At 49.7% G+C, this 71135-nt stretch overlaps 1 protein-coding gene across 3 annotated transcripts; it reads right to left on the bottom strand.

Annotated features, from left to right (window-relative positions):
* Nucleotides 1-17501: 17501 nt before the first annotated feature.
* Igsf9b (immunoglobulin superfamily member 9B) lies at nt 17502-63011 on the bottom strand. 3 transcript variants are annotated; one of them, XM_038323768.1, is made up of 20 exons: nt 62948-63011; nt 52835-53032; nt 50431-50577; nt 45314-45465; nt 44886-45003; nt 43677-43818; nt 43330-43475; nt 40918-41060; nt 40471-40611; nt 40269-40385; nt 39867-40017; nt 38927-39050; nt 36718-36893; nt 34693-34919; nt 33790-33874; nt 31558-31719; nt 30862-30907; nt 28695-30347; nt 20768-20889; nt 17502-17710 (listed from the first exon to the last, which is right to left on the bottom strand). In XM_038323768.1, the coding sequence occupies exons 1-20, from the start codon at nt 63009-63011 to the stop codon at nt 17502-17504; spliced, it is 4323 nt and encodes a 1440-aa protein (XP_038179696.1). The 3 variants fall into 3 exon arrangements, with proteins under 3 accessions (XP_038179696.1, XP_038179697.1, XP_038179698.1); XM_038323769.1 differs by having other exon boundaries at nt 38939-39050; XM_038323770.1 differs by lacking the exons at nt 17502-17710; nt 20768-20889; nt 28695-30347; ... (2 more) ...; nt 33790-33874; nt 36718-36893 and having other exon boundaries at nt 34793-34919; nt 38939-39050.
* Between the last annotated feature and the right edge of the window lie 8124 nt (nt 63012-71135).

The following is a 71135-nucleotide window of genomic DNA, read 5'->3' as shown; positions in this document are numbered from 1 at the left end:
CACAGCATAAATAAATATAACACATCTTAAAGTAACATTCCACAACAAGAAAGATCTTTGGTTTTGGCACCTAGAGAGAGGTGTTAAACAACTTGTACAAAGCAGACTGTTGATCCTGATAGACCCCTAATAGGATCACATCCTAAGAGAAGGGAGGAAGGGATGTTCAATTTGCTTAGCTTAGATCACATCTCCAAGGTATGTCTTTCCTTACATTTCTCCCTTAAACTCTACCATTTACCTATTTTTCAATGTTTGTTGTCTTCACTATTACAAACTTACCTCATTTGTGTGTGTGTGTGTGTGTGTGTGTGTGTGTGTGTGTGTGGTGTTGTTGCTGCTGCTGCTGCTTCTATTATTTTTGAGATAGCATCTTCCTCCTTAGCCCACTAGCCTGGAACAAATGATCATCTTCCTTAACCTCTGAAGTGATGGAATTAAATGCATGAACCACCATGCTCAGCTATATTTACCTTTTAAAATACCTATTTTTAAGCTGAATGTAGTGACATGTGCTTGTAATCCAATCAACGGGAAGGTAGGGTCAGGTTGATTCCTGGGGTTTGCTGGCAATCCAAGTTATTTTGAGAGTATCTGGCCAGTGAGAGACCTTGAGGATTGATACCAAGGTTGTCCTCTGACTTCAATATATTTACTCACACTCATACACCTATAGACACATGAGTACAAACATACATACATATATAGAAAAAATAAACAACCTGTCTGTTGCTAATATGAACACTACCTGTCTTGGGCTCAGCAAACTTTCTTTGGTCCCTTACTTGTTTAGATTCTGTCCTGATTAATGTTACCTGTCTATTTGACACAGCCTAGCATCATCTGAGAGCAGAACCTCAACTGAGGAATTGCTCAGATCAAATTGGCCAGTGGGTATGTCTTTGGGAGGTTATCTTGACTGCCAATTGATGTGGGAGAGCTCAGCCCACTGTGGGCAGCACCATTCCTGGTCAAGTGGTCCTGGGAAGTCCAAGAGAGTTAGCTAAGCATGAGCCTATGTGTGAGTCAGCAAGCGTTGTTCCTCCATGGTTCCTACTGGACTTCCTGGTTATAGAGTGAGTACCTTGGCCAGAGGATGCTGTGGTTTGAATGAAGAATGTCGTCCCCCACGCCATAGTCTTAGCCATTTAAACACGTGGTCCCCAATTGGTGACACTACTTGGGGAGGTTTAGGAAGTATGGCTTTGCCAGAGGATGTCCCTGAGGGTGGGCTTTGAGCGCAAAAGCCTCATGATATTCCAGTTCACTCTCTCCACTTCACACTTGTGGTTCAATGAATTCTCGGGCTCCTGTTCTAGGCATCTTTCTTCCCTGCTGTTTATTATATTGCCTCCCGACATAATGGACTCATAATATCCCTCTAGAACCATAAGTTCAAATAAACTCTCCCTTCTATAATTTGCATCAGATCATGGTGTTCTATTGCAGCAACAGAAAAGTAACTGATACAGAGGTAACTCTGTTTGGAATAGTAAGCCTGGCTGCCTTAAATTCCTATCTTGATGTACCTCAATGATGGGCTATGACCTAAAAGTGTAACACAAACAATCCTTCCCTTCCCTAAAGTGCTTCTGGTCATGGTGTTTCTCGCAGCAACAAAATGTTCATTAGAGAAGATCTTGGAGAATTTTTTATGCTGATATTCATGTTATTCAAAGATAATGAAAGTTTAACTTTTGGAAGTTCAAACCTTCCCTTTGCTGAATGTTAACTATGAACATTAACTATACCTGTTAGATTTTCAGTACAATATTTCATGATGGAGTTGACATCTTTTTTTCTTGCTTTGGACTTTAGAGGGCATGCTGCACATTTCACCATTGGCAATGATACCTTTTAAGGTTTAATACATGTCCAGATTTGAAATAGCCTGCTAATCTATCAGCCCCAATCTCTGGAACATAGCCACTGCTAAACTTCTCATTCAGGCTGGGGCCATCTTTCTAATTCATCCCTTTTTTGGTGAATGGATGATCCACGATCACAACTAGAAAACCTATTAAGCTGTTGAGTTTTCTGAATTGATTTTAGAACAGATCCATTTTATTGTGCCAACTCTCTATGCCTTTTGATACCCCTATTAACAGAATACAATGGAGTTCTAACGTCTGTTTTGTGGGGGCCATCACTCTCACCAAGCTTCCCAGAATCTTCTAGAAACTAATATAACTGCCTTCCAGAGCCAAGACAGATAAACCCTGGATAATGGGAAGATGCCCCCAAATGAACAAAATCTCCTGCTTGGAGCTTTGCAGTCCTGATCCTTAATCCAGCAGCCTCAGCACTTACCGGCTGCTGTCACAAATGGCCCACTCTTTTCTTCTCAGGAGTGCTCTTTCTCGGTATCTCTAAAGTATATACCTTCACCTGTACCCTGCTTCAGCTCCACAGAGGTGACAGTCGCAACAACTGCATTGTTAAGGCATGTCAGGAACCATAGCAACTATATGAAGCACTGTCACAGTATCCTCTTGACAGCCGGCTTCTGTGGAACCTGCCTTCAGAATTCCATCCTTAGGGTGCTCGCACCAGACTATCTTAGAATGTGTTCCTTATATACAAAGGCTGAGGCAGGCAGTTGTGGGTGTGCCACGTTGTGGGAACACTCTTTGGGGAAAAAAAAAAGCTTAAACAGATAAAGGAAAACTAGACAGGATATAGGATCATTTCAGGTAAATTTCAGTCTTGGCCTGCTCCGGAAGATCATGATAGAGGTGCCGTCCTCTAAGGCAGATTGTGGCCTTTATCTGTGAGCCACCCACTAACAGCAGGTCACAGTGGGGCAAGGTCTGTACCCACTTAAGCAAGAAAACTTGTGTCAATAAAGCACACGTCAGCAATGGAACTTGTGAGACGTTAGCCACCAGGATCTGAAGGAGTTGGAGACCTGGCACACCCACCTAAGAAAGTGAGTCTGGCAGGCTGCTGCCACACCTTCTGTGCCCCTAAACCCTAAAACAGTGTCCCAAGAAATGTCTACCCTGATCAACAAATTCTCTCATCTGTCGCCTGCCTAGCCCTGGACTAGTTCATAGCTATTGTCTCTCCTCAACCCACTCCAACTGGAATTGCTGTCCCCACCCGCTGAGACTGCCCTTGCCAATAGCAACAACCTCCTCTGTTCGCCCCACACCAGTGATCACTTTTCTGTCCTTCACTCGGGGCTTTAACACTCCCCTGCCTTTCTATATCCTGCCTCTCTACCTAGATTTTATATATATATAATTTTTAACTTTATTTTATGTGCATTGGTGTGAAGGTGTCAGATTCCAGGGAACTGGAGTAACAGGCAGTTGTAGGTTGCCATTTGGGTGCTGGGAACTAAACCTGGGTCCTCTGGAAGAGCAGCCAGTGTTCTCAACCACTGAGCCATTTTAATGCCACCTCCAGGTCCTCACTAGAATTCCAGGCTTATATCCAGCAGCCTCTCCCTTGAATGTCTAGCAATCGTTTTAGACTTCAGGACTTTATTTCCTTCCTCTTTCACCCTTCCTCTCATTCTAGACTGGCAGATAAATACCTGTTTGTTTGTTTGCTTGTTTGTTTGTACCTCTGATGGCAAGTCTCTCAACAAGTGTAGCAACCCTCCCTTGTCAGCATGTGTGCAGTAGTCTGGCCTCTCTATCTCCATTATAGCTTCCTCTTTTAAAAGCTACGTTCTTAACTTAGAATGGTGTTGCTGATCTTTTCGCTGGCCTCCCAAGCAAATGATCTACCCCAAGACAAAATGGTCTTGGTTTGTATAGCCCGTGAGTTTGCTGTCCCATGAGCTCCACTTAGCCCTATCTTTATCTCAGTGTATTAATCTGAATTTCCACGAATAGAAGTATCACATTGCTCAATACTTTTGGGTTCCTAGGAGCTTATGTGACCAAATTTGAGGGGGAGGGGCACAGGTGTCCTTGGACTGTGTCATGTCCTTAGAAGGAGGTCCAAGCAAAAAGAATGCTAGGACCTCATTTCTATTTTGTAAACATCAAAGCTGCTGTGATACAAGGAGGGGAGGAAGAGGTAAGGGATGGATGAGAGGAGCAAGGGAAAGGGGGAGAGGCCACTGAGTGGATCCGTCCCTGGCTGATAGGGATGATGAAGATATATTTTACTTTGCACATGAGGTTAGTGTGAACACAAAAATGAAATTAATCTGAAATATTTTGTAAAGTAGAAGTTAGGGGAACTTTAAACAAAAAGAATAGAGTAAGAATCAGGAGATGGTTCAGCCATTAAGAGCACTTGCTGCTCTTGCAGAAGACCCTAGTTTGGCCCCCAGCATCCACATGGAAGCTCACCACTGCCTGTAACTTCATTTCCAAGGTATCTGACACCCTCTTCTGACCTCCTCGGGCTCCTGCATATACATGATACACATAAAAACATGCAGGCAAACATTGATACACAAAGTTTTTAAGGCTTAAAAAAATTCAAAAACACTATTTGACCTAGAAAAGACCCTCTTGGCTATGTTCACTTATAAAAAAAGAGGCAGATTAACTGTGTATCTGCTTTTAAAAATTAAAACCAATCTACATAAGAATACCAAAACATTTTCCCCAAGCCCTACCAACAAAAAGGAGAGGACAGAAGACAAGGAAAGCAAGTAGAAATGAGAATTGCAGTAGTTGATGAGGCCAAGGACAGCTGTCTAGATGTTAGATCCTACTCACCCCTTACAAGTGAACTTCTTAAACTCTAGCAGAAGCTTTTCAGTTTGTAGATGAACCTATGTGTGGGCATTGGCTGGTTGGTGCTAAGGCTTAGAGCACGGCCCCTACATGCTAACAGTTTTGTCCCCAGCCTGCATATTATTGGGAGACAAGGGATTCTTTAGGTGCTAGGGCTTTAAGAGACTACTGGAACCTTTCCCCAGCCATGGACTGAAATAGCTGAACCCATGAGTTAAAGTGACCTTTCTCACATTAACTTGCCCCTCCTGGGTGTTTTGTCATAGTGTTGAAATGGTGACTGAGAGAGTTAGTTGGTTGATTTCTTCACCCAGAACAATACGCATAATTTTTTAAGCCCATGTTTGGTATTTGTCCTCTACCAAGTTCCAAAAAGAGTTTAGAAGGCAGAAGAATTGTGAGTTCAAGACCAAGCCAGGCTGTATACAGAACAAGTTTCTGTCTCAATATATGTGTGTGTGTGTGTGTGTGTGTGTGTGTGTGTGTGTAGAGTTGACAAGATAAGGAGGGGCATTGCCTAACAACAGAGAAGAAAGATGCCAAGGCCTGAGGTCAGGGAAGGAACCTGTGCCAGTGGTGGCAACCATACCCACCAAATCACCCTGGAGCTGAGTTTAAGACCCGAAAGCCTGCTGATCCCTTCATATGGAAGGGAAGTCGGTCCCCGAGCCCTTGACTCTTGTCAATGAGACTCCCATAATAAGCTAAGACCCAGCAGGTTATGGCTGTAGATGTGCAAAGGTGAAGTCAAACCAGACAGCGACCTTTGGCACACATGATTCCAGGCAGACATAAAAGATTGCGAACGGTCTTTTGGCGGAAACAAAACTCCCTTTTAGCTCTTGCTCAAACGTCATCTTCCTTGTGAGGCCCCTGAGCATCACTTTAGGCTGCCATGGACTCTTTCCTTCTACACTTTGAGTTGCACCTGTCCCCACTTTTCCTGCCTGTATTTACCCCATGTCTTCCGGTCACTAACTGCTTTATGACACACTATGCAGATCTTACCACGATCACTGCTGACTGTCTGTGCACCATGACGACATAAGTTTCCCAACCCAGAGGATGAGGAAGCTTATCAGTTTTTACCCCTGGTGAATCCCAGGTGCCAACTACAGGGATTCAAGCAGAATGACCCCTCAAAACACACCTAACCAGTAAATGAGGAACAACCAGTTTAGAATTGTGTTGAGTCGCAAGTTAAAATGAGCTGATGGGGGAGATCCGGGACCAGTATTAAAACTACATACCATGAGCAAATAGTCTAGATATTAAAAAAAATAGAAAACAAACTTTTTTAAGCAAATTTTTATTTATATCAAAATACAAAACATTTCTGAAGCAGAGTAATGTTACATGAGGAGCAATTAAATACTAAACGCTTTGTTAATCAGCTTAGCTTGCAACATCCCCAAGGGTGCCTTCGCTGGCTACGCATCTGGCTATTCGATATGCCTTCTTTCTCTCTCTTGTCCTGTGTTTGCTTACGTACTGTTGCTTGTTTGCAGAAATGAGCATGCAAGTGTTATCGGTGATGAGTTGGTTAGTTTCAGCAAGCCTGACAGAGCCAGCAGGTGAAGCCTGAAGAGCAGCCCAGGCCAAGGCAGACCACACAGCTCCCCCCAAATGAATCTGGAGGGGGCAGGTGCTCAGCTTTTACACTGACAAATCTGAGGCCCACGAGATCACTGTCCTCAGCAGCCAGGGCAGGCATTATCAATTGGGACCACGGAGCAGATACAGCTATGGGTCACCCACAGTGAGGCCTTCTCAATGGGCTAAAAAGCCCACCCAGGCCAAGGAACAGGAGATGCAGAGATCCCTAGAGGAACCTTTGTCCCCAAGAAACTAGGCAAGGGCTAGAGAGAAAAGATGTTCCTCCCAGCCTTAGGCGGTTAGGATTTGGTAGCTGAGGTGCCTGCCCCCTGGACAGGCCCTTCACAGATACTTAGTTTGGAGATTTTAAAGGGGAAAGCACCTGTTTGAGAGTGTAGCTGTTTTGGAAACACCTCCACTACTAACCTAGAAGAAAGGGGAAATGGGAAACAGGAAGGAGCTTGCCTGCCCCTCACTCCCATGGCCACCCCACACCCAGTCCTACCTGGGTCTCTCTTTCTATCCCCAGGTAGTGCGTTCACTTTGGCACTGTGCACTGGTGAGTTCATGCACACATGCATGCACGCACACACACATGCATGCACATGCATGCCACACACACCAACACCTGGCTTCCCTTCAGTATCTGCTCGGGCAGAAGATGGGACCCACCCCACCCCCACTTCCACCATCATTTTCTGCCTCCAAGAGTCCCCTTGGCCCACAGGTCTCCAGGACCCAGCTCCAGGCTTGATGACACACACCAGCACTCCCAGGCTTCCAAAGAGTGATAAAGCAGGGGGGCTCCCCAGAGACAGAATATACAGAGTATAGAATATGTCATAAGGCTTTGGTACAGCACCAATTCAATGTTCATATAGTTTGAATTTTAAGGTATCTTTTAGAAGAAAAAAAAAGCTTACTGAAAAAATAGTGTTTTTTATTTACTTTTCAGTTACATACCTGAAGTTCAAAAAGTATGCCTCTAGTTGCCATCCAAATTCACACTCAGAGGTGTTCTGTGCGCAGCTGCACAATGTGTGGGTTAACTGTAATTTGGAACCAAAGTCAGCTGCCTATGATAACTGACTTTAACCAATCCATACATACATACAGAAAGAGGAAGGAGCAAGAGGAGGAGGGAGGAAGAGAGAGGAAAAAGAGAGAGAGAAAGAAAGTGAGAGAACACAAAAGCTACCCCTAAACCTCCCACCCCAGTCCCCCTAGGAAAAAAACATCTAATAGAGACGATATACAGCAAGCTCTAAGGAACCAGTGGGACAAAGGTGACTGATTCCGTCCAGCTGGCCTCTTCAGGAGCAGCACCATGAAGCACCCTAGCGCAGTGATATAATACTCAACATTCAAGAAATGGAAATGAGGTCTGAATGGTCTCCATAAGAAGACCAGGCATGGATGGGGAGAGCCCCAAAGAAAGCCAAAGGAAGAATAAAGGTTTGAAATGAGAGCATGGGATCTCATGACAAAACTCATAGTCATGTCCAGGTATGCTAAAACTAACAGCCAAGAGGTTGCTAGGTGCAAGAGGTGCGCAGTCTGTGAGGGACCCTGGCAGGGAGCTCCAGGATCCCTTCCTTCCCCATTTCTGTGTCTACAGACGATGGGGGTAACAGGAAGAAAGGAATTCATACAAAAATGCCTTTAGGTGAGTGAGGGAAGAAATATGTCCAAGATGATAGAGTCCCTCCTCATGAAAGAGAAAAAGGTGGTGATAAAGGGGGCCCCAGAGTTACTGACCAAAGCAGGATGCCCTCTGCTCAGTCAGGGACTCCATGAGGACAGGTAACTTGGGAAAGCATGCCCCATGCCTGCCCTCATCCTCCAGCCCCACAAATGGCAGTTAAGAAATTAAATCTGAATGGAGCTTCAGGACTTTTCCGACGGTGGCATAGGTGGCATACGGGAGTCCGTGAACAGAGCTTGGTTCACTGCTCCCTTTGTGACCCCTCAACCTCAAATTCCAACATCAAGATCATTCTACAGAGAAACTCCTACCAGTCCTTGAAGGCGGTACTAGTCACTTCCTCAACAACAGGACAAAAACCCCTACTTATAATCCACCCTTCACCCACAGGAGGGGTGCTGTGTCCTGTCCCCCACCTACCTCATGCTTTTGTGTTAATATTTCCCAAAATGATTCCACATGAGTACCTTACACAAGGTGAGGCCCAGGCAAAAACTGAGGAGTGGTGGATGTGTCCCCTTCCCCCCAGGCTCCTGCCTGAGGGCAGCGGAGAAAGGATGGAGCTACAGCAACCCTTGGGAGAGCAAATTCCAGATCTGTTCCACATTCATTCCATAGAGCAGAGGTAGCCAAACTCAATCTCTTTGGACTCTCCCAATCTCCTACCAATAGGGAAGAACATCACAGTCCCAACAGCCTTCCCATGGAATAGGTACCAAGAAGAATCACAAGTATACAGAAGAGTTCAGGGTCTGGCAGCAGCTTTATCAGAGCACCCTTCCCATTGGCTGAGAGATTCAAGGATGACAACCCATCTTTTCCTGTATAATCAGACACTGACACTTGTTCTGGTTTCCCCTGTAGAAAGCTGGCTCTTCTTCAGATTAGGTGACTGGTGTTGAGTCACCAGACCTTTCTCCTCCAATGCTCACCATATACCATCTTACTGAGGTCTGGGTCATAGAAAGGGCAAAGGTAATACATTGCCCAAGCCCTAAAACTTCAGGATAAGGGATATGTCCATCTTCCCATTTCCACAGAAGGATCCAGTTGGACATCATGAAGTCGGATGGTGATCTCATGTGTCTTGATGCTGCTGAGGTTTCTAAGAACCAAGCCTTTGGCTCAATGTGGAAAGAGGAAAGTGTCAGCGCAAACCTGGGCTTCATGGAGTATGAGCCCTAAGATGCTAAAATGCTTAACTCTGCTGGTCTCTCTTATGACCAGAAGTGAGATAGTGTCTGCATACAAAGAGAAGAGATGGGTTCTAAGAACCAAAAAAAAAAAAAATAGTATGGAAACCCCTCTTTGGTAAGTGAGGAGGGGACTCAAGCTAGGAAGGGACAAAGAATTTGCTGTTCTTCCTCTTGCCCAATCTCTCAGAAAGTTTACAAAAAACACCTAGCCTTATTCTCCTTTGGCCTCCTGAGGAGGCTGCAGGTAGTAGCAGACACACTTTCAGTTAGCCCCAGTGCTGGAGTTCATCCAGTACCACATGGACAGAATCCATGATCCTACCCTATCCTTGGAAAAATTCGAGTGTTTTGAGCAGAAGATCGAAGGAACCATAAGGTCTCCCTAAGGGTCAGGAGTTAGACTCAAGACTCCACAGCACCCTCCTCTGCCTATCACCCTTATACCCAAAAGTCCTTCCCATGGTTGAGGTACCTGGGGTAGGAGTTCTTAGCTAGCATCATGTTCTACTTGGGAAGAGGGGGATTTTTCCGCCTTTTCTTGAGTGAGAAGCAGAGACTAGTCGACAGCTTTGAGTCTCTCCTGGCTTCGGCAGTGGCCTCGAGCACGTCACTCTGATCACTTGGCACGTGAGAAGAAAGAGCTAGCACCAGGAGATGCCCGCTTAGGCTGCAAGGCGCGTAGCCCTTCCAGCATAGGTGAGGTCTCTAATTCTCAAAGAGGTATTCCTCCGAGAGCACATCTTCCTGCCCAGACACAAATGAACTCCTCCTACCCACACTATGTCCTTCTAACATGTTATCTAGTTTCAGAGTCCCAGGCTGAGGAGGAAGAAGAGAGCACTGGGACTTATCCTTCAAGTCCTACCCAGCATCAGTCTCTCATCCTGGATCTTCCATTCGGTGTTCCAGGGCTAGACCACCCACCCCATTTCTGAAAACAATTCATTTTCCAATTAAAAAGAAATGAAAATGCACAGATGCTATATTTATACAAAATATCACATTCACACTGGTTCCAAGAATCTGTAGCAATAATTACCAGGGTGTTATCTTCTCCAACACTGAGCCCACGCAGTCAGTCTCAAAAATCTCACTGCCACCTTCCACAGAGGAACTGCTTGAGCCCAGGTGCTACAAACCAGGACAGGCGTTACGGGGTAAGACCCATACACCCTGACTTCCCTCTGTCCAAGATGCTGAGCTAGATTTTTTTCTAAGGAACTGAGTACCAGCCTTAGCCGCAGGGGCATGGAGTCATGCTTAGCATGCTTAGATCTCCATCATCCTTTCTGTACTGAGCACCTCTAGTGAACTGCATGAGTTAGGGAACCCTTCTGACAGGAGACATACTGGATGGAGATGTACCACCTTCAGCTCTCTCACTCTTCCTGCAAATGACTTGAATGTTTTCATATATACATGTTTCTATCAGAAAGACTCAAGAATCTTCGAACAGACAGTATGTCTCAGGAAGGAGGGAGAAGTAGGTGGCATCAAGGCATGAGCTAGCACCCCGGACCACCTGGGGGAGGTGATACTGCTCAAAGTGTCTCTAAGCACAAGTACAAAAATAAAGCGAACTATGACTTCATATAGATATATAGATATATAGATATGCTAGATAGATAGCTTTATATAAGTTTTCTTTACATTTATATATGTCTGCAGAGGGCACAAGCCTCCACTCCTGCCAGGCTTACATCTCATCCCCACCCACTCCTCCCACTCCCCACGTGGACAACTTACCTGAAGCTCCCACTGTTAGTGACCACTATTGCATCTGATTCTTCCCCTCCCCCCAATGAGTCTCATTTCACCTTAAAATAGAACAAGTTATATATATTTATATAATTTTATATACAATCTCCATTAAAAAATACACTCAAGATGGTATATTACGAGTAAGACCCTCCTACCCAAACAGAAATTTGTCTAGCAAAGAAAAGAGTCAGCCATAACTAGGCCTGATGCTACCCAGGCAAAGCGGTGTTTCTACAGTTCCCTCATGCCCACTCATCAAATTCACATACAAATCATACCCATACAACACACACACGCACACACACACCGCGGACACCATACCGCGCGCACACACACACACCACACACACCATACCACACACACAGACACCACACATCCCAGATACTCACACCCATCTAACACACTTACTTCTGAACACTGAAATAAACAGTTGGCCAGGGGGTCATGACCAGGCAGATAACCTGACACCGGCAGAGAAATAGGTGCCTTCTTTCCATTTCTCCGACCCAGCCAGGGCAATGTCAACCTGTGACAGACTGTTTAATTGTTCTCAGTAGGCAATAAAACTACTTGGGGATAGAATGAGCTTCCCTTACAACCTTCCAAGGTTCGCAGCGTAACAGTGAGGAGGCTTATTCGCCTCCACCAAATAAAATAGATTCCTAAGCCAAAAAGAAGCAAAATGTCCCCTGAGTCCCCACCTCCCCTATGAGGAGCATCAGGCATTTTCCCTCACCATAGTTTATGTGAAAATCCCAGGTCACCCCAAAACATGCTTACAGTATTTTAAGGTTGAAAATGCAAATTCCCTTCCCCAGTCCAACCCCTACACCCTCCCCAATTCTCTCCCCAGCCCGACCACCTCCCTATTGTAGACCATGCAGAAGCCAGAGGTCCTGGAGCCACACACACAAGTGGGGAGAAGAAGGAAGTAGAGCCCGAAGGATGTGAATGTGGGTGGAGGAAGAGCTTGCTCTACTTCCTAAAACAGATCCAGGAAACTCAATGCCAGTGGGAGATGGGATTGCTGGGATACATTTCCTCAGTACCCAGGAGAACAACAGGCGCCGTCATTCATGGTGGGAAAGTTGGGTGGAAAAAGGTACAGTGAAGACCCCAGCTGCAGGCTGAGCTTCTGCTGCTGCTTTAGTTGAATTCCCTAACCAGGGGTCCAAAGCTGATCACTGATCACTAGTGCTCTTCAGAATCTCTAACCGCCGCAACCAACAACCAGCCCACTGCAGAAGAGAATGTCCAAGTGAGTGATTCAATGACTGGCTGCTGATAGACCCAACTACTTAGCAGTTAGGATACCCCAACTCTTCCCTCCTAAGGCACGGCCAGCCACTAAAAAAAAATTGCACTAATACATTTTTTTCCAGTCTACACAGAAATCCCTATGATCTGGGAGTGTCTCTGAATCAGACTCAATCGATTAGGGATTTTTGTTATTATTATTTTAAATGAGGTCATGAAAACAATTCTACCCTCTTGGCAATCTAAGATACCAAACATTTGGTGCAGACAGTGTATTTGTTCCTGAAAGGCTTATTTGAAAGTATAGACAGGAGTCCAGATAGAAGGTTCTGGACCCATGCTGATTCGGCATCAAAAGGTGAAAGAGTTACAAGCCAACCCCACACAGTACCCAGTTGCATGAGTTGGTAAGGGTTAATAGATTCCAACCAGAGCTTTGCTTCTCGGTTTATTGACTTCTCTTAAAGAGATTTTTCAGTTATCCTCTTGATCCAAGAGGAAGCTGGATACAGTAAGGAGTACAGAAGAGATGGTCTCTGATTTCAGATGAAATTATTTCACTCCCTTAGCTACACTGTGGTAAATCTAAACTAACAAAGGAAGAGAAATTAAAGACAAAACCTCTAGATGCCAGGCCACTGTGTAGCCTCCGGGATGAAGGAACTCTCTACAGCTCAAGACTGACAAGTCTGGAGGCCCAGCCTCCTGGGCACCATCAGCACCAGTGTCTGATGGGCATTTTCAGACACAAACAGGAAGAAGCACAGCATGCCCAGCTGCCAGGAGAATGAGCACCAAGCTCCTGAGAACAACCTTCCCTCTCCACTGGAAAGCAGGTACTGACGGCATTTGAAGGCCCATCTCCCAGTTTTCACTCCGCAAACAGAAAAAAATTGAAGAAGTCTGTATCTGGCTCTCAGCACTGGAGGTCAGTTCTACAAGCAGAAAGCCCTGCCTTCAGCAAGATTTCTTCCAAGATCCAGCCTGGGTCTGCTCAGCAGACCGCACTCATAACCTGCTCTCAGTGGCTACATCCTTCCCTGCTCCTCATGGCCCTCCCTAGCAGTCACTCGTTTCCTTGTGATGATCCTCCTCAATCTTCTGCACTGTCACCCAGGCTGGCAGAATGGCCACAAAGAGAACAAGAGGCTCGGTGCCTTATTTGGGTGTTAACCTCATCATCCCAGGATTCCTGTACTCTCTACAATTGGCTTAATACTTCATCCCTCTCCGTCTCGCATACCTGAACACGATCAAGCCTTCTCTCCACGGTCCATCTCTTTAACTTCTCTTCCTGAACCACACCCACTCTATCAACTACTGTCTTCAATGCAGAATGGCTACTAAGGCTCTTCTGGAGCCTGAAAAAAGTCAATGAGCACTGGTGAAAATGCTCAGGATCCCAGAGAAAGTATCAGTGGTGCCACCCAGTACCCCCATCTCTACCCTTGACTCTATCCTCCAACCCCCAAGTCCCTGCAGTGCCTCCAAAGCATTTTTACATGCAAGCAAAGCAAGTCCAAGCCATTAGCTTTTCAGTTCCTAGAGTTCTCTACAGACTAGTAAAATGTACTTACCTACAATTCTCCTAGCCCACCCCAAACCCTCTAAACGATTTTGCTATCAAAATCAGAAGAAATGGCTCAGCCTCAAACACAGATCCTAGGAAGCAACTAAGATGCCCCTAACGCTCTGGGACACCTCCCCTGAAGCTGGTGTGTGCCAGCCTTACCAGGAGGAGGAAAGAAAGCAATGCCACATCCCAACTTTACCTAGTTTTCTCTCTATAAAAAGGGCAGAAGGGTGAACAACTAAAATCAGTTCAACCTCAAATAGTTGAGATCACTGTGCAAAAACCAAGAGAGAACACACTGGAAAAATATTAATAAGGAATTGTTATAGTCCTGCCAAAGTCTCCCCCAAATGCATAAGCTAAGCCTGTGGAGATGGAGTGCAGAGCCTGCTCGTGCCATGTGATGCTGCACCCGTTCCCCTGGGAGACTCTCTGAAGACCTCTCTCTTGTCCTCATCCGTCCAAGAAAACGGAAGAAGACAGGCTGGCCATTAGGCAGGAACCAGCATCAGATGCCGGACCAACAGCCACCAATGACCACGGATGCACAGAATTCCACTCAGAGTCTTGAAGCAAAGCCCTGTGTGGTCAGCCTCCAAATAGAGAAGCAAGGTTCCCTTCTTATTTTTCATCTTCTTTCCCCCAAATTGCAGTCTCTCTGGAGAAACCAGTTACTCTCCTTCTGGATTTTGGCTTAAACACTGAGATAGCATTTCCAGTCAAGGTACAGAAGGAAAAGATAGAAAAAAATACTGAGTACAGGAATAGGTTTGGAACTGGTTACTTCTGCGAGGCTACCAGACCCAAAAGAGGGGATTGGGAAGACATGATCTCCCACAGCAAGGAAGATGAAAGCCCTAGAAAGCTCATAGTGGTCACTGCCAAGTTCAAAGGCAGAGTGTAAAGGTCACTGGTCCCTAGAAACGGATATACCCAACATCACACATTTTTAACCAGACTGTCAAACACGTGCCCAGAGCCAGTACTTGAGAGTGTGCCTATGACACCCTGACCATCGCATTGACCATGGGGACTACTTCCTGCCAATTTGCCTTGCAGTCACCAAGGAAGGGCTGAGAGTTTCCCGAAGTGCAGGAATGCTGCTGGCCTCCAAGAAAGGTCACAAGAAGGAAGACCTCTTAGGCGGAGAATGAATCAGAGGTCACTTTGGAATGGATAGACCTTGTGCCCCTTTGGAGTCCAGGGGACACAATAGCACAGCTGCCATCCAGTGGCCAGTCAAAAGCAGTTTCCACCATTTGGTCAGCTAGGCAGAGGTAAGGGGCACCATCAGAGGCAAGAAGAGGAAGAAGACAGCACCTTTGTTAGCACAGCCTGCAAGCCCAGCCTGCAAGCCCAGCCGTGGACTTGCATCTCACCCCACAAGGTTTGGCGGCTCTTGGCCCCTACAACATCCAAAAGAAGCAAAGTCTTCCACCTCGACTTCTCCTCCGTTCTCACCTCAAGGCTCAGATAGTATCAGCGCCAGAATTGCCAGGAGGGTCCTCAGAATGCTTGGCTAAATTCAGTACCGCCCAGCACCAACAACCTACTTTCGCACTCCAGGCTTCAGGAGTCACGTGGTGTGAGAGAGCAAGCAAAGACCACAGACAAGGCCACCGCAAGGCTCCAAACGCTACCCCAGCATTGCAGGTAGATTGGTTCCCAGTAGCCCCAGGAGACACTTGAGGGAGCGGCCCATTGTGGCACAGTGGCAGAAGCAGTGGCCCCCCTGCTGAAAAAGGAGTGAGTCTTCCAACTCAACTCTTCTACTTTGTCGGAGTTGAGGGTCAGAGGGCCCATGGCCCCCCAACACCTCTGAGCATCATATCAGATGGACGGTCCGAGGTCCAGGGCCTAACCTCAGAGCAAAAGGAACTCTGCCCTCAGCACCTCTTTCTCCTATAGCCGGAAGAAAGCTGTGGTAGTGCGGCTTGTGTGGTGAAGCCTCAAGTGTAGGGTCCATCCCTAGCTCACTGGGAGCGAGAAGGAAGCACCAAGGCCTGGCTGCAGAGATGCAGTCAATCCCCCAAGATGGAAGCGCCGAGAAAAGGTCAGTGTCCTAGCCCCTGGAACCTCATCAAAGTCACTAGGCCGAGTAACTGGCAGCTTCTATGGGAGCAGCAGAAGCCTTCCAGCAGATGGAGCTAATGCCCAAGGAGGTCTCTGGGGAGCAATGGATACAGCAGCACCAAGAAGGAATACTTCCAGGAAGCTGACAGTTATACTTTAGGCAAAGCAGGAGGGAAGGAGAAGGTGGGTCCACTCTCCCCCTTGTCTACTCTTGAGCAACATCAGAACCTTTTAAGGAGAGAGAGAGAAGCATCTGAATTGACAAATGGCATCAGGAAAACTTCGGGATGCTAACAGTTTGAACCAGGACAGGATTTGTACAGAGAAAGAATTAGGGCCCTGGTGCCTACCCACTACTACTTCCGCCATCATTCCGATGCCTCAGCCAGCTCCACGCAGGAGCAGTGAGGAAAGGGCACCGCAGAACTCAACAACCTGAAGTCCCCTCACTTTTTCATCTCATGCACTGGAGATTGGGTCCAGGGGGTGGAGAAGGACCCCCGGGGCAAAGCAGAGTTGGCAGGCAGCACACAGAGAGTATGCCAAGGAGCCGCAGGCAGCTCCCACAAATGGCAATTAATCAATCTGGAGAATTAGCAAACACAAAAGGAAAGGAGGAGCCAATCGGCCGTGGGGGAGCGGTGCTCTGAGTTCAGAGCCAAGACGGGTATAAATAGAGCTGTGGTAGCTTGGTGCTCAGCACAGGTGGCTGCGGAACACAAGGGCCTTTGGCTTCAGGGCTCCTAGCCCTGGCTGGACCAGAAGAGATGGAAGCATTGTACACCAGGCCTGCCTGTCAGCCCCACTGCTAAACAACCGCTGTTTCTCGGGTGAGTGCCAAAATGCAGAAGGTCTGGCCATGCTTCCTCATCTAGCAAGCAGGCAATAAAGGCTTGGGATTAGTTCAGGGGTTAACTTGTTGCTATGACCCCAAGCAGGGAGCTAGGAATCATAGCAAGGTCCCTTTTCTACTCTAGATGGAAGAGATTGGAAAGGATGGTGAATTCAGCTGAGAGGCATGACTCCTGTTTCAGCCAGAAAGATCTCCCAAGACAGACATGAGGGCACGCACCAGCCCACAGGCCGGCCTGCTCACGAAGCCCAGTTGTTCAGTCCTTCACCGACCACAGGGGGAGACGGCACTTTGCTTCAATGTACATATATATACACATAGAGAAACCCACCAACTACACACAAGTGTATTTGTATCTATATCTATATATATGTGGAGTTTGGAGGGTAGGAAATAATTCTAACCCCTCCCAGGACTTGGAAAACGGAAACAAACACAGAGTAGTAAAAGCCATTGCTTTTCTCTTCCTCACTTCCTAAGACGTCTGAAGAGGTGAGAAGAATCGAGTAATGTGGGAGAGATGGTGTTGAGACAGATGCTTCCTGTCCCCACACGCTCCCAGCTCTGACCCACAGATAAAAGCTCTTCCCCCAGTCCTCTGTCCTGTGGGCAAGGCTAGCCAGCTAGATGGTGGGGTAGAGGCCCATGGGTGTGGGGAGCACACATCGGACAAGGGCCTGAGCCATCCCATGATGGGCAGAGGAGGACAAGGCCCTGTACAATGGTCCTGCTCTGCCCCCTAGGCCTAGCACCCCACCCTGGGGACACTTAGAGTGACGTCAAGTCATAGCAGAGTGGCGTGGCCTGGGTCATCATGATCCACGCTGTTGAGGATCGCCGTCTGGTCTTCTGGAAGCTGACGGTGGCATAAGTCCGAAAGTCGGGCAAAGGGATCAGGACGAGAATGTCTCTTCTTCTTTCGGAGGCAGACAGCTTCGTCGGGCGACAGAACCTGAGAGTTGGGAAGCTGCTGAGCCTGGGAGGCAGAACCGTCTACAGAGAAGACAGACACACAAGAGAAGAGGTGTGAAAAGATGGATCAGAACCTCATGCACTCCATGCATCTCCCAGGGAAGAAGTCCAAGGTGCCACTGAAACCAAGGGAACACCTGTGTGTATGGCTCCGAGGCCAAACCGCTGCCGAGAACCTCCTCTTTCCCCCACTCGAGCAACCAGCCTTGAGTCAACAAAGTCAGGCAGGTATTTCCCCTTCTGTGAATTCATGGATCCCAATGATCAAACTGTTTTAGCAATCAGTCTACAAATATCAGTTGTGCTGTGCCTCTTGGATACCAGTTATCATTCTAGGTGGCAGGAAGCAGGGTTTCAATATGTCTCTCACCTACCCCAAACAATGACAGACATTACACGAGACTTCAGTCATGAGCAACAGTCAGGCCTGCACCCCTCTTCTACTGCCAAGGCCATTCGTCTGCCTCATGGCCCTTTGGAGGACACAGCGGGAAGGTTTTGTTTTCTAGAGTATACTCCAGCATGGAGGTATGGAGGAAAACACAAACAGCCAAGATTTGAAAGATACAGAAACTGAATTCTTAGGTATTGCAAGTACAGTAACAAAGAAAGACGGACCAGGAAAGGGCCAGTGGCTAGGGTCCTGCATCTGCCTCCCCAGGTGTTACTACCTGCCTGGAGTCTTGAACGAGGAGTCTTCCTCAGAGCTGAATGAAAATGGCAACCATCAATAAGAACAGCCAGCGCATAAACCCCAAGTCAGGAGCAGGTGTAAGCCAGCATGGTGGCACAAGCTTGTAATCCCCATACTTGGGAGACTGAGACAATAGGATTAGGAGTTCAAGGCTGCTGGGCTACATAGTGAGACTCTGACAGAAGAAAGAGGAGAAGAAAGAGAGGAAGAAGAAGAGCAACACAGTATGTTCTAGAGAGAGAAAGACGACTATGTCAACAGAGCTTAAAACTTGTCCTTGATGCAAGGAAAGGCTTCTAGATGATTTTTGCATGAGATTGTGTGTGCTTGTGCATGTATGTATATAAACACACGTGTTTTAAAAAGAAAAAGAGCTTTACAGCTCACTCTGGTAGAAGCAAGAGGACTGAAAGTTCAAACCCAGACACGGCTAGTTCCAGGCCAGCCTGAACTATACAGTGAGATCTTGTCTCAAAACAATTACAAGACAACTTTCTTTCTTACTGCCTCAGTATTCCCATTTAGTGAAAAAGAAAATTACACAGACTGATGATAGGAAACCAGCCATACCCAAAGGCTAAGTGACGGATGGGTAATTGCTATCTCCCTAGGTCAGGTTAAGGGTGTCACCTCTACGGGATACGGTATGAGTGTAGATGGAGCAGAAAGGCAACAAGGTACAGCACCAATCCAAAAGGGGAAGAAGGGACTAGAGCTTCCACTTTTTCAGTAAGGACAACCAAAGAAGGCCAGCTATAATGCAAAGGTTGAGCCAACATACCTCACCAAAGGATCGGGTGTGAGGGCAAAAGACTTGGGGGAGAAGCTGGGCATGAATGAAGCAACACCATTCACGTGACTGAAGAGAAGTGGGGAGCGGGGGTTTCGAAGAGGATAATCAAAAACATTAAGAGTTATAAGACATTCAAGTCTGAGTTCAATGGCCAACTGGAAATACAAGATTTGAACTCAGGGAAGACACCTGGGCTATTAACACAGACCAGGCATAAGAGAGAACAGGTGCAGCTGATGTGGCCCATTTTACAATGAGATTTAGTTATTGAAATTTAGAGTCGTGCATTATGTAACAATATTTTCATTAAGAAAAGGTCATAATTCAATGGCAGGTCCATAGACCGTATTACATGACGACTGTCCTAGTTAATATAAGCATAGTCTAAGATGGTCACACAATACCAGATCATCTAACGGTGTATTTCTCAGAATGTGTTCCTATCATTAAATGACGAAGATGCAAACACACAAAAGGAATATATATGTATGTATTATGTACCTGTTCAAATTGAATTATTTTAAATTCTGCTTTGAATTTGACCCAAGCCTCAGAAAACTCATTTTTGCTGAACATGGCACCACACACCTCTAACCCTACCCATCAAAAGGTTGCAAGAGGACCAAAAGTCAGGGCCAGCCTAGGCTATACAGCTTGTTTCAGGCCAGCCTGAGCTATCTAGCTAGACCCCATCTCAAGGCGACAAGATAATTTTCTTTTTCTCTGTTTTTGTACTGCCATCAACAAACTGACGGGAAACTGGCCACATCCGAAGGCTAAGTCATCAATGAGTTTAGGGGCTTGGCCTCTGTGGGACACTTTTTCGCACCTGGCTTATTAGGACAGTTACTCTACAGAAGTCATCAAAGATCTGCAAAGAAACTGCTGAATATTCTTCCTTGACAGGCCGTCAGAATGTTCCTACAGTCATTGGTAGCTGGAGAATATCTGATAAGCATCAATTGTTTTTCTAAATGAAGGATCAATTCTTTTTGCACTCTTTCTAAGCTACCCATCACCGCTGGATATGCATTTCAACGGAAGTTCCATTTAGGAGACAATGAGAATTCCCTATCCTTAGAAAAGGTTAGTCAATGTAGAGATTGGCCCCGTGCCATGTGACCCTAAGCTCCATCACGCCTGCCCAGTGTTCAACTGGAGGGCTTGAAATGGTGACAGAGCATCGTACAAGGAGACAGGGATAGCAGCAAAGTGTGCTTCAGACTGGGAAAGAACAGGACACTACTTTTGAGGAACAGTGTGTTCCTCAAAAAAACACATTGAAACAATATAACATACTTCCTAAAGCTGTGACTACAGACAAGGCTCTACAGGTACACATACCCTCAGAGCAATGACTCCCCAGGTAGGAGGAGATGAACTGGGAAGGGAAGGCAGTCAGATCTCTTTCTTGTATTTCTATATGAAAATCATTTGTGCATTATTGAAAACAAATGCTTAAAAGGAAATCAAGAACAAGAGAAGCTGGCTTCACTTCTAGAGAACACCCAAGGTTGGGATCCTGGGCCCACAATCCTCATCAATTGGGAAAAGCACGGTGGAAAGAGGAGAGGCGCTTCCCACCATTTACCGGATCGTTTCTTTGACTTCGAAGAGCCCTTGGATGACTTTTTGGGCTTCTTTATCCGTTGGTATCTCAGAGCCTCCAGCCTCTCAGGCACAGCAGCGTTCCCGGGTGCAGGTGGAAGTATTCTGCAAGGAACAATTAGAGAGGCACAGGTCAGCTCCCAGAAAGGAGCCTTTGAAGAGGGCTGGAAGAAAGCCAAAGGACTGCCCATAAAGGATGGAGCCCAGGGATGGAGTCCGGGGTGTCCACAATCATTCCTGGACACTTGCCTTCCTATTGCTCCTGGAAGGGAGAAAACCCGATAGAAAGCTCCAGCGGCAGGAGGCCTATCTCAGGTGGAAACCAACCTGTGGAGCAATCAGAAGACCCTAGGAAAGGAGAGAGAGACTTTAATGTCAGCCTACCACACATCGCTTAGGCTGGGACAAGCAAGTGCCTGAGAAGAGTCGGTTCCTAGAACTCACCACCATCAAGACCTTTAAGTAAAAAGTGAAGAGCAGATTACAGCAAGAGGTGAGCAAGTCCAGTCCCAGCAAGCTGCCTCCCATCTCCAGAGACAGGAAGGGACACACAGCCAGTGAGGTGTGGGCTTTGCGGCACCCAGCTTCACAGAGCTACTCCCTCCACCTGCAAGATTCATCTAGAACCTCACAGCTAACTGCTGTGACACACCAACGTCTTCAGCAGGTCTGTCCGCTGGACACTCTGCAGACTAGGCTCAGATTTCCTCAGTCTCGTAAGGAAACAGAAGAGAGCAGAAGATTACGACAAGGCCAAGTGTTCAAATCCTAGGGCCTCGCAAAGGCCTTGCTGTTTGTCACTGGTCTCCAACGTGTTCTGCGTCTTAAGATTCAACCTAAATGTTGAGATCGTTGAGAGAGGAGACGCCTACATATGGACCCTTCTTTCTCCACCCCAGTTATGGGATGGATCAAGTCAGCCATTTAACCAGAGCCTGTGCAGTCTCGGTCACAAAGGGAAGCAAAGCAAACTGAAAGGAGAGCAGTGTGTGACACCATGCCTACAGAGAGAGCTTCGCCAAGAGTCATAAAAGAAGAAAATGGAGAAGACACGTTATCAATCTCAGTTTTTCTCAAAGCAAGACAACTTGGAGCCTGAGGAACAAAGAGGGCAAGAGAGAGGCACATACGATTCCTTTCCACAAATACTGGTACTGGAATGAGACCAGGTAAGGGAGGGACATTCTAGGGCTATGGCAGACAAAGGTGACTCTCTTTGGTCTCCAAGCACCACATCTCCCTTCCCCGCATCCATCACAGTGAGGTTTTAGGGAATCCTGATTTTTAAAAAAGAAAACCTGACGGTCCTGTGGAAGCCAAAGAAGTCCCCAAAGGTCCACAAGCTACCTGAGGTAGGGGGAAAAGTGAGGAGGGACAAAGAGAAAGGATGGAAAAGACAGCACTTCCCCACCATTGAAGGTCTCTACAAGCAGTGGGAAAAAGAAACTTACAGATTGTGGTAGAGCCTCTGGTCTCTGGAAATAACTGGCAGTGAAGAAACCTCCATCTTCCTTGATGGATGCCATTTTCTCCAAAGTCTTTTAGTACATTGGGTATCAAGAAACGCTCTCAAGTTCAAGTCAGAGGCAACTCCTTAACATTCCACGGCCCCCACAGCATCACTATACACCACACAGGTACCCACGCCCCATGATAAAGCAACCTAGTTCACAGTGTGAGCAAGTCCCCCCAAAGACCCAATATGCCAGTGTCCAATCCCTTTCCCAGACATTGTCCCCGAAAGCTGCAGCTGGAAGGGATCTTGGAGAGACCCTGAATCACCCCTTCTCAGCTTGGACAGTGCTCTTTGTGTTACCTGAAAGGAAAACCAAAGACATGAATCCTCCACAATTTGCCATCTCTAATCTAGACCCTGGCTGGCATCCAGAAAGGCCATGTGAGGTGAGAAACACAGTCAAGGGAGACATGAGGCGGGCAGGAACAGAGCTCCCCAGCACAACCCTTGACGACCCACAGTTACAGCACGGTTCTCCCTTTTCCCCCAGTCAACAGGTAGAAGCAGCATGGGAGCTGCCTCTCCCTCCTGCGGATGGTAGGGTGGGAAAACCCATTCACAAACACACAACAGCCGGGGAAACGGTGAAACCGCTTTCCACATGTTCCATAGAGAGCATGAGTTTAAAAGCCAGTGCCAATCCAGCCAACCACAGAAAGAGCCCTCGGTGGTGGGGTCAGGGCACAGGCTATACAAGAAGCTGGTACAGAGTCCCCCTGAAAATTCCCAAGGATTCTTCGGGTAGGTGAAATTTTCAGGGGGTGGGATACCCATAGCACAATTAACATATCATTACTATTACATTTGCATTATATAGTGTGTGCTTACATTTACTACGTCTATGAGTCTAAGAGGTGAAGACTGCATTCACCATATTCTAGATAGAGAAGCTAAACTGTAGAAAAGGATCAACTTAGCTAAATACCATCGTTCAGGCAGACTCTTCAGTATTAGGCTCTTTAAATTTCTTCCCAGGAAAATGGGTACAGAGGCTACCACAGACACAACCGAGCTTCCCTGCTCCGCCCACCTGCTCTGCAGTACACTGACCACTGCTGCCTCTGCTTCGGTGACACAGACATAAGACAGACCAGGGACAGGGCAAGAAGCTCAAGTTTCATCTTGAGGCACAAACTCCCAAACAACAATGACATATCAAGGAAGAACCCAATTTTCACTTGAGAAGCAGCCAAGCGCCAGCCCTTCCAGGATACCTGACGCCCATCTGCCTGAGCTCCTGGCTCAGGACTCAGACGCTGCGACAGAGCAGACGATGTCTCCTGGAGGCACCAGGATTCACTTGCATAATACCAGTGGCAAAAATAAAAGCAAGCCTTTAGCAGGACAGGTGGGAAGAGAGGTACAGACAGAATGGGTCTGTTTTAAGTGAGTTATACAGAAAAGACATGAACTATTTCCCAGGACACTTTAAGAACAGTGCCACGAGTCCTCTGGTATCGACCTGCCCGTTTTTAGGAAGGGTAATTGTGTCCCAAGTCTACCTGGAATCACGCCACCTTTGGAACTTTTGGTATTGGTGTCTAGAATAGGAATCAGGATGAAGAACATGAAACTCTGAAATCACCCTGAACTTGACCTGTAGGTGAGGCGGTTACAACAGACTCCAGCCCTGGTCTCCCAAGGTGAGGCTCCATTCTCCTTCTGGTCAGTCTTGACTTTTCCCCACATACAGGACCGCTGCACACTCCAGGTCCCCTTCTCCAAGGAGATGACCCACATAGACTACTGACAGACAAAGGTCTCCAAGCCTACGAGCTTTCCCGGTCTCACATTTCACGTTAATCCAGGTTCTGCGATCCTGTGATGTTCCTTGCAGCTCAGAATTACCAAAGGGCGCCAACATTTACTTCAAAATCCACCCCTGAGCCAGGCCACACAAAATTCCCAGTCCACTCATTCAACCCAAGAGGTGTTATCTGCCTAGCACCCTGCTCCCTAGAGTAGCTGAGAAAAAGAGGCAGCATATTTACAACATAGGAAAACCTTAGGCCAGGAAAGTAAAAATCCAGCTAGCCATTGCCTTGCTTCCGTGCTCTAAGAACTGGCCATCAAGACACATGTGATAGCAATTCTTGACACACCTGGAGGCCTCAGCTGAAGAACTACTGCCATTAGACTGGCATGTAGGCACGTATGTGGGGCATTTTCTTGATTGCTAAAGGTGGGAGGGTGTAGCCCAATGTGGATGGCACCATTTCTAGGGAGGTGAGCCTGGTCTTTATAAGAAAGGTCATTGAACATAAGACCAGGAGCAAGCCAGTAAGCAGTATTCTTCCACGGTCTCTGCTTCGGTTCCTGACCCCGGGTTCCTCCCTTGAGCTTTTGACCTGACTTCCCTGAACAATGCACCTGCAAGCCAAATCAACCCTTTTCCTCCCCAAGGTTGCTTTTGGTTCTGGTGTTTATCACAGCAACAGAAGGTAAACTAGAGCAACACAGTTTCCCATGACTCCCCCCCAGACAGGAGGCAGAAAGAAGTAGCTTGGCGGCTGCCTCCTCTCACCATGGGTGAAAGCATGGGGAAATCTATTCAAGTACAAAGGACAGTCAGGGAAAAGGTGAAAGCACTCTCTATGTACCCCAGAGACAACCAGGAATTCACAAGCCAGCATCATGCCAGGCCAGCCCGATCACAAAGGGATCCCTCTCTGGGGAGGGGGGTGGTCAGGGTGCAGACTCAGTGTGACTCAGGAAATGCTTGTGTCCTTCCTAGAATCCACCTAAATAAAAGGGGGTCAGGTTACGTTTTCCAGGCCCTTGCCTCACAGAGGGCACAGGAAATGGAAGTTGACAGAGATGGGAAATCGGAGTGCTACCAGCATCAGAGGGGCACTGAGTAAGTGGCTGGGCCCCCAGTGACCCACAGAAGAATAGATCCACATACTGCAACTTCCCACACTGAGATGGGAGCTGGGAAGAGGATAAAGAGGGAAGAGAGGAAAAGAGGACAGGGTGGGGGAGCAGCAACAGGAATAAACAGGAGGAAAGGACAGAAACTGAAGGGGAAAGAAACAAAGCAAGGACAAACGCAGACAAGAAGCATCACCATGTCTCCAAGCAAGACCGGGGAACACATGCAAAGGTGCAGCATGAAGACAGCGCCTACAAAGGAGCCACCGCTTCCCCATGGCCCAGCAGCTCCTGTGCCCCAGGGAGTTTTCAGCAGGCAGGAGAATGAGCAGAGGTTCCTGTTGCCTAGCACCAGAAAGGCCTAACGTGGAGAAGGTAGAGGGCTTCATTCTTCCGGGCCGGGGATGCTAGCCAGGCCTAGAAGAGGAACAACTGTCCTTCACTGCTGCCCCTGGACTCCAGGCTTGCCACGGTGATAATGTGGCTGGGTTCTCTCAGATCTGACATGATGAAGACACTGGGAAAGACAGGGTCAGGGGAATTGGAGGGGGAGGCAGGGGAGGGGCTGGAAGTCACAGATGACAGTAGAGCCCGTCTACTTCCCAGGAACTGGGTAAGAGCTGTCCTAGAGCTACCAAACCTTGGGGGACGGGGGGGACAAAGGAGCTAAGCGAGGGAATGGTGGGAAGGACAGGCACGGGGCAGGGAAGCTGATCATTGCCCCTGCTCTGTAACATCCATCCAGGAGGTCCCGGAAGCAGGTGAGCTCACAAGCACTGCACGATCCTGCCAACAGGGGTGGCTACAGGCTGACATTCAGTCGGCCTCACACCATGCTAGGGCCTCTGGGATACTGACTGACCGCTTTAGAGCTTCAGGTCATAAAGAAATGTCCCCGCCGTCTCTTTATGAGAGGCCTCTCTTATGACACAATGAGATTTACAGTCCTGAATTATGAAGAGCAGCCTTCCATGGCATGTGAGAGGAGAGAAGCGAGTAGCTTCTTCTCACTTGGAAACCAGAGTACCAACACAAAAAGCTCCCTCTTCCCACCCAGGTGCAGTTTGCCAGTCCAGCATGGGCAACGGGGCAGATGCAAAAATAAGCATCTCTTTAGGATGCTTTGACAGAGAGGAAGTTCTGAGTGTCCTAAGCATCCTTCAGAGATACATGACCCCTTCACTGGGGGTCCTTCTTTTGGATTCCACCTGGAAGGATGCTGGAGGAGCCAGCCACAGTAGGGGAGAACATAGTATTGATCTCTAGGATTTTTAGCTTTCTGCTAACTCAACTCCCTTCTCCCTGGCATGAGTTCTCTCAAGGCCTTTTCCTAAGAACATGACCCTAGGAGGCCAGCATAGCTACGACAGGGACCCTGAAAGTAATGTGGCTCTAAGGACGAGGTCACATTTCAGTCCTGCAACAACCATGGAAGGGCTGCAGAATGCAAGAAGCCGGGGGAGTGGTCACACTTCCCACCTTCCAAGGACATGGAAGCCACCTGATCCTGAGGACCCAGATGGACGTGGAAGAGGGACCTCTATCATTAAGAGCGCCAGGAAGGGAAAAAAAATCTCAGGAAAAGTGAGGGATTAGCAACCCCAGGAAAAGATCTAAGTTTAGGGGGAGGGGTTGTCAAGGAGGACACTATCCCTGAGTCTGCTGGGGGAACTGAGCAGTGGGGTAGAGAGAATGAGAGGACCCCTGGATCTCAGTATAGACCCAAACAGGTCCCCAAGGGTAGAGATGCAAAGCTGATTGTGAAAATTCTGGGTCCTTTGGGGTTCATGCGGGGTCCTGCAGCTGCTGTGGGGGGTCTATATGGGTGCTGGCAGTGGAGTGGCAAGTGAGAATAACTGCAGTCCATTCTAGAATGGTGGGTGTAGGCTTGGAGGTTAAAAGCTACAGCTAGGCAGTGCCCCGGCCTGGCCAGCTGGGCAGCTGGAGCAGCAGAGCAGTGCAATGTGAGGAACCCAGAAGCCATGGGAACCCAGGAGCAGCGGCCGCCCAGGTGGGGCAATGAGGGGGATGTGTTCTGGATCCCCTCTTACAGAAGCGATGGCCCTGCTGAAGCCCCATCCCCCTGCCCGCCCCGCCCTGCCCCACCCCGCCGATGACCTCCCTTACCTATTGAGCTGAGGAGAGGCTTGTCTCGACAACACTGCCCAGATAGCTGAGATAATCAGAAACAAAGCAGTTACCAACACCGGCCAGGTGAACCACCCACGCGCACCCAGAGGGGAGAAGGGGGGCACAGCGAGCAGAGACCCCAGGCGAGGCCAGAGGATGGGTGAGGGAGAAGAGAGAGCCAGAGAACCAAAGGCATGATGGAACAGAGATGGTGAGCGGGCTGTACAAGGCACAGACAGGGAGTGAGGACAGCATTTGCTGCAGACAGAGGCGGGTTCCCTAGCTAGCCCCTAGGATCCCCACACAGCCGCCTGCCCACCAGGAGCGCCTGCAGTTCCAGTGACCATAGTGGTGGGAGGGGGAGGGCTGGGATCCCTCCTCTCCAGCTACCTCCCATCCCTCCACCACCAGGAAAGCCTCCTCTGGAACTCTGCTCCCCTCCACAGGCCACTACATCAAGAAGAGAGAACCCAAGAGAAAGAGTGAGAAAGAGAAGGGAAAAAGGATGAGGGCCAGGCGAGGGAAGAGGGTAGGGTGGGCACGACAGAGGCGTGGCAGTCTCTTCAGAGCAAACTGGGTCAACCTCAAGGCAATGGAGCAGGAAAGGAGAAAGACAGACTGACTTGAAAAGGAACAAAGGCTAGAAGGACGGGAGGAGGGCAGGTTGACGGAAGAAGAGGTACAGACGGGTGTCCAGGCCGACTGGTACCTGGAATACCAGCTGCTACAGTAAAGAGTGTGCTCTCCCAGACGAGCAGATCTCGGGAGCTTGTCTGTCTGTCTGTCTGTCTCTGTAGCTTCCTGTGACGCACACAGGACGGCGGGGATATGGCTCCCCACACACACGGGTCTGAGCTTGTTCTTAGGCTCCAGGGACACCTTCCTGGAGAGACTAAGGACGGCCTGGAGTTCAGCACTTCCTGGGCATGCTAACAGGCATGGTGAATAAGCACACGGGGCCCGGGAGCAGCGGCTCTACGAGGTGCGGAGTGGCTGCACAAGAGGAGACTCTGACACAAGGTCTGTAGGCAGCTGCGGAGAACCGCCGTTACCCAACGCGGAGATCACCAGGATACGGTCAGCCCCACCCTCAGGAGCTGGATTCACAGACATCACTGCCTACTGTGCTGACCCCTTCACCTTCCCCACATTTCTGTTATATGGAGAGCCTTCACTGAACTCTGGGCTGGGTGAGGCATCTTATGAAGCTTCCAACAGGGTACCAGCAGGTAATCCCACCAGTCCCAGTGAAGACACTCTGCCAATGTGTGGCTAGACCTCCTCTCCCAGAGGTGCGACAGTGTGTCCCAAACAAAGCCCGTTGTTGGGATGTTGGGGAGGTAGGGGACAGAGTAAGGCATGGGGAGCTTGATTGGCAGTGGCTTACACTCACCCTGAACTAGGTAAGGTTGTTGGGGGATCTGGCCGGAGTGGCTCCTCCCCCATTCTCCGAGGGGAAGGCGTCTGTCCAAACACATCCAAGTTGTCCCCTGGGGCCGGAGGGGCAGGTCCCGGTGGAGGAGAAGGGTAGCCTGTGGCCAGAGTGGTGAAGCCCATGGTGGGTCTGTAGCTGGGGCTCCCACTGCGGCTGCTCTGTGAAGGAGATCCGGTGGACGGTGTGGACTTGCGAGAGAAACTGACGGCGGCTGGCGGCTGGAGGGTAATCTCTGACATCTCAGCCTGCTGCAGTAGGCCTGGTCGAGGTCGGGCTCTAGCAGCGAGCTCAGGGGAGCCAGTGCGGGAACTGAGGGGGCTTTGGGTCAGAGGTGAGAGCCGGGAGGGCTGTAGCACCACTTGATGTAAACTGGGCTCGGCACGCCGGGCCTGCCGGGGACTGGGCCGGGGCCTGGGCTGGGGCTCGTACCACCGGGTATCCAGGCCAAATGTGCTGGGTCCACCGTGCCCCCCGGGCTCGGTTGGCTCGGGGTAAGGCAACACCGGTATCCCCATACCTTGGCTGGTATGTCTTAGCTGCCCTTGGCTGACCAGAGGTTGCATAGGTCTGTCCTGCCACTTGGTGGCAGGGGGCGCCGGGATGGGGCCCCTGCCAGGTGACTTGCCAACCCAGCCTTTTGGCGTCTCCAGAGACAGCATGCCTGGATAGGCTGCAGGCACCTGGAGGGGGGTTGGGGGCAGTCCTCGGGGCAGGCAGGGCTTGGGCTGCAAACTCTCGGCCACATCACAGGGGTGCAGCTGATGGGGGAACATCATAGCTGGGGTCTCCAGTCCCCCAAAGGGAAATTCTGGCCGGCCCCAGGGCTCAGGGGAGCGCCCTCCTGTAGGTGTCTGAGTCAAGGGCAAAGTGCTGTTGGAAGCATTCTCTCCATTTTCCTCAGGGATGGTGGGGTGGCCAAAAGGCCCCTCAGTGTGCAGGGGTGGGGAAGACATGACCGAGCTCAAGGGGCTGCCCACTTCTGGCATATAGAAGGGTGGAGGCTCCACCTCCCCAGGGCTGCTGCTGCTCAAGTACCCATAATACTGGCCGTGGTGGAAGGACCGAGGGGCAGGGGGCCTCGCTTGGCCAGTAGCCTGGAGCCGTCCTCCCAGTCCACTGGGGCCTTCGAGCCCACGAGGCTGGAACCGAGGGCTGTATGCTGGTGGTGGCAGGTAAGGGTCCTGGCTGGAAGACATAGGGGTCAGCTGAGGCTTCAGAGCAGCCACAGACGTGGGCACCAGTGTGTCTTCATTCTCCTCGTCTGACTGCCGGAACTCGGGGTACATGTCGGTCTCCTCAGCGAAGGGGAAGCCCTCAATTCGCCGGCCCTTCACCGAGGGCTCTATCTCAGAAGGGCCCATGACGAAGCGGCCATCGGGACCTCTGCTGATCAACTCAATGGGTGTGGTGGCCTCAGCCTCAGCTTCAGCCTTGGCCACGCTATACTTCCTGCTGCTGATAGCCCTCTTGGTCTTTTTGTACAAGGACAGCTCTTTTTCCCTTGTAGGGCTCAGCATCCTCTTGGCTGCAGGCTGGCCCTGGTCGTCAGAGGATTCAGATGGGGCTCGGAGAGTGCGGATGCTCTCAGGACTCACCTTGCCCGAGGACAAGCTGTAAGGATAGGAACAGAGGGTGATAAGGGGTGCTCTACAACCTACAACTTTATGTCATTGTCTGAACAGCGACTCTAAAGGAAACAGGCATGGATGGGCTGCATATTTCGGTCAGAAACTCTGGCCAGCTCTCTCAGTTGTCTAGACACGCATCATCCATTTTTGGAATAAACACCCACACCGCTACTTTTCTTATGGCCAGCGCCTAAATTTGGTATACCCTGCCCAAGCACAACTCCAACTTTATTCCCTAGTTGTTCAAGAAATGCAAGCTAATATTAACATTGACTCTAGCAAATCAAAGGACAAAAAACCACAAAGCTAAACAAATAACTTACTAGCTTGGATCATCTCTACTACACTCCCTCAGTCCACGTGGGCAACTTAAAGCTGATATGCCAATCTGCAAACGTGTAATAGCTTAGGGAAATGAGACCCGCTAAAACTAATGGTTTACCTGTGTCCAGCCCCCGCCTTCTACCTATAGACCCCCAAGAGCCAGAGATACTTACGGAGACTCAAGACTCTTCCTACAGTGAGTGATGGAGAGCGGAGGATCTGGAAGGAAAAACAAAAGGAAGAGGCCTGAGCCCACAAACAAAACTGGTACGTTCTACAACCGGGGTCCACAGAGAGGCCTGATATGCAGTTACAGTGGAAAGGCTTCGCTTGCCTGGCAGCTCTATGCCCAACTCAGAGGCCCTCTCTCCCTGTACCCTTGACCCATTCCCGTTCTCTCCAATACCCTTGCTCTCTTCTTCCCCTTTTCAAATCAAGCCCTACTGAGCATAGAGGCACATGCCTGTAATCTCAGTACTTGGTAGGCTGAGGCAAGACAATCTCGAGATTGAAGCCAGCCTGGGCTCTCTATCTAAATAACAACAACAACAATAATAACAATAACAATGATAACAACAACAACAACAATAATAATAATAACAATAATAATAATAAAGGATGTGAAGTGGGGATGGAGCTGGATTGGTGGGTCCTGGAGGGAATTAGAGGTAGTGGGGGAAGATAATAGAAGTATGGAATTTTCCAGAAATGAGTAAAACTATTTTAAAAATCAAATCTACTCCCACTGGCAGCTCTGCCTGCAAGATCCCTGTGTCCCTCTTTCCAGAGGAGAAGCTCTCCAAGCAGTTTGCCTGCCTCCTAGAGAACACCTGACCTCAGTCAGGCACCGAGAGGGGACAAGCGCCTACCTTTCTTCCGCTTGAGCTTGCGCTTCCGCTGCTTGTTGACAAAGCAGGCAGCCAGAGTGCTGAAGAGGATGGCAGCTGCCAGGAAGCAAATGGTGGCCACTATCCCAGCCAACACCGGCCGGGCCAGTCCATCATCAGTCAGGTCCGGCTGTGGGAAGATGTCTGCAAGGAAGGCCAGAAGCACTCGTGGGTCTCATGCTTCCCAGAGTTTTCCCCACCTGCTCTGAGATTCGATCTCTAGAGCCTTTTCCCCATCCGTGGCAGACAAGGCTGGGGCCTGGCTTCCACACCCAGTTCTCACATGAGCCTCTAAAGAGGAATATTGGGGTCGGTGCCGCAGTGTGGAGAGAGGTAAGGAAGGGGCAGTCTGTGACAGTCAAGTAACTTCCCTGTAGCTTACAAAGAAGAAATGATACCCACATCTTCCCTCCTGAGGATAATCCCCAGTCATTCTCTATAGCTGTCACTGTGAGTGTGGCAAAGCGCTTCCACGCACGCTCTCAGACTTCCCACGGCAACCACGGCAACCCTGCGAGCTACACACAGACTCTCCTTCTCCAAATGAAGACACTGAGTGGCAAAAACTGAGGAACTAACTCACTCTGCTATTGGCGGTACCCTAGCAGGAGCACAGTTATTCCGATTTCCAGCCTTCTCCCATGCCATCAATGAAGACACCTTGGGGACACAATTCTAAATCAGAGAGAGGGACTGATAGGATAGAATTTGGGCCCATCCATCTTCTAACTCCTTATAGAACAGGCTGGAAGCTGCCTACAGCAAGGACTGCTCTATCTTGGCCATTCAGGCTCCAGAAGCAGACTGGAGCTGTAGAGAGGAGGGGCTCGTTCTCCCTCCCACAGTTAAAGAACAAGCTTTATGTAGGATTCACAGGCCAGTTAGTGACAGAGCTGGTCCAGACCTCAGCCCACTGTACTGCACACATAAGCTGTGGGATCAATAACTACCACTCTTAAAGGATACCGAAGAGAAATTTCAAACATTGAGATACAGCTGGCCAGAGTTCGCTTCCATGTCAACATGATAATGGATAAAAAGAGTCCACGTCACACTGATGGACCATCAGAAAATAGGGGAGCTAACTACAGGGGATGCCGCTGTTGCTGCAGCCTCATTCCCCCACGTGGGACTGTCTGACTAGGCACGCTTCCTTACTTTGGGGGACCGGGCACAAGGCTACTGAGTCAGAACAGTTTACAGAACCGAGGGTGCAAATCAGTCAAGTCCTCTACTTTGGCTCTGGCTGGAAGCTATTTTTCTATGTTCTTCTCTCTCTCTGCATCTCTTCCCTGGAGGGAAGCCAAAACAGAAGCAGCTCCGTTTTGCTGTCTATGGGAGATAACTTGAGTTACACAAACACCCCAGGGTGCCTAATATAGAAGACAAAAAAAATCACACTCTCCCCTTCCCCGTATGCCCTCGGCTTCACTCCTCTCTTCCCATCTGTCCTCACCAGTGCTTTGGTAACTCCAAGAGGCTTCCTACAAGAACCTTCTGGCCAAGACCCTTGCAACCTGGTCCTAGGGATCTCAGTACACTCTGTGCCCAAGGAAATGGTACCTTGGCTGGCTTACTAAGCAAGAGCCTCTCCCAAACTAAGGACACCACTTCCCTGGCAAGGGTCTCTGCTATGTTTCAGGAACTCTGGGAATGGAGAGAAGACATGTGGAAATGGGACCAGTTCCAAGAAAAAAAAAAGATAAATGAAGAAAATGCTAGGGAGTTGGCTTTATTTAGCCTGAAGAAAAAAGAAGAAAAAAACTCTAGGGAGAGGAAGAAAGGAAGGAAAACAACACCAAACAACAATTTTCCAAATAAAACCCACATAATTATAAGGAAGCCTATAATAGGCATCCAACAAACACTTGTTGACCTGCTACGTCTTCCCTCTAATTCACAGTGCCCGCCCCATCACACACCAAAGCTCGAGAGCAAACAGAAAGTGTATAGCAAGCAGCGCACACTGACAGGATGGAACGGATTTCCTTCCTCAGCTAGCTTACAGTGTAGCAGTGGCCCAGCTCCACGGTGGGATAAACCAACACGTGTCACGGAATCACAGATCTGATAGACTTCAGAAATGCTAGGACTCTCAAGCTTACGTCTCTAACCCAGCCCGTCCTCCCAGACTAGCTGTTCCACAGAGGACTCTCATGTGGCCCTAAGGCGTATGTCCTGGTTGTTGTTAGACAATTTGGGAACCCAAAGTACCTGTGCTGGAGACGCCGGCGATGTTGCTGGGCTCGCTGATCAGATCCTGCATGACAGCCAAAACCCGGAACTCATACCACGTATCCTACAATCCAGGGACAATGCCCAGTCAGCTGCGGGGCTTAGGACCACAGCCACTGACCCTGGGCATGACTTCCATGGAACAGGGTACCCTTGTCCCAGGAAGTGTTTAATGATGACTGCTTGTATCAGTCAATGTTATCGTGTGCATGTTCCCACCATTTGAGCTATGGACTTCGAGCCACGCACATAAGGCCACTGAAAGACTGCAGAGACAGACGCACAATGAGCTCTCAAACGGCATCATGAATGAGTTCCAGTGGCCATTCAGAGCAGGCAGGAAAGGGGAAGTTGAAGAGTGCATAGATGAGGTCTCTTCTATCTATGAAGCAAGCTTCTTTCTCTTTCAAGAAAAAGATGTGCCTGCTTAAAAGATGTCCACCAAAAGAAAAAAAAGGGGGGGGAGTGTGTTTTCTCCCAGGACTCTGAATTATTAAAAGAAGACCCTTTCTCTTGACCAGCCTAGGAGACAACTTTTCTAGGGATTCCTTAGCCCACCCTAGCTGGAACCCAGAAAACTGAGTTCTGAGGTCTGATGATCCCTATTGGCCTCAGCCTGCCTTACCCTAGTTAGAGTCTATAGCTGAGTCAAACCATCTGTGTAGCACTGGTCCCCAGTGCCACTAAACTAGCTCTGGTCTGGGGACCTAATCCAACCCTTGGTGGCAGACTAGGGAGAGTCTAAGACCACGGATAAAGAGGGTCAGGGCAGGGCTTGCCCTTATGCTCCTGAGGTGAGTCACTCAACACTCAGTGGCTTTACAAATAGTCATAACAACTCTAGTAACTGGGAATAAGAGACAAGAAAGTTAAAGTCCCCACCTGTGACAGATCCTTGGCAAAAAAGTCTCCATCCGTGCCTGGAATGGCATCATCCAGCATCTCCCAGCGTTCCCCAACTCGGAACTCCATGATATAGCGGTCAATGGGGAAGCTGTGGTTGGCAGGTGGGAGCCAGGACAGGAGCACACCCTGCTGGGTCCGGTTGGCTGTGAGGCACCTTGGTGGGGTCACCAGCACCAGGGGTTCTGGAGTTGTAACGGGGAATGCTATAGAAGGAAGAGGAAGCAGAGTTGAGCAAAAGATGAATTTGGTTCAGAGAGGTGACAGAGCGTCACCTACTACAGTAGCCCTCCTGATTCCAGGAAAGGTAAGTCAGGGCTGGGGACCCAGAGCTGTGACTCTTTTCAGACTAGGACCGCTGCAAGATGATCAAAAACCTCCTCCAAAGGGAAGAAGCAACAGGCACCATGCAGAAGTGAAAAGAATCTAGTGCAGAATACAGTCACATGCCATATAACATCCCTAATGGTGGCCCCATGAAATTATGGAGCTAAAAATTCCTATCATCTAGTAAGAGAGTAAACACTATAAGAGAGAAAAAAGGGGTGCCTCCCACATGGGTGGTGCCTCTCACATGGGCGGTGCCTCCCACAGGGGCGGTGCCTCCCACAGGGGCGGTGCCTCCCACATGGGTGGCACATCAGTATGAACAAATCTGTGGCACTGCGGGTCACATAACATGTGCAGAATACGTGGCGACAGCAACACTCCACCATGAGTGTTTATTATGTATATGCATTTATTATGCCATATATGTCTTTTTAAGACTTATTTATTTATTATATATACAGTGTTCTGCCTGCATCTATCCCCGCAGGCCAGAAGAGGGCACCAGATATCTTTTTTAAATGTTTATTTATTTATTTATGTATTTATTTATTTATTTGTTTGTTTGTTTGTTATGTATACAGTGTTGTATCTGTGTGTATCCCTGCAGGCCAGAAGAGGGCACCAGATTTCATTATGGATGGTTGTGAGCCACCATGTGGTTGCTGGGAATTGAACTCAGGACCTCTGAAAGAGCAACCAGTACTCTTAACCTCTGCACCATCTCTTCGAGCCCTGTGCTTTATTTCTAAGGCTAGGGTGTACTCCAACAACAGAAAAGGTTTCTGGTGAAAACAGCCCACCCTGCTCTAGCAGCATCAGCTCCGAGGATCTACAGTTCACTGGATTTCTTGGTTGCATCATTTTGTCTCCTGTCATGCCATCTACACGATGACCTCATTGCTTAACGACACATTTCTCAGATGTGGTTTCCTCTGATGCTTTCCCTACTATTAAGAGGCACATGGTTTATCTTCTGCTCTCATCCCAAGAACTGATAAGCTCTTCTCATAACACATGAGTCATACTTTTGATTCCATTTGGGGCCCTTAAGCTCAAAATGAGGCCCAGGCCAGGCTTGGTGGTGTAAACCTTTAATCCCAACACTTGGGAGGCAGAGACAGGCAGAGCTCTGTGAGTTCAAGGCCAGCTAGGTACAGAGTGAGTTCCAGGTTAGGTAGAGCTACACAGTGAGACCCTATTCAAAAACAAACAATAAATGACACCCAGAAGAGGAACTTCAGAGTTTGGAGTGAGCATTTTACACCTGCCATCCACAGGGCAGAAAGGGGGCTGGAGACACGACCTCCATCCACCTGAGTAGTGTCTCTTGCCAAGGCTTGTTCTTAGACACCTCCCCGCCCCCAGAAGAAATACAACCGCAGTCAGATAATGCAGAAGGACTCCCTGTCCCCTTGTAAAACTGCCAAACATTCATACATGGCATTGAACCTCTCCATCCCATTGAGGGTTCCCATGATATGGGACCAGGAACCCTACAGAAGAAAACGGCAAATCCTTACTGGGAGATCAAAAAGCCCATTACAGAGAACCCTTGGTAAGGTACTGGCACACACCAAGCCCTAATGTTAGTTCTAAGAGTATCATTAGTATCACCTTTGCCTAACCCAGACCTGCTAAGAAATAACCCCGATACACACCAGCCCAGGACCTCACCTAAAGTGTTCACAGTGACCACCTCACTGAAGGCGCTGGTTCCCAGCCTGTTCTGGGCCAGGACACTGAACTGGTATGCGGTCTCAGGCTCCAAGCTGTCTACCAGCAACCAGCTGGGGCCCGGTGGCACTGACAAGGACAGCCAGTCGTGGGGCCCAAACTGAGCCCGCTTCATCCTGACCAAAAGAGAGAGAGAAGAGATGGGGGGAAAGGGGTGGGGTGGGTCACACTGGAGAGAATAGCATGCACACAAGGTCCCCAAGGAAAAGGCAGTGAAAATACAAGCATTCCCAGGTCCAAGGGCAGGAAGAAGGATAACCAAGGTGGGGTTACCTGCCCGGCTCTGGCTATGCCAACTTTCATGGCACCTGGGCACTCCCCACTGTGGTACCTCCCCATGGAAAAGGGGTCCTCGGTGTAAATCATGCTGAGGACACTGGTCAAGTTACCAATTGCCCTGGGAGAGAATTCTGCTCTCGGTACCACTTTATATATGGGTTCTGCTTGATAGACTAGGGACACTGGATTGAGAAGGAGCCGCTGGGCAATGGTATGACTAGAAAGGGAACCTAGACAACCTTGACTGTCTACCCTACCGGGGAGAGACAAAATTGGGGCTCAGAGTCATCCAGGATGCTCTGCTAGACCCAGTCCAACTCGGGCCATCTGAGGATAGCTAAGGCATAAAATACAGTAATTTAAAAAATGACCAGGTTTTGCTTCGTGGCAGGCCCAGGATTCCTGAGACTTTGACCTTGGAGGACAGAAATCACAGTCACGGGGAAAGTGACAGAGATGGAGAGTAAAGAAAGTAGGGGTGAGGTTTTCCACTCCAAAGCACGCCTCCTCCTCAACTCCCAACAGGTAAGGAAACCACCTGCTGCAGATGCAGTTCCACAAGACACCACAGGGAGGAGACATTGTCCAGGATAACTAGCCCGCTCCATGCAGCCCTGAGCTGTAACTCACTGATACCCACAGGTTCCTCCCTAGGTTGTAAGACTCACTACTGCTGTCAGGTATGCCCAATAATGTGAGCAGAGGCAAAAGACGCATGGGAAGAAAATGAAAAAGATAAAAACCAGCAGGCGCCAAATAACTGTAATAGCACAATGATGTGTCAAAAGGAAGCGGGGAATCTCCTCCACCCTGGCAACTGCCCTTCCCTGCCAAAGCAAGTGAACAGAATGTGATAAAAGTGAATCACATGAGCAGTGCCCTCATGCAGAGCAGAGCCATCGGCCACAAAGGGAGCCCGTATCTGCACCCAAATCTGCTACACCAGATGCCACCCTTCCCTGACTCCAATCCAGGCACAGTTCATCCACGGGGATCTCAAAACTCTGTATATGCATACAGTCTGAGAATGGCTGGGGAGATGGAAGGCCGCCCTCAACCTCAGGCTGCTGAGGGCTCTCTCTGAGGTCTACATCTGCTTGTTCCTCCTCCCCAGATTCAGACTGAACCAGGCTGAAGGAGAGGGAAGTAAAAGGTTTGGCCTTCCCCACTTGATAAGGTTGTCTGTGAGGCTGTGGTTCCCAGCTCGAGACAGGAATGCTAGGAATGAGAAGCCCCAGAGACGTGGGAAAGAAGGGAATGCCCTTGGCTTCTCCTCATACTATCCCAGGCCTTGGGTCCTCATCCTGGTCCGTGCATTTGTGAGATCTAGCTATACCCAAGGTTTGGGCAAGGATCTTAAGTCACTGATCTGGTTAATAACAGACATGAAAATGACATCCACAAAATCCTAGAGAGAGAAAAAAGAGACAGGAGAGGCAAGGGCAGGGATGAGAGCATATGTTCTCCTGATACCTGGAACCTCTGGGCAAGGAACAACAAAAACTAGACTCTAAACCTCACATGCCATTTACAACACTAGGAACCTGGAGAAAGACTGGGGTAAGACAGTAAATGAGGGGGCACTGAGAGGGTCACAGAGAGGGCACGGGGGGATGATGTAAGCCCAAACCAGAATTCCAACCTCCAGGGTGGTACCATAAGGACTCACTGAGTCCCTTATAGACATCCCTAGCATCCTTAAGAACTCCATCCCTGCCTGGCCATCTGCAGAGCTGACAAGTGCAGGTCCTAGCCTCCTCGGGCCCACCGCCAGCCCCAGGGTGGGGTGGGATGGGATAGGGCAGGCTGGGTAACCTAAGGGGGGCAAGGGAAAGAGAAGCAGAGAGCAAAGCATGCGGGGCTGACTCACAGAGGTCCGTACCAAACTGAGAATGTCTGCTCATAGCCTCCATCATAGCCTGGCTCCCAGGACACATTGGCAGTTGTCATGGAGACCTGGACCCGGACACTGCCTGGGGCATGGGGACTGGTGCCTGGAGACCAAGGAAGACAGCTCAGACCAAAAGAAGCCACCGAGCCTATTTGCTCGTCCCCATCGTCTTCTAGTAGGAGATCCAGGGTACCAAGATGCGTCATAAGAAGTGGCTGCAGCGAAGGCAGGATCCCAGGCCCACCCTGGTCCTGCTGGGGTCAGAGAGAAAAGCCCACCCACTACATAGGCTATCATCACCAGCAGGAACACGGGCCAGAGGGAAAAACAGAACCCTCCTCATCCTGACCAAATTCCCATGCATCTTGTGAGCTAAAAAAAAAAACAATCCCTTGACATCCTGGGAAAACCCAAAAATCACATCCCCTTAATCTCTAGCTACAAAAGACAGCCACATTGCGCACAGCAGACAGCAGTGGTCCAGGTACAAGGCCACACCTGCTGGGTGTGAAGGATGTGACTCCGAGCCAGGTTATGAGTAACAAGATGCAGACCACTTTATTCATTGGTCTAAACTGACAGGAAAAAAACTGTATTGGCTTTGGGTGCTACTGTGACTGTCAAGTCCCAAGGGGACAGGCTACACTCAGGCTGGCATGTCCTGAACAATCAGAACAAGGAGCACAGTCATTCCTCCTGCCCCAGGCTGTGGACACCAGTCCTCCCTTCAGGCAGCTCAGTGTCTTCCCACATACCTCCCCTTCCCTCCCCTCCCCAAGACAGGACAAACATGGATTCTGACCCTGCCTGCCAGAGTCCCCTGCAGTCAAGGGTTTCAGGTTGTACCCCTTGGTCTGACTTAAGAAAGATGCCTGCAGAGTGATAAAAGTCACCCCAGATGGCCTACTCGACCACGTACCGATGACAGTGAGGTGCGTGCTGGCAGTGATGCTTGTGACCACATTGGTGGCAACACATTCCCACTCCCCGTGGTCCTCCTTACTCAGGGCACGGAACTGGAGACTCCCGCTGGGCAGGGCGTTGTGCTTGCTTCTGCTGGGCTTCCCTACCTTAGCCAAACAAGGAGCAGGGAAGAGGATGGGAGCAGGGATTCAGGTTAAGGGACGCGTGCTCACAACTCAGGAGTCTGAAGAGGATGACAGAGGTGTCGCGAGCCCTGAGCCCAGTGCCAACATCCCACCACTATCCTCCAATGTCGCCTCCCCTCGTAACATCTGGCCTGTCCACACAGTTCCAAACAGAACTACCACTGGACCGTCCCTGAGTCCCCCACATTGCAAGAGCTTGAAGGCCCAGGTACCTTCCTCCAGGTGATGACAGGGAAGGGGTCCCCTGCAGCTGCGCAGGGAATGAGTAGCTCCCGGCCAGCCTCCTGCCTGTACTCCCAGCCTGGTAGCACCGTGAAATACGGGGGGTCCTGCGGGAAGCACAGAGACAAGCGTGAAAGGGTGGCTGAAGAAGACTTCCCACCATGGGGGCCACGCACCGTCTGGGAGACTCACCTTTAGGACAAGCCGTGCAGGGGCAGACTGGCCCATAGTCCCCAGGGTGTTGTAAGGCACACAGGTGTAAGTGCCAAGAGCCTCCTCTGTGGCCTCCTCAATGCGAATAGAGCCATCGTCCATCAAGGTCCACCCCAAGTTCTGCCAGACATAGATAAGAGAGCAGGGGGCCATGGTCAGGAGACAGGCACTGCATACCAGCCACTTCCGGGCAGAGTCTGAGCTGGGCTAGAGGAGTATGGGACAGAAGAGCAGCTCAGCTGAAACTGGCATCCCCTGCGGACATGGAACACAGCCAAACGCCTGCCAGATCGTTGCTCTTTGTTTGCCTAGACTTTTTCTTTTAAGGAGGAGTGGGACTGGCAAAGGACCAGAGCCCAGAGGCAGCATCTTTCTTGTCAGAAGGATCCTCCTCATTCTGAGTCCCAACAAGCATCTCCTTCCTACCTTCTCTACCTGCAGTGGTCGGCCATCCTTATTCCACTTCACCACAGTAGCGGGTGGCTCTGCATCCACAGGACAGCGGATATAGCCATGGATTCCCACGGGCACATAAATGACAGGGGGCATGTTGAGGACACGGGCTGGGTCTGCGATAGGGGTGGTGTGGGAGAAACAATCAAAGCAGAAGGTGAGCGCCAGCGCACACTCCCCATTCCTTTGCAAAAGAACCTGTACATCTACTACTTCGGATTCTCAACATTCAACACAGGGCTAGGAGCCAGGGCCACCACCAATCCCACTCTGAAGCACTTACAGCCTAGGGGCCATGCACAGCAGACTGGAGCAGGCTGCACACTTCTTTCATCCGCCCCGCTTACTACGCTTTTAAGAGCCTTGGGATGCTCCAGAATGAGTGGAGGCATTCAAAGGTGCATTTTAAACGGCCCTGGACTCGGAAGCGGCTCTCACCACAGACTTTAGCCCAGCCCTGCCAAGCCAACAATGACTGTGCAGTTCTCCAGCTACTTTGTATCTTGAAGTTTCTCAGGAGTAAGCAGTTAATTACTTCACATCCTAAACCGAAAGAGCAATGTCAGTTCTAGGTAGAATGCTGTCCCGAGCAGAAGGGTTGGTATTCCTTCTGCAGGATGCCTAGCCTCCCTTGGCCTCAGTATTTCACTTGACTCTGCAGTTAAAGGTAAAACCCACCATGGCCCCAGGACAGACAGCAAGAGGCCCGGGAGCCCTGTGCTGAAAGGTAAGTGACATCTTCTCATGTCCTCCCAGGACCCCTAGGGCTACAAAGGAGAAAGATCCAGACCTAGGAAGGCTGTGATGAATGAGTTGGTTGGTACCTTTTAAGCATTCTGAGCTCTTCAGAGAAGAGCCTTACATAAATACCAGGCCGAGTTATATATTTAGATGTAGCTTCCTACTTTTGTCTGATAGTCCTTTTTTTTTTTATTCCTCTAAGGTTTTCAAAGGGTTTATGAATGGGATATACTCTGAGCACTGCTCTTTAGCAGAAATAAAGATCCTTGTCTCACCCACCTATAAATCTCAACTCCTTGGATTCTCTTTGAAGGGAGGAATGGGGTAAAAAAGGACAAGTGGGAGCGGGGTGGGGGGGGGATGCTAGTGCTGAAGAGAGCCCGGGAAACCAAGATGCCTCAGCAAGAGACAAGCGGCCCGCAGCTCCAAGGATGGAGCCTTCATCTTGGTTGGTTTGGCATCCTTCTGAAGGTTGGTTCCTGCTGGCTGGCTCCCTCCTGCATCACTGCTACCTTCAAGTTCATGTGGCACTGCCTACACCCAGCCCAGAGGGAGAGACACATCTGCAAAGTGAAGCAGCCCCTTCCTGTGGTCTCCAGGACTGCATGCTTTTCCTACTACAGGTCTAGCGGGGGGTCCACCCAGTGTCCTGAGCCTCCCAACTCATAACAGTCTGGAACCTGCACCCCAGCAAAGCACAAATCCTGAGGAGGTGTCAGCAGTACAGGAGGACCAAGGCCTTTGCTCCCACCCACCCGCAAAGTCACCCCACAGAATGAGAAAACCCACACCGTGAGGAGTGAGGCAGGGCAAGGCAAGTACAATGGGGCTTCACCACTGTGACCTGGCTTGTTCAACAGCAGACCCTTGCGAGCACTCTGCAGCCTTCGGGGGATGTTGATCCAAGTTGTCCTCAGCTTAGAGGCTGACTTAGATCACCAAGTTACATTGTTTATCCCTGCCCCTCCAGGTCCTCGGGTATATATCATTCTCCCACACCAGCATACTAATAATGGAAGTCTGTCACCTATAGCAACAACCTGCAGCCTTTGTTGCCTAAGTGACAGGGCCATCCATGAGTCAAAGGGAAGGCATTAATCTCCATTGCCCATCTTCCCATCTCACTCTGTCAAATGTCCAGCTTGTCACAGGGTAGGAAAGCAATTCAAGGCGCCTAAGTATTAGTTCTAGGTGGGATCTAGGGCTCACCCAGAAGCCCTCTATGGGTCTGGCGGAACAGCAGCTCATTAATTTGAGTCTCACGGTCTCAGAGTAGAGGGACTGGGAAGCCAGGAGAAACCCAGGTATGGAAGCAGACTCAGTCAGTCCAGGTAAAAACCAGTACTCAATAACAGAAGGACTACCATTCTCAATGGCAAATGCTCAAAGCTAAGCTTCGTTATCCTTGAACATGACCTAAGCTTGAATCAGTGAACTGGCTGACCCCAAGTGATGACCAGCCCACAGACAACATCTGCCAGTATCAGTTATTGGCCCGACTGGCTATGGCCTCCTCTAGAGGAGGACTAGTCCCCCCTCGGCTGTTCCTCTAGTCCTCAGAAACATGCTGGGTCTTCAAGTTCCGATCTCGCAGTTTGCACGTGTTAGAATGCCCAAAATGTCCTCTCCCTCACCCCTACTCACACTGCACAGTCAGGTATGCCGAGGCAGAAGGGGAGCGCCCCAAGCTGTTGCTAGGGACACAGGTATACTTTCCAGCATCCTCTGGCTTCACTCGAAAGATGATCAGCGTCCCATCAATCAGGATCCGCACCCTTAGCTTCAGATCACTGCAAAACAGTGAGGAGCAGGCAAGGAGAAAGGGGGATGTTGGCAGGAAAACAAGCAAGGTAGCCGTGAGTCACTGCACCACCCCTAGAGGCAGCAAGGGAGCTTTGGGTTCCCAAGCACTGCCGGAGTGGGGGGGCTCTCTCTCAAGGCAATGACCTGTGGGGGCCCATGTGAGAGGGGTGGAGCAGGGTACTACTCACTTCTGGAAGTAGACATTCTCATCCTGCCAGTACCAGGTGTAGGTGAGGTTGCCAGGATATGCCTCTGCCCTGCAGGTAAGCAGAGCATCCTGGGAGATGTTGACGGTGATGTTCTCAGGAGGGGAAACAATGAAGGGTGGCCCTGGGGAGAACAGGGAATAAACATCACCTCTCCTGATTGGGAAGGCTACCATGCCAGGCCTCCCAGGAAGCTCCGGGATGCTCAAGATGGGGTGTTCTGGTAGCAGAGCCCAGGCAGTCATGATGGAGATGCTTCCAGCTGCTGTGCCGCTCAGGCACCCTTCAGTACCACATCTGCAATGGCCCCATGGTTTTCAGACCAGCCCATTATAACCTCCATGCACCTTTCCTGCCCAACTCTTTCCGACAGAGCTCAAGTCAGAAAGCACAAGGCTCGCTCTTGTCTCTGAAGTAGCAGAACCTTGTACTGTTCTCCAGTTGGAGGTTCCGGCCACTGAGGCGAGGACTCTGGGGAGCAAAGAAGCAAAATCCAGCAAGCCTTGGGACTAGTAAGGCAGACCTCAGCAGACCTAGCTTTTGACCCTCTCTTGGGATGTAGGCTGCTTCCTACCATCTGCCTCAGGTCCTGCTCAGTCCTCAGAAGCCAAAGGAGAGAATGTCATCACAGTTGCCCTGCCAACTAGACACAACTACCCTTACCTGCCACTGTCACTCCAGCACACCGAGACCCCTACCTGACACCTTTCCCACCCTGGCAATGAATGCTCAGGCCCCTTCAGGGCGCTCAGGGGCCAGACAGTCAGGGCCACCTCTCACAACTGAATACAGAACCCAGCTTTACCCAAAGTCCCTGATGTTGCTTAAATGTCAGATACTTGGATTATTGTCCTGTCTTTACATACTGATGCTGTCTCTGATGGATAGATGACCCTGAGGCGGAGGGGTCTCCTCCCTGGGAGGAAGGTGGAAACATGGCAGGAATGTGCTCTCAACAGAAAATCAGAAACGGCTCAACACGGTCCCTGTCTCCCTGCCGCACCATTTCCCAACTGACCAGGGTGGGAATCAGGGTAAGTAATACATGTGAGACAGATCCCATCCACCCAACTCCGCTAGCACCCCCAGCTGGGCAGACTGGGCCCTGAGAAAATGTTCTCCACAGTTCAGCAGGCCTGGAAGGCTCCTACAGAGATCCAGCAATAAAGAGCCTGAGACAATCTCCCCTACCTTGAACAAGCAGATGAGTTGTGTGCACAGCCTCACCCTGGATGCTGTATGCTCGGCAGGTATAGGCGCCTCTGTCTTCCCGACTGACCGATGTCACTGTCAGGCTGCCGTCACTCACCTGGGGGCACAGAACTCAACATCAACCTGTGGGCCTCACGGGCTTGTCTCTTAAGCGAAGAGATGAGCACTGACAAGTTGGGAACGGCCAGAGGGACTCATTTACAGGGGAAAGGAGGACAAGGGTCTCCCTGTTCACCTCCCTACAAAAGGTAGCAGAAGGCTTGCAGTCAAGTCAGGGCACTAGGTTGCCTGCCTCCACCCTGGGCCTGTACACACAGCAGCAGTGGCCAGCTGCCTTAGATGGGAGACAGGCAAGGAGAGAGGATGAGGAAGAGTGGTTGTGGTACCCAGGTGAGAGCGGCACTCACCTGGTACTTTCCACTAGCACCGAGGAGGGTCCCTTCCTTGAGCCAGGTGACAATGGGCTTAGGGTTCCCAAAAGCAGTGCAAGTCATGGTAATACTTCCACCTTCCTTGGCCTCAATGTACTGGGGGGGTGTTTCTGTAAAGGTGGGGGGGGCTGCAAAGAACACCAGGAAAGTGAGAGACGGACTCCATCCACCTGTGCAGAACTCTGCAGTATTGCAAGGACAAAGGAACAAAGACAAAGCGCAGAAACTTCTACCCGAGGAACTATATCACGGGTGGAAGGCGGCTAGGACCTGCAGATTATGTGAGGTTATCCTCCCCCGTGCTCTCAAAGTATGATTAACTCTCCACTCTGTTTGGATTATCGGCTTTTAAGAGACTCATCACCCTTTGTCTGAGCTGCTTGCAGAGACAATCTGGTCAACTTTGACCTACTCTCGGTCTGGCTCTCTCCAAATTCTACACTCAGCTGGCTGAACTTAGTGACTGCCCAGAAGAGCATTTACAGACATGTATGGTTGGGAGGCCGCTGTGCTCAGGGCTAGAAACACGACACACAAGACTGAAGACTCTCCCACCTCCCTTCAGGATTAGCACGCTGCACGGGATCTCCCACTCCCTGTATCCCAGTTCCACTAAGCCCATTCACTTGCAGGAGATTTCTTGACTCAGTCCCACCAAGGCCTACTACAGCTCCCAGGCTAAGGATGCTCAGTCTTGCTTATACCTCGTTCCACAGAGGGAAAATCCCCCACCTGCCTGCCTCCTCCTCCTGGACTCCTGTGGATAAAGGTGAGCAGTGAATTCCCACAGGCTACTACCTTCTTAATTCTCCCCTGATTACACGAGGTTATCCTCTTCCATGCACTGAAGGTATGATTAACACTCCATCCTGTTTGGATAATCGGCTTTTAAGAAACTCAGCATCCTTTGCCTGAGCTGCTCGCAGAGACAATCTGGTCAACTCGGACCTCTCGAACTACTGGTTCCATGTTCTCCCCCAAATGGCTCTTCTGAATACTAGCACCAAATGCAACAATACTAGGATAGGCCATCCTGGGTTCCTCTCAGGATCCAAGTTCAAGGCCCTATGATCTCAGGCAGGTTCCTCGGACTATCTGGGCTTTCTCTAACTCTTCTCCCCTCTAGAATTGATGCAGGTGATAAAAAAAAAAAAAAAGAAAGAAAAGGTTTATAAAAGATTTTGTGTAAAATGTGGACAAATGCTTACAGAAAACTCTGATTGCGCTGCCATCACCACTGCCATTATCACCCCTGGGAATTTTAGACTGCAGAAGGAAGAGCTTCAGAAAGGCTCCTTCCCCTCCACAGCCATGCTCTAAGAGTCAGTCAGAGAGTGCTGGCATTGGGTCCTGCCTGCACCAGCAGCATCTCCCGGACACGTTCTCCTGCTGACTCTAGCAGCCCTGGCTTTCTGGGTCTCCTCTGCAGCAAGAACTTCCAAACTCAAGACCATCCATTTGCAGAGCTCTCGCGTGACCTGGAACCCTATATCCAGATCCCATTCCGTGGATTCATGTGAGCGGGTGCCTCTTCCTAGTGCCACTGAATACTCAAATTTCCTGTCTCTCCTGGATGTGGAGTACTCCACCAACCAAAATGCAAGTACATACATCCTCTTGGGAGTAAGACCAAGCAGGGCCACCTTGGCCTCACATCTCCAACACCTATAGCTGGGTGGGTACAAAGGACATTTGGAACTACACAGTGAATTGGGAAGTACATTTCATCACATAAAACCCAGACCCTCAAGAAATGCGGGGCTCAGCCATGTGTAGAAAGATACTAGCAGCGATGGTGACCAGCCTTCCCAAGCCCCGTAAAGGTTCCAGGACTCCAGCCTCCAGGCCCTGCGAATGTGCACGCATTCTAGAGCCTGCATTCACCCACCCTGCCTCCAGAATTCAGTTAACTCAACCACAGCCTCTATTACCTCTGGTGTCAAGCTTAAAAGAAAAGATAATAAATTAAATTATGTCCTGAAGTGACAAATTAATTACTAATTACATAATTACTTTATTATTTAGGTGCTAATCAGGAAAGTACTTTGAACAATTTCAAGTTTTCAGGAAAATAATGGTTTGACTCTCAATTATTTACTGAATTAGGTGTTAGCTTGCCAGCTGCATTTCCAGGCTCGATTCCTCTTGCAAGTGCCCTATAATTAATAGTGCAGGTTGGAAATAAGCTGGCCTCTCCTTCGAGCCATACACCAGCCCTAACGCGAGACTCGGCCTGGGCTTCGGTTGTATTTTACATGTGATAAAGGAATAATTGAGATTGTTTTCACCCAAACCATCTTCAGAGAAAACACAGGAGGCGAATGAAGCAATAACTCATATTTTCGTCCTGGCCTCTCTTGTCTCCAAAGGTACCCCGTCACAAAACGCCTGACACTATCTATACATTCTGCTCTGTATACAACAAAAGGCTGGCCCCGCTTCTTTCTGTCGAGAAAGGAAATATTTACACAGAAAGAAATTTTGGAAGGGAGGAAATGTTGGCCTGGGTGGAAACTCTCTTTCATGTAGGATGCTGGTCTGTTCTGCACCTTTCCGGCCGGCTCCTGGGTGACAGCGAACTGCACCAAAGGCCAGTTCTCAAGCACAGAGCAGGTGGTAGCTTTGCTTCAGGGCTCTGCCCAGCACATGCATGTCCACAGCCTGCCTGTACCCCTTTACTGAGGTGCTCTCCTCCTTTGGGCTCCAAAAGGCCCAAAAGATCCTATAGGAAAGGATCGTTCCAATCTCATTCCCTGCTCTTGTCTAATCTCCTCCCTGCCCAGGTTTCTGGACAGAGGTCATGTCCTCAGAGAGGTTCTTCCTCCTTTGTACTCCCGAAAGCACAAGGCAATCATTTCTTTTTTGGGGGGGGGGGGGTTGTTTTTTTCGAGACAGGGTTTCCCTGTAGTTTCTAGAGTCTGTCCTGGAACTAGCTCTTGTAGACCAGGCTGGCCTTGAACTCAGAGATTCGCCTGTCTCTGCCTCCCGAGTGCTGGGATTAAAGGCGTGCGCCACCACCGCCCGGCAAGGCAATCATTTCTTGACATGACTGGAAGTCTTAACCACCAGGATTGGGTCATGTCCCCTGCTTGACTCCTAGAGCCCGCCATAGCAAAGACACTGGGAACTGTGTCTTGAATGGATAATTTTTTGGTAGATTCACAAGGACTTTTAAAGGACCAAAGTCCTCAGTGCTTTGTTGCCAGCTATCCCTGCCACCCATGCTTTGATCTGCTTGCCCTTCCCCCACTGTCTAAAACGTGGCTTCTGTCTTGCTCATAACTGTCCTCAGGTAATTAGCGTTCATGACACAATCTCACACAGCAGTCCACTGAACCCTGCAACATCCTGCAAACAGACTCTGGGGAAACTGAAACTAAGAGAGGTGACAACTGGTCCCAGTGACTTAATATGCCATGGGTTCAAGACAAGACATAAGCCGCATCTTTGGCAGGTCTTGGTCCACATCTATTCCACTCTGAGACATTAGCAATGCCTGAGTAATCAACTCATGCAAACGAAGACAATATCCAATAGAACATAAGTTCCCAACAACTCTACCTTCCTGAGCATGAGTCTTGACTACATAGCTGGTGTCTGGGTTCCCAGAATAGATACTACCAATCAGGATGATGTGAGAGCTAGGCCACACCTCAAGGTGGTTTCAGGCAATAGGAAAAGGAACAGGGAAAAAAAAAGAAAAAAATGATGATGAAGATGGTGCAGGGCTTCCTGACTCGGTGCTCGGTCATGAAAGCCTTGAGCGGCAGATCTCCCTTCTGAGTTATGATCTGCTTGGGTTCCTGGTGAGAGGAGAGTGCTCTGGGAGTGCTCTGGGTATACCACAACTGACTCCATTGACCACGTGAACGCTGACTGTTGCTGTAGCAAATCTATACAAGGTTTAAAAATCTGCCTTCAACAGCAGGAACGAACAACACCTAGTGACGGCCCTGCCTCTGACCTTGGGTCACCAACTTTGAAATGCCCTGCATGATAGTCCAGCACGCTTGTTAAAATTGTCTCTTCTGGGGCTGAGAACATAACTCTGGCAAAGAATATTCCTGGCCTGCACAAGGCCCTGGCTTTGATTTCCAACACTGGGAAAAAAATATTTATCTCTTAGAAAAAACTAAAATACTCTGTTCTCTGCAGATTCTGGACAGGTTCCCAATCCCGGGGAAGAGTACAAGCCTCACCCAACCCCACCAGAAAGGGGATACAGAACCATTCTTCAAGGCAGAACGGTCTCCAGAGAAATTTCTAATTTAAGAGCATCCATTCTGAGGGCCACAGCATCGATAATCCCAGATTTATCTCAGATATGGCACATCTCAGCATGTCTGCCATGAAAACCTCATCCTCTGTAGAGACCTTAACACTCAGCCCCGCAGACCATCGCCACTGTGGACCCAGGACACCCCAGCCTGGACCAACCCTGGAGCTCGGCAAGCTCACCCAGGCCTCCTTGCCCCAGTCAGGCACTTGAAAAGCGTCTGTGCACTGCACAATCCATTTAACATGAGCTATAAATAACTGACAGGCATTAAAAACAGTTCTTCCCGGGATTCTCACATTTTATTAGCTGGTAAACCCTGTTCGAGCAGGAAATGGGTCTGGGTTTATTCAACGTTATTTACCCATCACCTGATGCAAGGCAAGGAACATAATAGACCCTTGATACTTAGTACCCAAATAAATGCACTTAGCAAGGACTAAGTGAGCAACCTGGAAAGAGCCACGCTGAGACTCAGGGAACCCACCTGAGAAAAGGCATTCCCTGGGCTATCAAAGTCATCCGCGGCCGAGAAATGACACCAACGCTGATGGATTCAAACCCCACGGTGCCCAGAAGCAGAGTCAAGCCTTCCTAGGAGGAACTCTGATGTCACCCTGCACATACGGTACCTGCTGCTTCCAGGCATGCTACTGACCCATGAATTCCAGGAACATATATGAGGTGTGTAAAGAAGACATGAACCAAGATCTTATGGGGTCAGGGCTTATTAGGGCTCCTCTTAGTAGAGGCATTTCCTCCAGAGTGGGCCCCAGAGGCCATCTTCCTTGGCCAGTCGCAAGAAATAGATACGCACCATTAATGGTGAGGTGGACCCAGCTGCCGTTGTGGAATGTGTCATACTGCTGGTCCAGCATGAGGACTTTGCATTCGTACCAGCCCTGGTCCTCCGAGCGCACCTGCTCCAGCCGCAGCGATGCTTTGTCGTGAAGACTGGCCCGGCCTGGGGGGGACATAGTGAAGAAAGCCTAGTGAGCCAGGAGGCTGAGCCATCAGCTCTCCCACTCCCCCCACAAAAGGCAAAGGGACCTTCATAACCCTCAGACCACTTGCCATGGCAGTGTTCCAAAATGGCAGTCGGCAGCCACCATAGACAACAGGAGACGAAAGCAAAGGCAAACTGCCCTGACTGTGAGCCACTGTCCCTCCCCCAATGACCCTGTATCAGCCTACAAAGGCAGCTTGCTGGATGTGGCACTGACCACAGTCTCTGCTCCTTAAAATGTATCCATTCTTTTGGAGACCTGAGACAAAAGAAAGGCTTGATGGATGCAGAGATGAGAAGAGAAAGACACAGAAAACAAGGAAAGACTGGGATAGCCCAGCAGGACCCACAATATCTTTGTCCCAGCTAGGTACTCGGGACTTATCTGACCCAGCTTCCTTCTGTCTGGCTTCCCTCAAGAGACAGAAGGGAGGCAGACCAGGGCCAGATGTTCGGGTCCCTGCCACTCCTGCTACGAGTACCAAGATGATATATGCCCCCCCCCCCAGACTAGCCTAGAAGGGGCAGGCAAAGCAAGGGTTGACAGTTCTCCCTTAGTCACCTCTGTGACAATAGGGCATAGCAGAGTCCCTACCCAAACTGCAGTGGACAAAGAAACCCAGGGGCCCCTCTTACCCCACCTTTCACTCCAACCCACATTCATCTAAACCAAAATCACTGCTTCCTCTGCTTGCCTCTCTGCCTCAGAGTCAAACCTTCCTTGCAGGATCTCTGATGCCATTCTGCCTAAAAAGACTATCAAAGTTAACCCTGGTCAGAAGGAGGGTGGGGGACATAGTCTCAGAAGAAAGCCAGACAGCAAAGGGCCTGGCATGGTGATACAGGCCTGTATTCCTGCTTAAGAGGCTAAAGCAGGAGGATTGTGAGCTAGAAGCCGGTATGGGCAACTTAGTGAGACCCTGACTCACAGAGACTCGGGCAGAGTTCAAAGGTACCATGCTTGCATGGAAAGTGCAGGGCTTTGAGTTTTATTGCCAGCAGCAAAGGAAGACATGAAGGGAGGGAAGGTGGGAGGGAGGAAAATAGGGAGGAAGGAAAGGAGGGGAGAAGGAGGGACAGAGGGAGGAAGAGAAGGAGGGAAGGAGGGAGGGAGGGAGGGAGGGAGGGAGGGAGGGAGGGAGGGAGGGAAGGAGGAAGAGAGGGAGAGAGGGAAAAAAGGAGGGAGAGGGAAAAAAGGAGGGAGAGAGGAAGGGAGGAAAGAAAGGAGGGGAGAAAGTGGGAGGGAGGGAAGGAGAGCAGAAGGTGAGAAGGAGGGAGAGAGAATAAAAGAGGGAGGAAGGGGAGGGGAAGAGGTGAGAGGAAGGGAGGAAGGGAGAGAGGAAAGAAGGGAGGGAAGGAGGCGAGGAGGGAGGAAGAGAGAGAGAGAGAGAAAAGGAGACAGGCAGGGAGGGGATGAGGGAAAGGAAAAGAACTGATGCATTTTCAGAGAATGCATTCAGACCTCAGAAGCCACAGGAAAGAGAAAGGCAAAGGCAGGGTCCTGCCTGCCTCCTCGCTTCCTTCAGTTCCAGCACACATTCACACTCACAGACACACATGCACACACCCTGCCTGCGCCCTCTTCCCTGGTAGGCTGGCGGGCGTGAGTCACAGGGAGACCACGCTGGCAGAATAATTACAGAGTGGCATACAAATGGGGCCAAGGAACGGGAGGGGGTAGTGGCAGAGGAAGTGAGATCGGGTGTCTGCCAGGGCCACAGACAGCAAACAGTGGAGATGCCTACCAAGCTCGGTATAGGACACCCAACTTCAGAGCCAGGACAATGGAGGCATACAGACAGCCAATCCTGCAGCCTTGCACCATACCTGGGGAGGGGTGGAGCTGTCTGACTCCCTTCTTCCCCCTACTTCTTGCTTCCTCCCAGGGGGTCCTTTTTCCTAACTTGCCCTGCACTCTTGGCCTCACATCCCCGGGCTGAACAGACATGTTTCATGTCTGCCTCAACTACCACTTCCTCTCCCACTTATGATGAAAACCCACCAGAGGACAGAGAGAGAAGGCTAAGGGCAAAGACCATGAGAACAGAGATAATAGGACCAGTCAAGAAAAAGACCAGAGGTGACAGGGATAAAAATGAGGAGTACCTGGGACTTTGTGGATACCACTGAGTCCTTAAAGGAAAGATGCAACACAGCCAAAACCCACAGGGTGATGGAGAGAGAGGGGGGACGGCCCTCATCACTCACACCTTACCTGCATACTCAGGGTCCACGTGTGGGGGATAGTAGCCAAACTTGATGAAGATAGGGATGGGGACCCCAAACTTGAACCACTCTACAACGTAGGGCGGGGGCTGTCCCGTCACTGGATGGATTACGTCGCATCTCAGGACAACACCCTCACCGGCTCGAGCAGTCACAAACTCGGGTTCCTCTCGCAGGCCGTGGGCACCTAACAAGGACAGCCAAGGTGATACATGAAGAATTGGCCAAAAAGAGATCCTGCTCCCACAATTTATGCTGCTGATATCCAACCCTCCCTCCCAACTCCTGGATCTGCCTCTTCCCTCCCCAAGGATCCCTAATGTACCCTGGACACCCACCTCTTATGCATATCTCCCTCTGCCCTGAGGACAGTCAAACTTTTCCTGTATATCTTTGGAAGAGGAGAAGAAAGGAGGGGGCATCCCAATGTCTCCAGTCTTGCAAGCAGAACTTCCCATCCCAGACCCAAAAAAGCAGCCGTCATAATCATGCCTGGCCTGCCTTCCTCTGGTATCCCCTGCCCTTCGAAGAAGCATTGGGAGCTATAGACACAGGGGACAAAGGGCTTTCAGCCCTGGGAGCCCTGCCCGGCTGTAGTACTTAGGAACATTTCGGCATTCTTTCTGAAGCAAGGCGCTTCCCGCTGGAGCCTGGTGGGCGAAGGCAGAGCCCGCCTCCTATTCTGCCCCACCCCCAGCTCAGCCTGGTGCTACCGCACTAAACAAGAGGGCTCCATACAGGAGCGGGGAATCCCTAACAAGCTAAGGAGGCTGCTTGGCAACACCAGAGGGAAAGCCCCACGGACCTGAACAGCCTCCCCAGCCCCTCCTCCAACCCACTGCGCCAGCCTTGCTGCAGAAGGGAGCAGGAGGCACTGCAGCCCTCCGATTTCCAGGTCTTGAATCTATTAGACTCTCGCAAGAGCCCCAGACATCAGCACTAAGGGAGAAATATGGAGGTAACAAAGGAGGGGCCCTGGAGCAATCCCCTACATTTCACGGGGGACATCAAAGTCAGGGAGCTAGAGAAGGCACACCCACATGAGGAAGGGGTAAGGGACAGAAGAGGGCAAGAGAGGCCTCAACCCTATCCAAATTTCAAGCTTGGGGCGGGGAGGTGGGGGTCAGAAAAGAGGCTAACTCTGGGGACATTGTCCGCACATCAGAGCAAACGAAACCTAAAGTCCACCTCCAGCCAAACACACTTCTCAGACCAGGAAGAGGGGGAGAAGGAGATGACAAGGTCACCTTGACCATTTCTTCCAACGAGGACAGCCTCACCCCTGCCTCTCTCCAGCTGCCCTCAACTCCCAAGCTAAGGACACACTTTCCCTGTATTACCCTTTAAGCCCAGCTCTCCAGGGCAGTACCAAGGACAGCAGCCACCAACAGGAGGCTTCCAACCAGATGCCCAGATGCCTGTGGAGCCCTCTCACCCAAAGATGCCTGCTGGAGAGCAAGACTGTCTGACCCCCTCTGCTCTTTCTGCACCCCTGACCCGTAAGCTCATGCCTGTCTTTCCTTCACAGCTGTGTGTCCAGTTGTGCGTGTGTGTTTTCCGATCACTGTCTAGCTCTGTGTCTTCTGTACCAACTTCTCTCCTTTCTCTAGGTCTTGCTTTTCTCTTTCTGACTCCTCTGCGTATCTGCCTTTGTCTCTTTTTGGCATCCGTGCCTATGTGTGTTTGTGTGTTGTGTATCAGTGTCTGACTGTCTGTCTCTCTTTTTTGCTCCTTCCTCATGTCTCTGTCAATGCCTTCATGTCTCTTTCTTTCTTACTCTATGTGGGTATTCTCTCTCTCTCTCTCTCTCTCTCTCTCTCTCTCTCTCTCTCTCTCTCTCTCTCTCTCTCTCTCTCTCTCTCTGTGTGTGTGTGTGTGTGTGTGTGTGTGCCCTGTGAATTTCTGCTATATTTATGACAGAAAGGGTTTTGCCTGCTTTTCAGAAATATGGAGCTTTCTATGTGCATGTGTGCTTCTTGTCTGTGCCTCTCCAAGGAGTCAGTGTGTGTCGCCTGTGTCTCCCTCTCCCCCCTCTTCCTCCCTCTTCTCTGCAACTTGCGGAAGGAGGAGGCAGAGAGGGAGACAAGCCCTTCCAGAAGCCTATTGGCTCCCGGTGACATCACTGTTTTCTAGAGAAAGAGCTAAGATCACTGAGTATTTTTGGAGCAAAGCAGAGTACTGCTCTCACCTGCCAGAGGCCCAGGCAGGTTTCCCAGCCTCCCCTCCTCCAATCTGGCTGCAGGCTGTTGGTAGCCCAGGCCCTCCAGAAAAGGAGAGGGCCCAGCTGCAGGGAGTGCCTCCCTGTATCCCCCCCACATCCCATAGGATACCTGGGCAAAAAAAAAAAAAAAGCCCTACTGAATCCAGGCATACAAAGACCAGCACTAGACCAAGGGGAATGGATGGCCAGCAGGATGAGCCAGAATGGGGGGAGGGGTGCTCATGCACATACATGTGTGCGCACACATGCAAAAACTACCTGCAGCACTGTAAGGAGATTAGGAGAGACACTACAGGAGCCTGAGAAAAGGGAAGGAACTTTTCCCAGGTCCAGGTTACCAGGCGAAGTGACCCACTACAGGTAGCTCATTTGCCCTAAAAGTCTAGGCAGAAAAATGAGAGCTGGGGAAGACAATGAAGTTCTGGGAGTCAACTCCTGCTCTGGACAACAGACTGCCAAGTCCAGGGCTCTGGAAAGCAATGCCCAGAGGTAGGTCAACTTTGGCAAGGGTCCCCAGAGTTCCAGCTGCTCATTTGCACCCAGGCGCTGCCTGGTTCTCACCGCATCTCAATAAGACAGCTCCTTTGCACCTTCTTTCCAGCCCTGGAAGGGAGGCTGCAGGCTCACACTCCTGACTTCAGCCAGGCCCCTGGGATGGGCCTCAAGCCCCAAGCATGAAGCCTGCCCCAAGGTAGCACAGGGCAGGCACTCTCCAGCCAGCATCTCTCCTCCAGAGCATCCCAAGCACAGACAAGTGACTGCAAACTGGATGCATCTCCGAGATGACACACAAGACAAAATGAGACAAATGTCTCCACAAGGAAGGCGAGGGGAAAGCCATGGTTCAGCCTCCACACTCAGCCCAAGCTCTCCTGGGTTTCTGGATCTCAAAATAGTCATCTTCTTTCTCTTCCTACGCGTGCGCGCGCGCGCACACACACACACACACACACACACACACGCACGCACACACGCACACACACATACTTGGTGTGTTCCCTCACTCTATCACCCACAGATACCTCTCTCTAGGCCTGATTTTCTCTGAGCCAAAATATGTCTAATAAACATTTCTCCAAAAAAGCTCAGTGAGGAAAAAAAAAAAACAGAAAAAAGTCAACAGCCTGGCATACAGTGGAAAGTGGGCCTTTAAAGAGGAGAAATTGAGAACTCAAACACAGGGGCAAGCAAACCCTAGGCCAGGAGTGAAAAAGACTCAGGGCATGAAATTAGTGGGGGTGGGGGCACAAATGTATCTCCTGCAAGCTGAGCACATGCCCAGCCCAACTCGGGAGACACTCAGGTCAGTTACCATAACAAAGAGACACTGAAAACCGAAGGACCCTAGAGCTAAGAGGCAAAGCAATGCCTACAGAAGGCAGACATCTTGGTCCCCAGTAGGGCCACAGGGAACAGCTGAAAGGCAGGGGAAGGAGGAAGGGGGAGGTCAAGAGAGATGCTTAGGAATTGTGATCACAGATCCCTCACTTAGAGTGACTTTGGTGAGCAGGATAAGAAAGCTAGGAGATACCCTTGACCCTACACAGCAGTTTTCAAGAGGGCAGAATATGGTTTTACATGACTAGTAAATCCAAATCCTGAGTGTCTGCCCAGCCTACTTTAAGACTGTGCCATCCTGGTGGGAGAGAGAAAGCAAGAGGGCAGGTGGATGGAGTGAGCCCCCACAGGTTGGCTGACCTTTGGGAAGCCCATAAGATACAAATCTCCCATTCTCTGGGCCAGGTGGTACCCAGTGGGTAGTTGAGTCCAGAGCTGCCAGCAGACACCCAGTGTGCACAGAACCACAAGGCATCCAAGGCTTGGCACAGTCCCATATCCAACAGTCTCAAGCTGGAGCCAGGAAAGGGGTGGGGAGGAAGGGTCCTGGGGATGGAAAGCCACTTTTAAGTATCCAGAGAAGAGGCAAGAAGCAGTTACAACCCTTGGCTGCAGCTGGGAGGCAAATAGAACACCCTACCCAGCTCCAGCACATATGGGGTCTGTACCAGGAGTGTGATGCTATATGCCTGTAGTGTGGCTCCTAACACAGTGCTGCTCTCCCAGTCTCACAAATGGGTACAATATGTGGCTCCCTCAAAGTTACCTAGGTAACAAATGGTGGGTCAGGATTCCTTCCAGAACCCAGGAGACCAAGGTCTCTCCCCTGTGCCCCTTTTCTTTCCCTACACAGAGACAGAGTTTCCACCTACATTCTGCATAAGTTCTGAGAATCCAAACCCTCCATTCAAGACCACAGAAGACTGACATGACAGGCTTCCCCCCAAAAGCAGGTGGATCCAATGGAGCATCACTGGCTGACTCTGGTGATGGCAACTCTGCCTGGTCCTAGAAGCCCTACTGGGTCTGATAACGCCTAAGAGGAGGGAGGACGCTGGCTGAAAACCAGCCTCCATGGCTCCTTGTTGCAGCCTCCTCTTCCTCCTCCTCTGGGCACCAGACTCTCAAACCACAGGCCTGTTGTCTAATAATACCAGCGACAGCCACCGCCACCTCCATCTGCCAGCCTAAAAATAATCCCTGCTGAGTCCAAAAAAGACACAGTCCCCAATAGTCCCCCAATCCCTCCTCCTCGATGGGCCAGGAGGCTCCAGGAGATTCCAGGAAGCCTGCAGATTTGGGCTCTCACCACGTGGGAGACACATACCCAGAGGGGGGCCTGAGGACAGCGGAAAGTTGGCTCCTGTCACCCAATACCTGGTAAGGAGTAGACAGAGAGCCTGGCCTGGAGAGGAGAACAGCACACAGGACATGAGGGGGTGGGTGGGAGGCCATCAACGGCACCTGTCCTCTTTCTGCCTAGAAAGGACCCTCACATGCTAGAGAAGGTCTACCTTGTGTGACTCCCATCGGTATCCTCAGAGCCTTCCTATACCCCTCTCCCAGGAGGCCAAGGGATAGTGGGCCAACCAGGTAAGCCATAACTTTAGGGACAGCAAGGTACTAGGTGGACTGGGACTCCACCCTCTAACCCTTCTGCCTGGACTGCCCCCACCCACCCCCAGCCACTCTGAGTTGGCAATGCTATTAACGACCTTAATTTGCTGGGCTAGATTATATTTCCAAGAGCCCTTTCCCCAGGAGCCACAGGCAGGAAGGAAGTCTGTAATTCAATCTCAGTTCAGAGCTCCTCAGCAGAAAAGCAAAGCCACACCCCCTATACCCACAACCCGAGCCCTACCACCTGGTTGGAAGCATGTCCTCACACAGCCTGTGTACCCCACAGGGCAATCTGGGATGCACACAGCCAGGGTAGCCAGTGAAGGCACCACAGGCCGGGCAGGCACAGGAACAGGAGAGATTACTCCTGGTCAAGCAACCTTGCTCCTAACTAGGGTGAGAACAACGAGTCGCTAGTACAATCTGCGCCCATGTCCAAGTTTTATGCCACAGCCCCAAATCTATGGTCTCACTTGACAAGGAAAAAGACAAAGGGAAAAAGACAAGGACAAGAAGGCCAGTTATCAGTCCCCTCTTTGTCGGAAGTTCAGGCAGGTAGGCCTCTGCCATGGCCCTGACCCCCACAGAACCTACAAAATCCTCCCAGAGGCCCCATCTCTACCTACCACTCTCCTGCTTACTCATGCAAGAGCGAACAGGAAAGCAGGAAGATTTCTAAGAAAAAATAGGTCAGCTGCCTCAGGCAGACCAGGCCACACCCATGGGCAGTGCCCCTGGGGCAGAAGCCTGACTGCAAGCTGCTTCTGCAACCACAATCTTCTCCCATCTCCCCAGGCACCCAGAGCTTTGTCTACGCCCGCCTGTGCCAGGCTGGTGGCAACTAATGCCTGTTAGCAAGAGAGGCGGCCAGCCTCCCCATGAGCCAAGTCTCTGCCCAACACTTAGACATTCTCTATTTGACCTCAAGAATTCTTTGCTCCTAGCCTTGGGCTGAAGCCTTCAACTCTAAGAATACCTGGCTTGCCTGGATGCAGGTGCAGAATGATGAGCAGGGAAGCAAGCATTTCACTGAGAAGTCTCCCTGCATCCCATAGTACTCAAAAGAGGGGCTCCCACCTCAAACTTGTCCATAACTGCTCTTCCCAGATGTAATCCATGTATGTGCACACAAACATACGAGTGCTTGTCAGTGCACATATACACATGTCTAACTAGGTGGGAACACCAGCTACAGAGGCATACATGCATACAGGGATACTTATGTGTGTGCATACGTATAAAATATGCACATTCACACATGCATACAGAATACACATAACACATACTGAGGTGCGTATGTCTATGCACACATGCACATGCATAGACACGCGCACGCTCCTAAAAAGAAGTCTAAAGTTCTTACCAACCACAGCTCATTCAGACCCACTCCAAACACAAACTGCTCAACCCATCCCTGGAAGCAGAGGGAAGGGGGACACAACGTGGGGGGGGGGGGCAGCTGAGAAGCCCACAGAAGGGAGCAGCTCTCGTGGAGAAGAGAATCAGTTAAATCTCACCGCTCATAACACCTTCCTAACTGGGCCTTACCTCCCACCCCCACATTTTCAGTGCAAACTGGGGGCTGCAGGGAGACCTAATAAGTACCTGGAAGAACTGAGAGAAAGCCAAAAAAAGAAGCATACTTACTGACGAGCTCTGAGAGCCAGGGCTGCCATGCTGGCAAGAGGGCAGGGAGGAGACCTGGCACTGGAAAGTGCAGGGCACAGCTAAGAAACAAGATCTACCGGCTCTCAGCAGCTCCTACCTAGGCCACCTTTGCTCCTTGAGAAACCAGAATCCAGCTTTCGGTCTTAGAGATACAAACATGAAACCATCTGAACCAGGGACCTGACAGCTCCAGAGACTGGTATATGCCAGGCCATAGACCCACGGCTCCCAGCTGACTCTTTCCAGTGGCCAGCATCATGCCTCCTCCCCCTCCAGCTTCCTCCAGGGGACCTCCTACCAGACACCCCCTCCCCCTGCTGCCTCCATATCAATGTCCTGAGACACTCTCACACCAGGGCTCACTACCCTCTTCCTGAGCCCAGTCCTCAGCTGATCGGCTGGCCAGGGGTTTAGAAACACTCCTTCCCATCTCCATCAATAAAGGGAAGCTGGGTGGGTCAAAGCCAGATAGAGGGTACTGCTCCAACCAGAATCTGAGTCAAACACTCATTTACCTGGGCACCCAGGAGCCAGGGAGTTCACCAACAGACTCTGGCAAACAGGGAGGTAGCACTGGGAATAAGGAACAGACTTCCCTTCCTTATAGGAGGTAGAAAGTCAGTTATACCTAGCTCAGGATTTCCAAAAAGTGTGGAAACTGCCCCAGGTCGAAAGGCAGATGTCTGTATGCAGAGACCATGTTAACAGCCTTCCTCTTTTCTTGACCCTCCTAACCTGAACACCGATCTTGGTTACTTCCAAAATGCCTGACCAGAATCAAAAGGAGGACTCCATGCCCACCTCTGTCCCAGACTTCCAAGTTGACAGTCCTAGCCTGGCAGTTTGATGGACCTGACCCTTTTCACCTAGAGCGGCCCCTGCTTCAGACAGTTCTAGAAGCATCTCACAGTCCCTGGGGTTGGAGGATTTCTCTAGAAGTCACCTCTGCCACTCACAGAACAAACGTTTAACTTCGCTCACTAGCTCTCCAACCCTGGTCTCTCTGGCAAGCAGGTGCCCTTCCCCCTCTGTAGGCTGGGTTCTGCATCCTTCCTGTAGCATCTGGCAGCCAGCAATCCTTCAGCTTTGCAGACCTTGTAAAGGACTTCCAAGCAATTGTACATGCCCCACCCACACTCCACTGGAGGTTCTACCAGACAAGGTCAGCCCACAACATGAGGTCTAGCCTCCTCAAAGGCAGACTTCTGGGTATCCCTAAACACACTCCTAACTCCCAGCTCCCTGAATAACCCAAAAAAGAAAAAAGAAACTGATTAGGAGCCAAGAACCCTACAGATACTGAAATACTAACGATGATGTTTGGTGAGCACATACTTCCCAACATTCAGCCAGCCACTTCCTCACAGTATGGTTCTCACACACCCCAAATCTCTACAAGTCCATACAGCTAACCCATTTTCTATTGAAGTAAGTGACATTTAGAAAAGCTGAGAAATTTGTCCAAGGTCACAGGGTCAGCAAGTGGGCCAGTCAGGCTTTGTATCCTGTCAATTTATCGTTAAACCTTTCTCTGTGACTGCCTTGTGGAGCCATTTTAGATTTAAAAGACCCCAAGACCAATCAGGTCATCCTTGCTCCTAGACAGAAGCAGGGTTCCAGACAGAAGGGATAATAACCTTCAGGTCCAGCAACCTTCAACATTGGAAAGTTCCTCCTTCTGTCTAACCACTCGGTGAATCTCTGCAGTTTCCTTTTTTCTGTGTTTCAGTTTACCATGCCTAGACCCTCACTGAGGTTGGAAGGCTAGTTAAGAGCCTTCCTTCAGTGTCTCTTCGATTCTGATCCTGGCACAGCCTTTTGTGCTTTTAGAGACAGTCCCACAGCAGAGCATACCAAAACCTAGAGGGGAGGAGGAGGAGGTCACTTAAAGACTGCGTGGAAAGGGGGAGGGGAGAGGCACAGCAAGATCCACCCTTTTTCCATAGGCTTCTGAGGTCATCCTGTCTCAGTTTTCCCACCTGGCAAATGGAAAGCTTTATAACCATCCCGACCATCACAATTTTTTGATGGAAAGCCACCCTCTTCTTCATCCTCTCCTCTTCAGAGTCAAGCAGCAGAGGAGACACATTCCAATTCGGAAACTTTCTCAAACCACTCCCCCCCCACACGCCCCTAGGCAAGGTAAAAAAAAAAAAAAAAAAAAAAAAAAAAAAGCCGGCGGAGCCCGCACCTCCAGCAGAGCCCTTCCAAAAGGCTCCCTGGTCTGCAGATCCTCGCCACCCTGCCGGCTACCCTGCCACCTTCCACCCACAGACCGTTCTTCTCCCTCGCCATCTCCTCCCTGCTTTTGCAAACTTGCCCACAGCGGGATCCGTTCGGCGCGCAGAAACCTAGAGCTCAGAGTCCTGGCAGTTGCCAGGCTCGGCTCTGACTTCCATACAAGGGACGAGAGCCGGGTGCCACCCAGAGCTCTGCCATCTCCAAAGGGAAAGCCCTCACGCTCAAGCATGAACCCCGCGCCCTGTCTTATCCCTCGCTTCTTCTTGGGCTCAGACCCGAGAAGGCAGAAAGAAAAATTCCGCTCGACTCTAAGATGCAGTGGAGCAGACCCCTCCCTCGCGGTCCTCGCCCCAGGCCGCTGGGCCTGGCAGCCCGGAGCGTGGCGCGGTGACGGCTCCTCCCCGGGAACTTTTGCCTGGCCGGGGCCCAGGTGCGGCTAGGGTGGGCGCGGGCGGCCGCCAGGGCCAGGAAAAGCAGATGCTGCTCGGAGCCGCTAGGTCAATTCTGCTCGTCACCTGCCAACGGGATCGGAGCTCCGCCACCAAGATAGACGAAAAGGAAAGACGCGGGGCGGAGAACCCGGTCCCTTGGAGGAGGCTGCGGGGAGTCCCAAGCTCTTGGTCGCGCCTCCCAGCAAGGGCTCTTCCATCCAGCGGTGCTGTGCAGGGCTGGGACGCGCGGAATCCTGCCGGAAGATCGGCAAAGTCTCCAGCAGCCAGAGTTAGAGCACCAGGGGTTCCCAAAAGCTCAGGTTCGATGTGCGGCTGTGGACCATCGGGCCCAAGGTGGGCCAAGTACACTTCGAATCCAAGACGTTCGTCTCCTCAACCCATGGGCTTCCGCACCTTCCCGCCGAGTTCCTCCCTCCCGCATCTCCCCAGCCCTCGAGCCAGTGGCCCGAGGTGCGCCTGGACGGAGCCGGAGCCTCGCTCCCAGGGTTCGAGAGACAGATCCCGGAGGGAAGGTCTAAGAAAACCAGAAGGGTTGGAGGAGGGACGCTGCACTTCAACTCACCTTGAGCCGCAAGACCTCGGGTGCTGATCACACTTGCTATCAAAGTGGCCACATACCAAATCATAGTACTACCGCGCGCCAGCCAAGAGCCTCATCCTATCGCAAAGTGCTCCTGCGTCTGCACACTTATCGTGCCCCAGCGCCTGCTTCTCGCACGCCTACGCCCCTTGCCGGTGCTCCTGTAGCCCGGGCGGCCCGCTCTCCATCCCTCCCTGGCTCGGCTCGGCTCGGCGCGCAGCCTCCCGGGCCCCGGCGCAGCGGCACCTGCACTGCCAACGGAGGCAGAGCGCAGCCAGGTCCACGGTGAAGCCTAGCCGGGCTTGGCCTAGTGGACCGCCCTTGCCTCCTGCCTATTGGACATTGCCCACAGATCTAGTAACTGATTGGCTTAACTCTTTGTCCGTCGCTGCGCGAAGGAGGCGAGCCCATTTCAAGGTGCGTTGAAGTGTAGCGAGCAAAGAGCCGCAGAATCATGCGCATTGCCTGGGAAAAAGGCGTTGTAGCGTCTTTGCTCTATTCTGTTCTCAGCTCAGACTGCATGGCAAGTTTCTGATGAAATAAATGGTAGCTTCTCGTACTGGCTAATGGGACCCTAAGAGTCTCAATAACCCTTGACAGGTCCGAGGGGGATGGAGCCCCCGCCCACCTTGAGAATCCAACATCCGGTTTCTATCAAGAAAAAAAAAAAAAAAAAGCAGTTCCCGGGAGGATCAAGCTGATACAGGGATGGGGAAACCCAAGCATCCTGGGGAAACGAGGGAACGTCCTTCGCTGGAGATCGGTTCAAGGGGGTCACGTGATGCCTCCCGACCACCCCCCCACACACACTCCTCTCTCAGAGCACACTATCTCCATTATACGTGATATTAAGTTAGGCTCCATCCAGCCCAAAGGCAGGAGGATGACTAAAATGACCTCTAAAAGTCGCTAAATTTGGAATGAGTCATTGGCTCTGCTATGGAATCGCAGACACCCCTGGAACACAAGTGCTCACGTACTGCCACCCCCACGGCTGGTCATCGTCGCTCATGATTACTAAGTCCCAACTCTGAGCAATTAAACTTTTTCCTCCTCCTTCTAAATAAATGCTGCTTCTCCCGCATGCGAATGCTGCTTCCCCTTCTATCTTACTCAGAGCCCAGCCCCACTTTAGCAGCATAAAGTCAAGGTGGGGTTGGTGAGAGATTAGGGGGGTGGAGTGGAGAACCAAGGCAAAGGGAAAGGTCCTTCTCACTCCTGCAGAAGAGAGATAAGGAAGCTGAAAGAGCTTCCTATATCCCAGGCTCCCTGTTCCAGCATCTCTTCATCTCCTCCCTCAGTACCATAGTATTTATACAAAGAGTAAGTGAGTGTCATGGAGACGGCTCCAATCATCTCACAACCGCTTTCTGATGCTGCGGGGAAGATGTTTATTCTTTCAAGGACTGTAAGCAGAGGGGAGAGCCACAGCTCCCTAGGAGGGGCTGTTGGCCAGGGAAGGAAATGAAGGAGAACTCTCAAAAAGCACAGAGCCCTGCTCTAACGTATGAAGCTCTACACAGAACAACAAATGGACTTGTTGCTGCTGGAAAATCCACCTGTGCACGTGGACTCATGCCTCTCACTTTGGAAGTGATCATGAATGGTGGAAGGCCCGCCCTTTCGGAGAGCTGCACTCTCGTTGATGTCCAGGGATTGAGCAGCTGGGGATACAGAAGCAAGCACACTGATAAACGTTTTTTATCTGAGTATAATCTGGAGAGTTGACCTTCTGAACACCTCTAGCTTGCCCACTCACTCTGTTCATGCAAACACGCTCATGCTGTATCACTGTAAGAATATATTTCCATGGGACTCCACTTTAGGTTCTCTTCCTTGGCCAGGATGCCTTTTCTGGGACTTTGATGAAAGCTGCAAGCTCTAGATCATATTGATGCATTAATTCTCAAGCAACAAGCCACAGAATAACAATTCTACCTCCAACATATACATATACACGTGTACCCATAAACATGTTTGCATGCAATCACAGAAACCCATACATACTTTCTCTGGGTCTGAGATCTCTCATCACTTTCTGAGGTAGATTTGTATAATGGATGATGTGGCTAGGATATGGCTTAATCGTGACCTCGCAAAGGTTCACGTTGGAAACTTGATCCCCCAAGGTTGCAGTACTGAAAGAATGGAACCTTTAAGAGGTAAATCCTAGAGGCTGGAGAGATGGCTCAGCAGTTAAGAACGTGAACTGCTCTTGCAGAGGACTTGAATTTGGTTCCCAACATCCTTACCAGGTGGCTCACCACTACCTGTAACTCCAGCTCCAGAGGATCTAACACCCTTTTGCAGACAGTGCATTCATGTACGCAAACCCACACAGGGGCACACATATACACATAATTTAAAATAAATGACGAGGTGAGTTATACAGAAAAGTCCTTAAGTCATTGGGAGGCAAGCTATTGCAATGTAATTCTCCTGGGATCCCCTTGGTATTCTCTTAAGAAGGTTATCATCAGCAGAGCTGGACATGGTGGCTCATGTCAATAATCTTAGCATTTGGAAGGTCAGGAATGTAAGATCATCCTCAGCTACATGGGAAATTTAAGGCACCATGAGCTACAAGAGACCCTATCTCAAAAAAGAAAAGAAAAGAAAGGAAGGAAGGAAGAAAGGAAGGAAGGAAGGAAGGAAGGAAGGAAGGAAGAAAGAAAGAAAGAAAGATCAAAAGGGGGAGGGCTGCTATAAAGGGAGAAAGACTTGTCCCCTTCCTTTCTCTACCTGCTACCTGGCTTGAAATCCATCCAGTAGGCAGGACACACTAATGCTATTGCCATCCGCCATCTATTTTGAGGTCTTCATCAGAAATAAACAAATGCGGATACCACACGCATGAACCTGCAGAACTGTGTGCTAAGAAAATCTTTTTACTTCATGGAGTCCACTTCCTTGAATAGTTAATAATGTCAATAATAACAAAAAAATAACTGGGTAATACAGCTGATGACCACAGGATTCTTCCCTTCTCATAGGCTCTGGGCAGCCTTTTGATGCCTACGGAGTGATGTCCTGTGTCTTCTGAGGCTGGGGTCAAGGCAATGTTGAGTCCCTAGGCTAGTCCCTGTTCCTTGAATCCTTGAGGTGGAAGAGATGTTCCCACTCAACATCTACAGACCATCTACTCTGAGAAACTTCCTTCTACAGTCCCAAAACTGAGGAAAGGATGTAGTAACTCCCACATTCCATCCCCACCGTACTTGTTTGGCTGCCCTGTTTGTCCTTGGTAAGAGGGTGATTTCTGATAGGAAGTTAAAACTGTACATCAGATCAGAAAGGGAAAAAAAGAACATCCGAACTTTAAAGAATAAACTGAACAGGGGAGATGTTCAAAGGAAGCTATCTAAAGAGAACAAATTTCATCTGGAGAACTCAACTGGAAATAGAATAGAACACAAGAGTGAAGGCAGAGAGGAAAGGGAAGAAAACCGAATTGAAAAGGGAAAAATTAGCATTCTAACAATTATCATACAACATGTGTCAGTTCATTTCAGATCAGCTCAAGAGAGGCATGTTGTAGCAACCGGCAGAGAGGAACGAGGCCAGTCGGATCTTCTCCTCTTGACATATGGCTGAGCATTTGATTCAGGAAGGATGGCAATCCCTGCCTCTCTAGCGGAGATGCCAAGCTACTCAAGAGCAGCGTCCACCTCAGCTTCCAATAGGCACATGATTTAGGGACACAAGCCAATCCCCATGAATAAGTGTATCTGGTTCATTGTGCTATGCCCACTGGGTGTGAGAATGTCTGTCATCTTTTAACCTCATGGAAAAGTTCACTTTTGCAAATACATAATTCACTCTGATCAGCTATTCCAAGAAAAACACACTAGCTACCCACTCTTACATGCCCCCAAACATCCAGAGGACATATTAAAAAGGCAGCCAGTGGCAGCCTAGGTTCCCTCTTTACACCTACTGAGCAATCAATCTAAAAACAGAAATTTGTGTTTACCGTCTTTGGAGCTCTTGGTAGAATTTGGGGTAGGACAGTGGTTGAGGCAGCTCCTTAGAAGGAAGAGGAGATGATATAAGCCAAAGGAATTTATCCAAAACAAATTCAAAATGTTTGCTGTTTATACGATTTGAGAACTGTATTAATTATCTCGTCATATGAAAACCCATCCCAGGATGATACAGAGACTTAAAATAACAAGAGTCACTGATTTGAGCAAAGCTTGGTGGGAACACCAAATATGAGGTCCAATGGAGCTCTCAGGATGGCCCACACACCTGTCTGTTAGCTGGTTGTTAGGCAGACCTGTTGGTGAAGGTTCATGTCTCAACCTCATATGACTTCTCTATAGGCTGCCCGGGCTTCTTCACAGCTTGGTGGCTGGGTTCCAAGAGCCAGTGTCCCAGCAGAAGCAAGTAGGAATATCCTATCCTGGAAAGCACAGCCTCGTGTCTATAGATGTGGGCTACCTCTGCGGTTCCGCGCAGTGAGGTCTGCACCACAATCTGCGTTGAGCTTGTGGGATGGAGGGAGCATTGCAGCCATTTTTGGAATGGTGCAGTTTGCTGTGAAAACAGTCTTCAAAATAAAAGCAAAGAGTGAATTCTAGAAGAAAGCTCGGGGAAAAATGATATTATGGAAATTGCCTCATGCAATTATGGAAGCTGAGAAGTCTAACAATATGCTGTCTAAAAGCTGGAGAACCAGAGAGGCTGGTAGTGGGATTCAGTGTGAGTCCAAAAGCCCAAAAGCAGGTGTGGGTTATGGAACCTGAAGACCTGACAGCCTAGAATCCCAGGGTCTAAAGGGCAGGAGGTGGGTGTTCAGCACGAGAAGAAAGCAATTGACCTTTTTGCTTCTGTCTTATCTCAACAAGCGGAGTAATGCCCACTCACAATGGCAGGCAAGCGCTCACTCAGTCTGCAGCTCTGGTGCTAACTTCTTCAGGACATACCTTCATAGCACACCACAAAGTGATCTGCTACTCATCATCAGGGTACCCTTTATCCCAATAGAACTGACACCTAGAGTCACCCATCACAAAAGGGTTTAACATGCAATATCTGGATCTAAGATAGTTCTCATTTTAATTCTCCTTAGGTCCAGGAATGTACCCTTGACACTTTCAAAAGACTAGTTAAATTGAGAAGCCAATACAATTTAACAAATATTACCTTGCTTTCTCTAAATACAACATAGACCCAGTCTGTGGCAAACCTGGTGGAGCATGCCTTTAATTCCAGCACTTGGGAGGCAGAGATGGGTAGATTTCTCTCAGTTGGAAGCCAGTCAGGGCTAAACAGTGACATCTCTTCTCAGGAAATAAGCGAAGGAGGGAGGGAGGAAGGGAGGGAGGGAGGGAGGGAGGGAGGGAGGGATGAAGGATTAAAGGGAGAAGGTGGGGAGGAACTGAATGTGAAGGGAATTGGCTATCCAATATCTATTCTTAAGGTATTGGATGCATGTCATTGGTGAGAAGTTTTGCCAGCGTCTCAGGTTCTCGTTATAACGCTTGTCCATCTGACCGAAATACAAACAAGAAGTTTGTCTGCATGCCCTCTGCTTGGCTTCCTTCTCTCCCACTCCACTTGTCGCTTAGGCTATGGCCTCTTGTTTATACAGACCCTAGTAGCTACCCTACCAATTTACCTTTGCCACTTCAAAAATAACTTCCTGACAACTTTTTCTTATATTAAAACTTAAAGTTGATTATGATTCATTTCTCAGGACATCCAGAATTGCACTTCTCAGCTGAAGTTACCCCTACAGGTTCACCTAGTTAGGGAGTACTAACTGAGCCAGGCAAGACACACCTGAACTACACTGTACTATGCTATCCAGATGATCCCAGAGCCCAGGAGTAGGGTCTGCCAGAAACCCATGGCTTTCAGGGGCAGCTTCCCATTGCTTCACTGTTCTTTGGCCATCTTGGGCAGATATGATGAGAGTTGCACACACTGAAGATGCATTGGACAGTGTTATGTACCTCACATGTGTCCAACAGGTATGACCAGGAATACAAAGAGTTCTTGTATGTTTAACCTAAAGTCACAGATCTTAAACATGTACTTGTATCCCTGCAATAGAAACTAATTCCTGGAAGTAAACAAACTAATTCATTTCTTGTCTGACAAAAAAAAAAAAAAAAACTGCATCTATAACTTAGGTTTTCTGTTTGAAAACCAGATAGCTAGTATCCCGGAGAACACTGGCTCTCCTCTTTTTTCTTGGTGTTACAAGCAGCTCTGGACACCCTCAAAGGAGACACATGGCATATATTCATGGCTTCATTTTGAGGCAGAAAAGGAAGAGTTGCTGCTCTGTGTGATGTTTTCCCCACAGAACTCAGGATCCGAGAGGCAGCCTTCTTTGTGGACTCTGTGGACTGTCCCCGAGAATATGCCACCATCACTCTTCAATGATTCCTCACTTTGCCAAAAGATGCGTTGTGGAAAGTGTGGTTCTTGGCTTCTCGCCACAACTCTAGGACACCTGGATATACCCATGCCTGTCCGGAGCTAAAGGATTCGGTGGCAAGGTGCTGGCACAGATAGACTAAAATGGTCCCTACTTACATACCCTATTAGGTAGAAGTCTAAAAGACAGCTAAAAATCTGCTCTCTACTGGATTGCTCAAGCCATCACCACAAGTTAGAGGTTTGGATTCCTCCTTTGCATTTAAGTTATTATTCTTCTGACTATGAAAGGGACAGAAGAAGCTGGTAGGAACTGAAATCTGAAGGACAGTACTTGAAGCGTTGTTATAATCTATCTCTTTTATAGGATCCCCAATAACCCAATTTCATTCCCCAGTGATATTATAGAGGTGGCAAATGGAATCTGGAGTTTTTCACAAAGGATTGTGTGGCTATGGATTCTAAAATAGCATAGAAGTATTACCAGAAGCACATAGGGTCATGGACTCAAGAATCTGGTACCTGAAAATCAGCAAGAGGTTGCTAGAAGCCAAGGATCAGAAAGGTAAACAAAATCATCAGGTCATGGTTAGTGCCAGCAATAGAGAGACCAAGAACTTGAGCTCAGGAAGCATCAGCGGAAATAACTTCCCAGTGGCCAAGTAAACCCTGAACACAAATTTCCAATGACACTGTGCCAAGAATCGAGGCAGACACAATAGAGACAAGCCACTCGGCACCCAGATAGACTCTTGAGTCTGACTATGTGAGCAATTCTTATGTGTATCTGTCAATACGGGACCACAGAAAGATAGTGACCTGGTCATTTTTGTTACTATAGCAGAATATTCTAATCAGGATGATATGTTTGCTTTCTATTCTTCATTATAGTTATTGCGGGGGTGCATATGTGTGGTGTATGTGACTATGAGCACACATGCCATAGTGTATTGGGAAAATTAGAGGACGACCTTCAAGCGTTCATCCTCTCCCAGCATCATGGGATCTAGAAACTGAACTCAGATCATCAGCTTCTTGACAAGCACACTTTTTTTACCCACTGCTCAGTCTCACCTGTTCTGGTCACTTCCCTGGTAAAAAGTAAAAATAAAGAGGTTTGGGAGCTGGAGAGATGACTCAGTAGTTAACAGCACTTATCGCTCTTCTAGAAGACCAAACTTCAACTCGCAGCACCCAGGTCAGATGGCTCACACACAGCTGTGACCCCAGTTCCAGGGGAGCGGATGCTCTTCTAACATCTTGTGACACAGGTATACATGTGGTGTACACACACATGTACATAAATAAAAGTAAATGTTTGAAAATGAGATTTGTTTAGCTCTGATTTAGAGATAAAAATCTAAGACCCGGTGGCTTCTTTTGGTGAAGGTCTGCAGAATCTAACTGTGGCTAGTGTCACTGCAGAAGTGAAAGGTATCATTCCAGAGTCAGCTCACTCAATGATCTAGTTCCTCTCCCTATGTGTGACCTTCAAAGTCCCACCACCTCTTTGCCTGTTAGAGACCAAGCTTTAACATGTGATCCATTCAAGGACAAACCACAGCCACATTACAGAGGCCAAGTTCACACAGCCATAGACCTGCAGGAAGGTGGCAGTATGGGTGGGTGAGGTCTGAGCTCAGTCTTCAGTAAAGATAGAAAGAGAACAAAGAGACTCTGGGGAGTAAGTTATGAGTCTGTGGCCTACTGGGGGCAAGATCCCTTATGGCGAGCATCCCTGCTGCCCATCTCAGAGTGGACATTTGGGAAGCATTCTTGG

The sequence above is a fragment of the Arvicola amphibius genome, chromosome 3 (genome assembly GCF_903992535.2).
Source record: "Arvicola amphibius chromosome 3, mArvAmp1.2, whole genome shotgun sequence".
NCBI classification, from domain to species: Eukaryota; Metazoa; Chordata; class Mammalia; order Rodentia; family Cricetidae; genus Arvicola; species Arvicola amphibius.
This window is presented reverse-complemented; position numbering and strand designations above follow the sequence as displayed.

Excerpts from the sequence above, each read along its gene's own strand:
- Igsf9b (XM_038323768.1), bottom strand. The coding sequence starts at position 63,011 with ATGATTTGGTATGTGGCCACTTTGATAGCAAGTGTGATCAGCACCCGA. Across the intron at positions 53,033-62,947 it reads CCGAGGTCTTGCGGCTCAAG|GTGCCCACGGCCTGCGAGAG; the intron begins GTGAGTTGAAGT and ends TGTCCTTGTTAG. Across the intron at positions 45,466-50,430 it reads GGTCCACCTCACCATTAATG|CCCCCCCCACCTTTACAGAA; the intron begins GTGCGTATCTAT and ends TGTTCTTTGCAG.